General features: G+C 39.9%; 4 protein-coding genes across 5 annotated transcripts; 2 read left to right on the top strand and 2 right to left on the bottom strand.

Moving 5' to 3' along the window:
• Positions 1-15,138: 15,138 nt before the first annotated feature.
• On the bottom strand, positions 15,139-43,403 carry LOC124288287 (signal peptide peptidase-like 2B). The gene is made up of 15 exons (XM_046724803.1): positions 43,310-43,403; positions 41,623-41,736; positions 35,824-36,009; positions 33,966-34,058; positions 31,181-31,326; positions 29,017-29,189; positions 26,174-26,270; positions 25,209-25,322; positions 23,092-23,173; positions 22,508-22,582; positions 20,698-20,757; positions 19,197-19,299; positions 18,159-18,236; positions 16,796-16,950; positions 15,139-16,281 (listed from the first exon to the last, which is right to left on the bottom strand). The coding sequence occupies exons 1-15, from the start codon at positions 43,349-43,351 to the stop codon at positions 16,159-16,161; spliced, it is 1,641 nt and encodes a 546-aa protein (XP_046580759.1). The 5' UTR covers positions 43,352-43,403; the 3' UTR covers positions 15,139-16,158.
• A 2,150-nt stretch (positions 43,404-45,553) lies between these two features.
• Positions 45,554-55,122, top strand: LOC124288286 (transcription initiation factor IIA subunit 2-like). Its single transcript, XM_046724802.1, has 5 exons — positions 45,554-45,781; positions 47,216-47,320; positions 48,793-48,925; positions 51,484-51,540; positions 53,824-55,122. Exons 1-4 carry the CDS (start codon positions 45,710-45,712, stop codon positions 51,501-51,503), a joined length of 330 nt encoding a protein of 109 aa, XP_046580758.1. The 5' UTR covers positions 45,554-45,709; the 3' UTR covers positions 51,504-51,540; positions 53,824-55,122.
• Positions 55,123-57,353: 2,231 nt separating this feature from the next.
• LOC124288293 (proteasome subunit beta type-4-like) lies at positions 57,354-64,316 on the bottom strand. Its single transcript, XM_046724811.1, is given in 8 exon segments — positions 57,354-57,780; positions 59,578-59,666; positions 60,759-60,855; positions 60,857-60,873; positions 61,242-61,323; positions 62,499-62,645; positions 63,100-63,306; positions 64,160-64,316. Coding segments are annotated over 8 exon segments (771 nt in total). The 5' UTR covers positions 64,279-64,316; the 3' UTR covers positions 57,354-57,767.
• Positions 64,317-64,570: 254 nt separating this feature from the next.
• LOC124288296 (biogenesis of lysosome-related organelles complex 1 subunit 6-like) lies at positions 64,571-71,722 on the top strand. Of its 2 annotated transcripts, none has more exons than XM_046724815.1 (7): positions 64,571-64,607; positions 66,760-66,854; positions 67,298-67,417; positions 67,925-68,027; positions 69,979-70,066; positions 70,745-70,831; positions 71,276-71,722. In XM_046724815.1, the coding sequence occupies exons 2-7, from the start codon at positions 66,779-66,781 to the stop codon at positions 71,399-71,401; spliced, it is 600 nt and encodes a 199-aa protein (XP_046580771.1). In that variant the 5' UTR covers positions 64,571-64,607; positions 66,760-66,778; the 3' UTR covers positions 71,402-71,722. The 2 variants fall into 2 exon arrangements, with proteins under 2 accessions (XP_046580771.1, XP_046580770.1); XM_046724814.1 differs by lacking the exon at positions 64,571-64,607 and adding an exon at positions 65,202-65,278.
• Positions 71,723-72,089: the final 367 nt, after the last annotated feature.

The following is a 72,089-nucleotide window of genomic DNA, read 5'->3' as shown; positions in this document are numbered from 1 at the left end:
GTTGGCGTCACATACGGCTTGAACATTTATAGCGTGGAAGCCTTTCCAACATACGTAGGCCACTTCTTCGTCTACAGGAGGTCGTTTAATGGGAATAAGCGTACCATCAATTGCCCCAATAACGCGGGGGAATTCAGCTATTTTGTAGAAGTCTTGCATTCAAACTTTATTTGCGTCAGGATTGAACTTGATGTCCAAAACGCTGTTTATGGCACGGATTGTCCGATCGACGGCGCGAGACACAGAGGACTCGTGAACGCCATGTAGATCACCTATTTCCATTAAAAAACCTCCTTTACTCAGGTAACGAAGTGTAACCAGCAACTGAGTTTCAGGGGAAATGGCACGTGAACGCTTGGTTCCATGTTCGATGTGTGGCCGAACTTTCTTCAAAAGCGAGAATATGGCATGCCGAGCTCGAGGCAACCTATACCTTGAAATGAGTTACCCTACCGTCAGTAACTCCAAACGTGATGTTCTATCTCTAAAAATACATTTCACTTTTCTGAGACTTCCTCGGCAGCCATGCACAACGCCTTTTTCACATCGATTGTAGACACTTACAATAGGTAGTGGGCTATTGTAGGTAACTTACAGCTATTGTAGGCTTACGATCGCTTTGTGCAAGAAGCGGGTCACCTTACAATCAGAGTTACGACTATTGTAGAGATACACTCGTTTTGTGCAAGTGGGCCCAGGGTACATTTTACGTTCCTTTGAAAATTGTTTCACATCACTGAGGAGTCTGAGGTAGTGATGTGGGTCAAGTTGGGTTCTAATCTGATTGGTGCCCTTTGCAACTTAAATATACCACAAGCATGTTAACGGATGGGCACGACTAGAACAGCTTGGCAGTTTTATGTGATAAAGCTAAATTGCTACACGTTGATCATTTATACATTTCAAAGTAACACCTCGGTATAATTTACACTGACATATATCGTATGACCAGAAATTATTGAGAATTTTAGGAATATGTTTAATTGGATTTCTAGTATAAAAAAACCTTGTCCAGCTATCAAGTGCTTGGTTTCATTCAAGAGAGACAACTCCGTTAACCCTTTTTCATTAGTTTGTGAAGAGTTATCCCCCTTTGTTTACTTGCTAGCAGACGACATTTTCAGTCATCCTAAGTATGGATGATTTAGAGAAGAAGAAGTTGATTTTAGAGTATTATAACAAGGACATCAGATCAGCTAAAGTGATTTCAAGTAGGACAGGCATCCCTTTGGCCACTGTTTATCGTGTTTTGAAACATATTGCAAATGGATATGGCATTGAGCACCAGGGAGGCGCAGGTAGGCCCAGAAAATTGACTGTCGGTGACAGGAAGCGGCTTGGTATTCTTGTTTCTAAAAACAAACGAAGGAGTTTAGAAAACTTCAAGCTGGATATGATTGATAGAGGAACTGTGGCTGTCTGTAAGGAGACAATTAGAACTGAGCTGCATGCAATGGGTTGGCAGAAAAGTCGAGGAATTCCATCACCGATCATGAAACCTGAACAAAAGGAGCGAAGGTTAAACTGGTGCTTACAGCATGGAAATTTTAACTGGGACAATGTGATTTTCTCAGATGAAAGTTCTGTGTGTCTGTTTCCTAATACACTGAAATTCTGGAACAAACAAACTTAAAAACCTTTGTATCAGCGCCCAAAGTACAGTCCGAAAGTTAACGTGTGGGGTGGCATATCTGTGTTAGGGGCAACGCCCCTCTGTGTATTTGAAGGGAATATGAACAGTGAGCGGTACACAGATATTCTCGAGGGACATTTACTTCCATCTGCTCACGTGTTCTATGGAAATGTTTGGATTTTCCAGCAGGACAACGACCCAAAACATCGTTTAAAGCATTCACAGGCCTGGTTTCGGACCCAAAATATGACATTATTCGATTGGCCAAGCTATAACCCTGACCTAAATCCAATAGAAAATGTTTGGGGACTTATGAAGGAAAGTGTCAATAAGAAAGATCTGACAAATATTGCTGAAATGAAAGAAGAGGTGTTCCGATATTGGGACAGCATGGACCATACTTCTTTGATCAGTAGTATGCCCCGCCGCATTGATCCTGCATTGCTGCCCATGGTGACTTGACAAAATACTAACTGTTCACCTGTCTTTGAATCTGGAGCTATGTTCTGCTAATATTCACATTTAATACGTGAGTAATGAGTGAAAAAATATATATAAAATTACAATCTTTAAATTCTCAATAATTTCTGGTTGTACTGTATTTATATATATGCCGTTAAAGTGAACCAAACCTTCGCCAATGTCACGGTTCAGTCTGTTTGTTCCCACGGAAGCTGTAGAAGATAATACAACCACGTTCTTGTTCGCAGTCTTTATTTTGTTATTTCAAACTTGACCGTTATTTATACTTTCACTAAGTTGACAAGTTGGTGTCCAGTAATGACAGGTACAAGAAAACTTTGGGCAACATTATCTCTACACTGTATATTCGTTGGAAAACACCAACACAGACTTTTTTAACCTCATGTCGTTTCTCCCCAGTCACTAAATTCCGGTTCGGACTATTAACCGGACCATAAAAAACAAAACGTCTAAATTAGAATGTGAATGTTGAAGAAGCGCTCTTAATAGTTAAATGCAAATTATTTCTCTACAGAAGCCATGCTGGAAGCAGCTACCGAAACGCACTTAATGCTATATTGCCGTGCATGTCTTGAACACAAATTCTATTGTGCACCTGCACAGCTTTGTGGCCACAAAGAGATGTCACACAGAGAGTTGGTTTGTTGTTAAATACGGCAATCAGCAATATTCTAGCTATATGGAGGCGTTCTGTAAATAATTTAGTATGGACCGTGCAACCCAGTGCTTGACAATCCAATTGATCTACGCAATTGCGATGCGATGACACATGTCAAATAATCTTCCTAATATCACCCTCTCAAGCATAACTCGCTTGCTCTCAGTCTCACTCTGTGTAATATACCCGTGAAGGTCCGGGTTAGAATATTGATCTTCAGTTACCCATGCTTCTCGTAAGAGCCGACTAACGGGATCGGGTGGCCAGGCTCGCTGACTTGGTTGACACATGTCATCGGTTCCCAATTGCGCAGATCGATGCTCATGCAGTTGATCACTGGATTGTCTGGTGCAGACTCGATTATTTACAGACCGCCGCCATGTAGCTGGAGTGCGGCGTAAAACTAAACTCACTCTGTGTAATATACCGCATAAACGATATTGCTAAGACACATCGTGGTTCCAGGTAGTGATTCTCCTTCCTTGTGAGTTCACATGCCTACAGCGTTAGTCATGGTGCAACCAATGGTGTTAATTTGTATGGAAATACATATATGTCCAAAATTATACATAGAGATTACACTCGTTTTGATGCTGAAACCATAATCTGAACAAGAGAAGGGAGGTAACTACTTTCACGACTATTATAATCACCACATTTACCTCCCTTCGCACCAATCGTGATTAAACATATAAAACGATTAAGTGAAAATGAGACCTGCACCAATATTAAGCTAGGAAACATACACTTTTATGGATAACGATCTGTATATGGCACAGAGAGACGTTTTCACTGTCATTAATCTGTATGAATATAGATTGAAAAGAAGTGTCATCCCGTGCAAGAAAGATAACGTTGTCATGCATAAACTTGTACATATCAACTTTACTGCAGTGTTCTGTATTTATCGAATGGGGTGGTTTTCGTACCAATCTAAAACAACTCTAGGGTTGGTGGGATAGCCAAATGGTTAAACGTTCTCTCTTTACGATAAAGATCCTGGCCCCATTTCCAAACAAACTTAAGTTTTTACTCAAATCTCAAACTGAGTTCACACATTTTGGTAATTCTGAATTTTTAACTCAACTGCATTTTTTTTAAATATAAAGCCCAAACAACTAAAGTAATTTATTCACCTATCTTCTATAGTTTGAGTTTAATACCGATTTCAGTTCATTCTGTGAAATGCGTTTTCCTGCGTTTTCTCAAATTTGAGTGAAACTCCAACTTAAGTCAAAACTCAGACTTAAGTTTGTTTCGAAAATCGGGGCCTGGTTCCATTCCCACATGGGTACAAGGCATGAAACAATTGCAATTTCTGGTGTCCCCTGTTGTGACGTTGCTTGAATATTGCTAAAAGCAGTGTGAAACCATACGTACTCAATTCAAATACATGAAAGCAGATATTTTGAAATCATTTAACCCTTTTCTCGGACTGGTAAACGCAGTCCGGTATTTCGAGAGACGACCATACATATTGGGCGCATAGAACCGCTATCCATATAATACGTTTGTGTCAAAGGGACTCTGTCCGGACTACAGGAATATTTTAGTTTTGAACGATATATTGAGTTGACCGAAGTTCCAGTGTCTTTTCACTGACAATCTACACATTCTGAACTGTTCAATAAGCTTCCAGACGACCTCAGCTGACACTACAACTGCCTTTCTACGGTAACTGGGGTATCATTGGGTGTTTACACTTCACCATGCATGCGGACGGCTATACTTCTCCGCTACTCGGAACATTCTGACCAGCAAAATACACCCCCTATATCTACTGACCACGTTCTTCACAGGGAAAGTCCAGTATAGCATGGCTTTCTCGGAATGGAGCCCACATGACCACGGACAGTTGTAGTGTGTAACCCATGTCCAGGCACCTTGGTCGTCCAGGTTTAACCTATACTAGCTACTTTACAATGTTGAATACAGCTTCAATACGTAGTGCAGGTTTTACATCATAATGCCGAAAAGGATTGCGCCAGGGCAATATAGTTGCATCGACCTGTATAGTGATACATCATCGAGTGGATGCATGTGAAAGTGACGGGTTACCTGTTTAAATAAAGGGGCGGTGAGATAGTCAAGTTGGTTAAGGCATCGTTCGTTACGTTGAAGGCCCGGGTTCGATTCACCACATATGTACAATGTGTGAAGCCTATTTCAAGTTCATGGACGATTGCGAGAGTGATCACGAAAGTCTACCTTGGTCTACAAGAGTTATTTCAATATTTTGTAATGTTACTCTGACATTCGCTGTCTAACGAAAAAAAGTGTCATTGATTCGAGGATACTTTGTCAAAATATCAAAATTCAGAATTTAGTGAAATATTTATAAATGAAATCCAAGTTTGATATATTCACATGTACAGTTCTATTCTATTTGTACTATATCTGAAGCAAATAATCTACGGTTGACCCATAAAATTCTGGTAAGATGAAAAATAAAAGAGTTTGTAATCACGTTTCTGTATTAGCATTTTTCGGTTATAAACGTGTTATCATATACGTTTGTACCATATGGTTAAGGCTGACATTCTTGTTTTCATCTTTTTGTTTGAGACCCTGTTACATCAGGGTTATTTATCGACGAATACATTTCTGTACATTTCACTGCTGTAACAATTTTTAAAACCAACTAAGGGGCACTTTACGAATTGTAATAAGAACCTACTAGTTTCTACTACAGGCATAAGAATCTACTACAAGCATAAATTCCATATAGGAAGAAACAGTTCCGACTTTCTTTTTAATGAAATATTACATATTTACCAACCTACAGCAAACTATATACACAAACAAATTTGCTGTTTAATACACAATACGCACAGTGCTATTCCCTGTATCAAATGCTGGACAAACTAATAATTATCCTGAAATTAAAGAAATTATAAAATTTTCGAGGCCAACGCCACATTTGATTGCTTTACAGGAACCTCATATTTCCAGTGAATACCTTTGAAATTAGTAATTGTGGATTCTCTGGCCCCTAGTTTTGTAAAACCCCGTTGTCAGTTTCTAATCAGGATTACAAGCAATATTGCGGTTATAGATCCACGCTGTAATGCTCTTCTCAGAGCAAATATTCTAAAATTAATGGTGCTCCTCTCTCAATTTATGTATACACTTTCGCAATTCAAATGAATGTTATCGCTTTGTAGAAATGACACTTATTTCACTCACCAATTTGAGAAAAATAACACTTTTCCCAAATTAACAGCTAATGACGTGCACTTAGTTCAAAGTTCTGACTAAACCCACGTCATGACTCCGGGTTTTGCCTGACGCATCATTCTAATGAGTGATGACATCGACAGAATGTCTACTTAACTGCAAAATACGTTTAGGATCTCGCAGTTCTTTCATGTTACTGTAGACAGCGACTGAGCCATGATATCTCCGAGGAGATACCGTTTTGAGAGTATATTTTGTACGTCACAATGCTATGACGTCACTGCACTGCAAGTAATAGAATATAACCCTCGTGTCTTCTGATATCAAATGCATTGTATATCAAGACTCGTTGATAAAAGCAAAAATATTTATAATTTATCAACTTGTGTTGATATAATTGATATCAGTAGACACTTGGGTGAGATTCTCTATATATTTGCTGGACTCGTTTCTAAAGAAAAGCTTCATCAACAGAGGGATGCTGAAATGGTTTGAACACCCTTGTAAAGGCTGTCGCAGAACACGTTATAAAGATGCTCTACCCATATAACATGCGTCGCAAGGCACAACATTCTCAAAAGCAGTGGGTGATAGAAACGTTGGTTGCTTATATGTCAGAATTAAACGGGGAATGCAACCCTGCACTCGGGACAACCCCTCCTCTCTGCTACCCCTAGCTATACATATTTATAATATACCCTAGGGATGAAACGGTACGCTCTTACCACGGTATGGTATGTATTGCACTACAAGGCCTTCGGTTTGGTATATGAGACATGAACATAATGCAGAAAATTGTCAACAAAAGCCAAACCTTACATTGCTTAATAACATGGAATAAAAATAACCATAAATCTTGTTATTTTGAATTAACAAAACTGTCATTTCGTGACTAGATAGAAGGACGATATACGAAAACCGAAAATACCGAATGTTTGGATTGCATTACCGTATACCGAACCGAAGGCAAAATACCGCGGTTCTACTACTACCGCGGAATACCGTTTCACCTCTAATATACACCTACCTGTACTTTCTTCATGTTTATTTCCAGCCTTCCCCTGAAAGTCGAAGAAGGGCGAGACATCGCCTAGAGAAAAACGTTATTTTGTCCTCACAAATTTTAGCACACATAACAGAGATAACATTCCTAAACCGTTCATTTAAACGCGTATGTTTCGGGAACATCAGTAATAGATTTGTCTTAGCTTATGTTTATTGCCGGTTCAAAGGAATATTCTTACCTGCTTCGCTTCTATTACTTTGACATTCACCGGTACAAACTCCACTTCTGCTTGCTGGATGTCTGGAATAAACGCGCATGAAAAACTCGTGCAGCGGAAGTGAGCCCTGATTGGTTCAACTCGTAACCAAGGCATCACGTGCTGATGCCAGCGAACACCTGCGTGAAACGTACAAGGCTCCAAAAACTGATCTGACATGTGTTTATGTTAACAGACGAAGCCAATTGAGGATGAACTTTGCCATGGTTTTGTGCCTGTTTTCCCATGCCCAGCTGTGATCATTGAATCATTGTTGCAACAATGAGCAAGATATATATGATTTTCTTTTCCTTAACATGAACACAATCTTTTATTAAATCTATTATAATTCAATTATTCCTATTTTAAGTGCAACAATGTTATAATAAATCGATAATTTGTTGTCTGCTTTCGATCCAAAGTCTTTTGTGTTGCTTTTGGTTATTTCTTTTCAAAGTAGTAAACGATTGAGGCCTGCATCCAAGGTACTAGTACTTACATCCCGAGTAAAGCTATCACTGTGCCGGGGTATAACAGATTTGCAGTCAGTAATGATATGTAATAAGTTAAAGGTAGCATTAACTCAAACTCAAACTCTAACTCTTTAATTCTCAAAAGAACCACTCTTGGTGGTACAAGAGAAACATTATAAAACATAACGTCAACATGCGTGAACATGGTCGGTGTAAAATTCACAGCTTACAGTGAAACCTGTCAATGTGTACAATGACAGTGATAAAACCCCCAGAATGAAACTGATTAAATTGTTTTAAATCCAATTAAACGTTGGACGGTTTATTGGCGAGTTGGAAAATTGGAACAAGACAGAATATTGTGGCACGATCTCTTAACGTTTCACAGTCAGTAATTGAATACAATCACGATGCCGAGAGACAGATAACGTTGATGACAGACGTCGATCTGGTCGTCGACCAAAAAGGCGGCAGTTGGCAAACAAGCGCGTTTCAGAACCCCCTGAAGCCCCGATTGGCTCCGCCAACGCAAAAAAAAATCTTCAATGTGGTTTTAAGTCATTTTCAAAAAGGTGTGTGTGTGTGTGTGTGTGTGTGTGTGTTCGAAACCCCCTCCTGGATCCGCCAATGCAGTTCGACTCACAATTAAACAGCGATACGGCAACGTTCGCAATATTTATATTCCCACAATGCATATAAGTTTTAGAATGAATGAATTCACGTGTTTGTTATGAATGAAAAAGTAGTTCCGTCACAACGTAGGTCATCGGTTATCCAATCAAATCGTTAGAATCTCAGGTCAAGTCGTTACGACACAGCTCAGCGCGATACGACTCACGTATGACGTACGAGATTAGTATGCAACTACCCATACGTTGACCACGTGGGTAATAAAGTAAAATACTTTTAATGAACACGCTTATAACGAACTGTTAGTTCTCTTTGCCTTGGTCACAAGCTTCGTGTTTTAGTCAACATGCTTACAAAGAATGAGTGAGTGAGAGAGTTTAGTTTAGTTTTACGCCGCTTTTAGCAATATTTCAGCAATATCACGGCGGGGGACACCAGCAAGGGGCTTCACACATTGTACCCATGTGGGGAATCGAACCCGGGTCTTCGGCGTGACGAGCGAACGTTTAACCACAAAGCTACCCTATCACCCCTGCTTGCAAAGAGCTTCGGTTGTAATGAACTGAAAAGAGGCATCCCTTGAAGTTCGATTAAACAGTAGTTGATTTAAGCACATGGATATAAGATGATACTTACGAAGAACGAATACCCAAAGTTCAAGGAAATACTCAATACCAACGGAATTAGAGAAAGCTCCAAAAATAAAAGTAAAAATATTTTCAAACTGTATATTATGAGTCAAAACATGTTAAAAATTGAACTGACCTATCGTATAAATGAGTCCCTTGACGCCATGGAGTCAAAAGTGAAACACTGTATCTTGTAAAATGTTGGAAATGACCTTTCCTCTGATAATAAATATTGAAAATGTATACAATTCGAGGCCACCTTTTGGTTGATTACGTGTTGGCTCGTGCGACAGAAATTCTACTTGAATTACATTTCCAGATGAAACAAAGTAGTTTCTCTATTTAGGCCGAGACAATCCAATGATTTACACCTCGAGCATGATCTTATGCACGACGTCATGTTAGTCGCCTCTGTTGACGAGCATGGCTTGGTGAAGACCGAATCTAGACCCTTGAAGATCCGGGTTAGAAAATTGATCTTTAGTAACCCATGCTTGTCGTAAGAGGCGACTAACGGGATTGGGTGGTCAGGCTCGCTGACTTGGATGACACATGTCATCGGTTCCCAACTGCGTAGATCGATGCTCATGCTGTTGATCACGGGATTGTCTGGTCCAGACTGGATTATTTACAGACCGCCACCATATAGCTGGAATATTGCTGAGTGCGGTGTAAAACTAAACTCACTCACCGAATCTAACACGATCTTCATGGGTAGGATGCTTCTGACTGCATAGAAGGGTGCTACGTCTTCAAGGACATCCAAGGGAGATTACTCAATTTTCCAATTTGATTAAAGCCGTTTGAGTTAACGTTTGATCTTTCTGTTCTCCGTCCGCGGGCTAAACAAGTTGTTTCATTGTATTTGTGGGTTTTCTTTTAACTTGACCAGAATTGACAACAACCTGCGTTTCCTCTGAATATTATTTATTTCCAAACACATATATATACATAAAACTATGTACACGTTTTTACCATCGTAATTATGTACCAAACCATGACACTCACTGAATAAAATCTTTACAATACATCAACCAAAATTAAATAATCAAGGAATTATATGTAATGAGTAAACACTGTACACCTGGCAACATGATTGATGATAACAGTCAAGATGATTATTTTTAAAAATTGATTTCCATTCTCGTTTATTCAAGGTACCAGGTACCGTATTTCCTCTAATAAGCACCTGAGGGTAAAGAAGCGGTTTAAGAAATAAGCGCTGGGTTTCTAATAAACGCTGGGTACGTTCTTTATAAATGTATTCTCCCTTGATCCAAAAATAGATTTATTAAGGAATTGTCCCTAACTTTGACGTAACACTCACTAACAATTAATTACAGTATACCCAGGGCTCCAATGTGCGCTGGGCCTCTAATAAGCGCCTGGTCTGGAAGACCGTTGAAAAAGTATTTGCATTAGAGAAAATACGGCATATTAATTGTTTTATGCTAAATGTCCTAAATCCATTCACTAACAAAGCGTTGCTTTGATAAGTTGGCTCCACCTGTATCGCTTCTATCAGAGAGCACGGAATATTTCTCGCTCAGCAATGCGATTTGATTGGATGACTCAAAACAAAACACGTGTGGGAGTAAGTTAAGGGTATATAGCATACAATACAAGGGACACACTAGGCTGCATGAATTATTTCACTTTACAAATCATCTTTCCTCTCGTCTGGAAAACAGCAATTTGTTGACAATTTCCAAGTAGTTTTAACATGAGATTCCGACAGCTGTTATACACTTTGCCAAACATTATTTAAAGAAAAATAAATAGGCCATATATGAAAATATTCTTGTTTCTTATGGCCGCCTGACCTTAAGATTTCTTTCAAACAGTGATGAGAAACTAGAATATGTTTTTATGTGGCCTTATGTTGTTATCGACAATTGAAACAAACCCCATTAAAAGTGACTCTTTTCATACTACCAAAACAACAAAAACAGGTTATTCCCAGAATAACAGTATATCGTGATGGATAAAACAGAAACAGAAACCCTCGTATCTGCTACACAAACATTAGAGGACATCACGATACCGGGACCACCTTCACCCCCCATCAGAGCATCGCTTCCAACATCGACAAAAATGAAAATGTTAGTGTTCTCTGATCCCGCGACCTCCTATAGGTGAGCACAGGTGGGTTCTGTTACGGGCTGTACTATCGATTTAAAAAAAATGGTCGTCTATCTCTAGCTTAATGGTGTACATAAATAAAACTGAAAGAAGGAAATTCAAAATTCGTGGACTGCCAAGGTGCGGTCAAAACAATCTCTGCCATATGTTACAGGTTTCTGAATTTCTTTAGCTGAATTTTCAAATTCTGAACAGAAAACTCTTTAAAAATATTTTTTAAAGCCAGTATGGAACTGAAGTTTCCATTTTGCAATTAGTGTTCGAGAAATCTCCTTTCTGATTGGCTGATGTAGACTTCCTGTAAATCATCCATTGGTCGGTCAACGTTCGCGAAAGGCCATTCTAACAAAACCTGTAACGGCATTCGTCACCACTCGCCCCTTTCCGTAACATCCAAGATCGCTATTCGTCTTGTCCCCGAATAACACGAGTTGGTCACGAATGCTGAAACAGGATCTTCAGATCTCTGTGTAATGGCAGCAGGCACTAAGATCTCACTGAAACAACCACACACTACAACATCCCTCCAAAATATTTAATGCATGATGTGTTAATCTCAAATTTAATTTAAAAATTGCGAAAAATCTACATTTGTGAATTTTATGACAATTGTACATCTGTGAAGTTCATATGAGTGAGGAATAGCCAGATTTATAAATCAGTGTCTATGATCCACTTTGTATCGGATCATCTTCAGATTTTAGCAAATGATCCTTTTAACTAAATTTATGAACAGAAATATATTCTGATAATAAAATGACTTCTTTGAGTGAGGTGAGGTGAAATTGGGTTTAACATCGTGCCTGAGAATATTTCGCTCATATGACGACGTGCATGCATGTGTTTGTGTATGTGCGGCTGCTTGTACTAGCCCAGACTGAAGCTAGTTTTATAGTGCTAGCCCACTGAGATACTATGCCGCAGTGAAGGATGAATACCCCACTCAGACACATTATACTGACTCCGAGCCGACCAGACCTTGTTGTACCCATTAATGCCGAGCGCCAGGCAGGAACCAACAAGTACCATATTTTAACGCCTTTTGGTATGACGCGTTGGGGATCGAACCCTGCGAACCTTCCGCTATCGGGCGGACGCTAACCATTACACCATGGAGGCCGACTTCTTTGAGTGGCATTCTAGAAGTACAAAGAGATCTAAAACTTTATGGATAACAACTTCTTTATAACTACTACTGCTAATCTTGTAACTAAAAAGCCAACAGATAGCTTAGGCCCGTAGACAGACTTAATTATTCACAATATTTTACAAACTTAGGGTTAGAGGGAATGTGTGACTCTCCTTTTCACAGATAAATCTAATCTGTATATATGATAAATCCCTGAGATATCAACACAATTCTACTTCTAGCAAGGAAACTTAATCTGAGACTGAGCCAGTGGTTTTAGGCCAACAGACCTGGCTTATGTGGGGAATCAAACTCAGAATTTTGGCACGATGGTCTAGGCTTTCACTTGGCTGGGTCAGTGTCCAAATTTTCAATTTTTGAAACTGACACTGGCAAGGGAGAGAGTGAGTATGATTTTTCATTTCAGCAAAATTCCATTTACATCACTACCCATGATGCCTGCAGTAACCTTCAACGTGTACCGGTGAGGGGAGATAACTCCCTTCTTCAGATCAAATACTTGAGCCAGTAAGCTATCTCAACACCATCAAGACTCAAATACTATATATAAATAAGCAGTAAGGCAATCACTTGAAGATTAAAGGAGTCATGATTTACCCGTTATGTCCACAGGATTGAATGAGTATTATTTTAGGCCAAAAACAATTCAGTAATATCAGGAAGGGGATGCCAGGAATGGGTTTAACACATTGTTTCCATGTGGGGAATAAAACTGATGCTATAGCTTCACCCACTGGGCTACCAGGTATTTCCACATTTAAAAAAGTAAAAATTCCCAACAATTTCTAAGAAGATAAGATTTTTCTTTAAAATATCTGGGGGTAGTATGACTTTTTGTTTTTTAAAGGTCACATGCAACGTAGTAAAACACAACTTTGCAGATTCTGATACCTTTCGGTATGGACTTACCAAACAAAGTCAAAATGCAAATTCAACTTATAAAGTTGAAAAATAACGCCATGAAAAAACGCGAAATCGAGAGTTCAAACGTTTCACTAATTTTCCCCAGACTTTTCTGGGGAATACGGGTTTCAATAGCTGGGCTGGCTCCATAGCACGGCAAAGAAAGTGAAATAGGTTCGCTTTAACTTGGAAGCGGGCTGTCTGGTGAATACTCGCTGAAGGCTTTGGTGTGAGCTTATTTTTCATAATGTTTTGTTGATATCTCACAGGCGAGCTTTTATATGTTATGACAGTAAATAAACTGTTTATATAATTTCATTTGTCTATTTCACCACACGCTCTTCTTACCGAAGTCACTTTCTCTCAGTCTCGATACTTAAAAGCAATGTCATTATTTAGCGTTGACACCGCTTTGACTTTGATATAGATATGTCGCTGTCACAGACAAAACTCAATGTCTTGTTTTATTGACACCTGTGTGTCTGCCTGCCTGTCTGCTAATGACAATATTCAATACACAAACTGCGATCACTGACCACATGCAATTTGAACTTAACACCAATCAGGCTATACACCATAAACAAAGCGCATTGATTTATGGCCCGAGTTCAAGATCTCTGTCACATTATGTAATTACACAGACAGGCAGGTGTGATACTTGAACACATGACATGTTATGATGTCTGTTGATTGCAAAATGTTATACACAAAAAATGAGCATGTACTAGTATTTACAAAACCCAACATCTCTATATATACACACATAATGACCCGTGAAAGGCGCATCTGCTAATGAACCAGCCTTTACACTTGAGTGCACACCCACCCGGCTCTGACTGGGTTCGGTATCCCGGCTGCTTCGCTTCGAGGGAGGTAAACCCAAGTACAAAATATTGCACTTTTGATTTCCATGCGATTATAGGCTTATAATTTTGTTTATTTGTTTTTCATAATCAGCAAATGCATATTATATGTCATGAAGAAGTGATAATTGTGTTTTAATTATGTTTGATTTTTGGTTGCATGTGACCTTTAAGTATTCCAGCACTACAGACATTAAAGAAAATAGACTCGGTTTTGATATTAATCATAATGAGAGAGCACATGATGAGCCTCACCAGCCTGACTGTGCCAGGATCACCCGTATCCTACTTGCTGCATTCATATATAATCATCTACAAATAATAATATTATCATCAACTATACAATACAAGCAATTATAGATAATAAAAACATCATCCAATCTGTGTGCAGCATAGGTGATACTGGCCTCAGTCTCCATGGCAACAGGGCAATAAAAGACAATATCTGCATCACTGACCTGATACCTAGGACAGATAACACATACACAAGTACTGTTTAACAAACTCAAGACTAATAACTGTAGCTCACCTGGGTATGTAGTCAATCAAACCTTCAGGATGGGGTGGTTGGGGTAGCCTAGTGTTTTAAGTGTTCGCTCATCACGCCAAAGACCCGTGTTCGATTCCCCACATGGGTACAATGTGTGAAGCCCATTTCTGGAGTCCCCTGCCGTGATATTGCTCTGAATATTGCTAAAAGCAGCGTAAAACTAAACTCACTCACTCACATTTGAATTGATATCCAAATACGTTTACAGAACTGACGGAACTTTGAAGACTAGCATGTGTTTTTCTCCATTTGATGAACTAATATTTGTCCAATTCATAAGATTTGATTGTAGTCTTCAAATTCACACATTTTTTACCGATGTTACTGTAAACTAGCAGTCAATGGAAAACGAGGCGGTAATCAGTTCGTGATTGTTGAATGGGGTAAATTTGGAAACTGCCAGTTGTCTGTGGTCTGTGTTTGCGGCAATCAGGACCCCATCGTGGGGGATCGACTTATGCACGAAACATACCATTTTGACACTGATTTTAAGGGTCAAGTTTGGGGGTCGTCTTATTCATGGGGTCGTCTTATAGACTGTTATATACGGTAATATTTTGTTTATATCATAGGATTTTATTGTAATTTTGCTTCCGTAGCTTCCATTATAACCACTAAGCTACCCCGTCAACACTCTGTAGCATAAGGTGTGCTTAATACGAAATGTGGTGTTCCTTCTAATTTGTCTCAAGTTTGTATCCCTGTAAATGATGACATGAGTGAACACAAGTTTGAATAACATCACATTTATGACAGTAGCTGAACATCCTCATCTCATGGCAACAAAGATTGTTTTTCATGATTTGAACAAACACAAATTCCAAATAAAACATTAAAATTGTTTGCCAACTAAATTAGAAACAGTTCACTTCCCTTACCAGCAGGGTCATATTTATCACAGAAGGATTCTGCATTCCACGGAATTCTGACAGGTATTGGAATTCTGTTTGTTTGCAGAAAGATTAGAGAACTTAGCATTGTGAGATTGATACATTATTACAGTATTTTTTCTAAATATTATGGATTTAAAGTAATTTTAATTTTGAAAATACTTTGTTATATCAACATATTTGTCACTGAAGGAATCTGCAATTCCATGGAATTCAGTCTTGTACATGGAACTAAATTTGTTAATGCCATTTTTTATCAATATCTACACCTCTATTGAAAAACGTGTATCAGTATGATGCAAAATATCCGTGTATGAAATAAGCCAAAAACCCTGCCAGACATGAGGGCTGGTAACTTGAAAATGTTACCCAAAATGGATTTAACCAGACCAGACACCAAGCAAGATATGGTGAATTTACTCAGACCTATGGAACATCTAAAAATTTTACCAGACCATCGTGCTGGCTTGCTGTAAATCTAGACCGTCCGTCAGAAAAATTTAGCCCATCTCGGGCGGTCGGACGGGTCTTATTTCATACACTGAATATATATTTCAATGAATCTTTCATGATATATAAAATTGCCCTGATGGCACTATGTTGTATCGAGTACCTGTTCCAAACCTGCGTCGACTCAATTACACAACAAACATTCAGTTAATATCAGGACAGACAGGAGCCTGTGATTGTCAGAGTCTGTCTGACAGCATGGAGTCTAGGCATTGATGAGGCCCCGCCTCTCGCCGTCGCTTGATAGGCTGGACGTGTCAGACTCCCCCTCCGGGGATGACCGCACACACTGACCAGGTGGACGAACATCGTCATTCTTTTTTGGACACTGAAAGAGAGATGTTTTATAGAGAACATGAGAAGAGGTGTTTCTAAAAAACAATGTCAGGAAACAGGGCGATGCGGGTACCTCAACATTTACTTTTTAGTAAATATTATATACAAAATTATTTATTTTACATATTTACTTCCAACATTTGGTTTAGGTAAGCTCGTGAAGATCCGAGTTGGGTTGGACTTCAGTAACCCATGTTTGTTGTAAGAGGCGACTAACGGGATCGATGGTCAGATTCGGTGACTTGGTTGACACATCACTGTATCCAAATATAGATCTATGCTCATGATGTCGATCACTGGACTGACTGGTCCAGATTTGATTATTCACAGACTGCCACCATATAGCTGGAATATTGCTGACTGTGGCTTTAAACAACAAAGAAAGAAAGAAACTCTCTACTACAACATTTCTCTATTATTCTTGCTTCATATGAGCACGTGAGCAAAAATGTTATTTGAGAAAACTGATTGAATAAAACCACAACAGGATCACAATGCATTCTCACCTCCTTGCCTGTCCACAAGAAGCGCAGTTCTCCCCGCTTGCAGCCAATCACAGCCGTTGTTAGTAAGGTGCAAGGCACAAGGTACAGCAATGCTGGTTGGCCAGTCTTCATCAAGGCTAGCGCGACATATGTCAGTATCAAGCCTACCGCATAGGCTGGTGACAAAAACACAAAACATTACAGGAAAGACAGTAAAAACAATATAAACCTCTGACATATGTCTGTAAGTGCCATTTATTTTGAGCATGAGTGAGTTTTACGCAACTTTCGGGGGACCTCGGCGGGGGACACTAGAAATTGGTTTCAAACATTGTACCCATGTGGGGAATAGAACCTGGGTCTTCAGTGTGACGAGCGGACGCTTTAACCACTAGGCTACAGAGTGAGTAAGTGAATGAGTGAGTTTAGTTGTACGCCACTTCTAGCAATATTCCAGCAACATCATGGCAGGGGGACACCAGAAATGGGTTTCACACATCGTACCCATGTGGGGAATAGAACCCGGGGTCTTCAGTGAGACACTTTAACAATTAGGCTACCCCACCACCCAATTTCAGTTATGTAATAATGTGCATACTGAACATTTCATGGTATTTCTACATCAGAAAGATTTTATAACAGATCTTATTGCAGATCTATTTTTTTGTTGAAACACCTAAGAAAAAATCTATCTGCTCTATGTTTACTCAATGTGATGTTTAAATGACATACAGTTTGGAGATAAAAGTTCATTTTTACAAATTTTGTGGTGTTAATTAGTATTTCATGTGAGCAAACCATAGGTATGGGCCTAGTCTGTCTCACAGTCCCTTAACCACAATATTTCCCTTTCCACACAGCTCTTCCTGCAATCTTAAAGCCCAAAATGAAGCAAGTCTAGATTTCCTCAGGTTCTGAAAGTCCCTTCTCACTAGGTCTCCTTTTCAATTTAAATTTTATTATTTGTTTCAAAATTTGACATATGCAGAGACTAAGCGTTAGTCTAGGTATGGTCCTACAAATGCAGTCAATTCACTGTGCATCAAAACCATCATCACAGGTGTCTGTCTGTCGTGCCAAAGGGACATAACCCTTGGAGGCTGTACAAAACAATAGATTGTGAGTGAGTTGGGATTTATGCCGCTGTTACCAACATTCCAGCAATCAAACCAGTGGACACCAGAAATGGACATCACACATTGTACCCATGTGGGGAATCGAACCCACGGTTTCGGTGTTACACTGCACCTACAAAACAATAGCCTGACTATACTGTCTTCCAACAGTACGTGCTGGCTACTGGGGACCCAGTCTAACACAGAATCTCCAAGAGATGATGGTGATGATGATGATGATGATGATGATGTGTTAAAGGAAGACTCACCTATTGTGGAAGCAATGAAATATATTCTCCTACTCTTGACGATCAAGTCAAAGCCATGGTTGAACGATATCAACAGACCTGAAACATAGAACATTATGATGATGTCACGCTTGGAAGAACAGATCTCACTCACTCTTTCACTCTGAAACTCACCTGTCATAAACAGCTCACTCATTCAAGCTGAAGCTCACCTGAAGTATAATACAATGACATCTCCAAACCCCAGCAATAGTAGGGGCTTGAGTAACACGCAGCTCACTCACTCAAGCTGAAGCTCACCTGGTACAATGACATCTCCAAACCCCAGCAGTAGTAGGGCTTGAGTAACACACAGCTCACTCACTCAAGCTGAAGCTCACCTGGTACAATGACATCTCCAAACCCCAGCAGGGAGTAGTAGGGCTTGAGTAACACACAGCTCACTCCCTCAAGCTGAAGCTCACCTGGTACAATGACATCTCCAAACCCCAGCAGGGAGTAGGGGCTTGAGTAACACACAGCTCACTCCCTCAAGCTGAAGCTCACCTGGTATAATGACATCTCCAAACCCCAGTAGGGGTGAGTAACACACTCACTGAGCTGAACATCACAGCCAATGACACTCCAAACCCCAGTAGCTTGAAGCTCACTCCCTCAAGCTGAAGCTCACCTGGTACAATGACATTCTCAAACCCCAGCAGGGAGTAGGGGCTTGAGTAACACACAGCTCACTCACTCAAGCTGAAGCTCACCTGGTACAATGACATCTCCAAACCCCAGTAGGGGCTTGAGTAACACACAGCTCACTCCCTCAAGCTGAAGCTCACCTGGTACAATGACATCTCCAAACCCCAGTAGGGAGTAGGGGCTTGAGTAACACACAGCTCACTCCCTCAAGCTGAAGCTCACCTGGTTCAATGACATAACCAAACCCCAGTAGGGGCTTGAGTAACATGCAGCTCACTCACTCGAGCTGAAGCTCACCTGGTACAATGACATAACCAAACCCCAGTAGGGGCTTGAGTAACACGCAGCTCACTCACTCGAGCTGAAGCTCACCTGGTACAATGACATCTCCAAACCCCAGTAGGGAGTAGGGGCTTGAGTAGCAAACAGCATCAGGCGGGGTCAGGAATCTTGGCACTTTGAACACCATGGGAAGCTGAAATACGACAATAGATTCCTACTGTATAATAAGGGCACAGGCATTATTATTGGATATTAAAATGGCGCACATATTCATGCACTTGTGCATGCTCAAGGCGCTTGTATTTTTTTTCTCCTCGATCATTGGATGTCAATCTCAACGGCTCATCTTATTATCAATCTCCACTCCCTCGGGACCATACAACTCTTGCTGCCACAAGATGCACCGAGTTATTGCGGCTTTCCCATCCTTACGAGGTAAGGAATCTGTTTCATGGATCTCCATGTTTAGTGTCCATTGGACTCTCCGTTATATTGTCCTGGGGTCAAAGGACCTGGCCCATGCTTCATTTCACTTCGAGGAAGTTTACATAACAACTATCAATGCAGCATAACACATTTCACTGACAATATGACAGTAATGCAAGGGAGATAATTCTGGATATGTTAACATCATCAGTTTTCTTATTAAAATTCATGCAAAGGTTCACTAGTTGTACAAACCACATAAACACATACAAACATACAAACATACACAACGTCAATCGAGACATAGCAGAGTAGGACCCAGGACTTTGGAGAACATATATGTGTGTGTGTGCGTGCATGTGTGGCACATATATCATGAAGTCCAAAGGTTAGGGGGAAATGCTCTTTAGGCCAGACCAATCTTGTTTTACGGACAAGCCGGTCATATTTTTTCAAGAATAAGAAAAAAATACAAATTATTTTTCCCTGCTCAAAATATAAAATATTCATGTTTTTATTAGCCACAAATGTAAACTTACCTAAAAAAACCCTTTTTTTAAAAATTATTTTTTTCAGCACACAACACACCCATACAGAACACACCCGGTACAACGCAACAAGCACCAAACACTTAACCCCTAAAACAAACACCCCCACCACATGCCCATACACATACAACATTCGTAACAACTCGCCTCTTTCCGTGACCTACAAGAAGACTCGTACCCCTATCGTACGCCATTATTGCCAGGAATCGTGGCAAACCAATCAAATTGCGAGTAGTAAAACGCATTTCGAAGCATGAAACTGGCGGAACAGTTGAACTTTGAAACTTCGCTAAACTATGCAAAGCACAATTTAAACATAAACTTTTAGCTGAAGGACCAGAAACTTTGAACACTGAAATATATTTACAAAGGGAATGACTGTATTGCTGTTTTGCCCACAGGCTATAGGATATTCTAGGAGATTTTTTGAAAATTCAGAGTTATCTTTCCTTGGTAATAGTACTAGACTATTTTCATCTACATGCCCATTTGCGCTTAGACAGGTCCCAGTCGGAAACATGGCCACGAGAAGGGTACGAGACGCCATCCAGCTTACTGGCATGACACAAGTAGTTACGAATGACTCGCATAGCAGACACACACAAATGTAATGTTACCTGCTCCCCACTGTGACTCTTCCCACCGGTGGCGACGTCCACCATGATGCTACTTCCATTCTACAACAACAACACTATGTTGTACAATTATAAACAATAACAGATCAACAGCTAAGTGAGCTTCGACACCGTAATAACACATACCAGAAACAGTGTTAGTCACTCACGAACAGAATTATACATATCACTTTAGTACAATATATCATGTTTAGTACTCAGAAGGGGTCGGTGGGGTAGCCTAGTGGCTACATTGTTCGCTCGTCACGTCATAGACCCGGGTTCGATGCCCGACATGGGTACAATGTGTGAAGCCCATTTCTGGTGTCCTCCGCTGTGAAATTGTTGGAATATTGCTAAAAGCGGCGTAAAACTTAAGTCAAAATGAACCCTGTCTGACTGACTGACTGAGTTTGGTTTTACGCTTTTAGCAATATTCCAGCAATGTCACGGCGGGGGACACCAGAAATGGGCTTCACACATTGTACCCATGTGGGGATTCGAACCCGGGTCTTCGGCATGAAGAGCCAACGCTTTAACCACTAGGCTACCCCACTGCCCCCAACCCTGTCTGACAGACAGAAGAGAGAGTAAGTTGGTTGTACAACAGTATTCCAGTTATGTTGCAGCATGTCTGCTAGTGGTGTTCCGATGATCGAAAATAATCGAAAATCGATCGAAAGAAGGATTAAAAATGATTATCAATTCATCAGAATTTTGTTGTTTTTGTATAATACCCTTGAATGAAGTAAACTAGCCATCAAATTTGACGAATATTCACAAACAAACATAAAGCTATGCACATTGTAAAATTTTAACCACTTTTATTGTTTAATTACAATTCCAGTGTCTTTCTTGCATGCGTGCATTTGACTGCATTAGTTATAAAAAAAAAAAAAAATAATAAGAAAAAAATGGGGAAAAACCCTTAAACTTGGTGATTACATTAAGAATGTATATATTTCGATTATACCCTAATCGATAATCGTTCACCACAATCCCTTCGATAATCGATAGTGGATTTGGTTTCTGATTCCCAACACTAGTGTCTGCTTAATGTGGGAGGAAAGCCCAGTAGAGATTATTAACCGAGTATGTTTCTCTTTTTGCGAGCATAATTCATATTATTCATTCCTAAGGCCAGACCATTTTTATTTCTTGTATTACAGATTTTTGTCCTCTGAAAACCTAAAGGCAGGAGGGAAAAAAATAAAAAATAAAAATCACCAGTCAAAGTAATATTCCTTTTAAATACTAACAGTATTTTATTTTTGGCAATTTATGAAGTTTTTATGGGGCAAAAAACAATCCAATAATTTTTTTGTAAGTTTACACTCTTGGCCAATAAAACATGAGGTTTTTATTTTTTGAGCGAGGAAAATTAATTTTTATTTTTTTTCTTATTCTTGAAAAAATACAACCGCGGGATCCAGTAAAACAAGAAATAACATTGGTCTGGCCTAATATATGATATTAATGATACAGAAACACACGAGGTTAATAATCTCTTCACATATAATGTCATTCTTAAAATTACTCTAAAAATGAAGCAAATCATATGTGAATATATATGAAGAGAATCAAGCATTCGCGTAAGAATACTTAGCGGTATACCAACGTGAAGGTCGTTCATGAAAACCCCCTGTAAACTCGGAACGATATCATCAATGAAATGTTAACATTTTAGGATTCGCATGGCCTGTATGGAGTTTTATGAAAGTAGTTTGTGTATTGACCTAATTTGCATATTTATCAGATTTGGAATAACTCCCTTCATCATATGATAAAAGTACTTTCCAGACAACTATCTCACCTTGGTGAAGTATGGTGTGATGAAGACAAAGAAAATGTCGTAGAAGAACAGCAGGACAAGTAACACTGTGCATGCCTGGAAAATACATCAAGGGAATAGTAATCTCTTTATTCCACTTACAATCAGTGCCAACTCAACTAGCTATATAGATTTGGTTCGTTGGTTTGTTGTTTAATGTCGCACTCAGCAATATGACACTATATGGCGGCAGTCTGTAAATAATGAAGTCTGGACCAGACAATCCAGTCAGCAAAGATGAGTGCAACTGGGAAACGATGACATGTGTCAACCAAGTCAGCGAGCCTGACCATCCGATCCTGTTAGTCGTCACTTACGACAAGCATCGGTTTCTGAAGACCAATTCTAACCCGCATCTTCACGGGTTACCTGACTGAGATAGTATAATCCCAATTATATAATTTGTTCAACAGAGAAAAGTTTGAATAGCTAGATAGGTTTACGCAGGTTGTGATCAGTCATGTGACAGTCACGCAAGCTTGAAAGTTGTTCCAATATGGGTTCATGCTATACAGAAAATAATACAGAGCACATTATATTTTTCTGTACAGAATTACTTTTCTTACCATGAAGTTTGGTAGGCGTATAGTTTTCAACATGTTCACCGAGAAAGCCATTCCGAGAATGTCCTGTATAATCCATGCATAGCTGCAAAGAAACAATATGAGTTAGTGAATGAATGTTGTTTTACGCCCAGTAAGCAATATTCATTAAGCCAGTGGCTAAAACTGCAAGCAATCATTGATGCTGTTAGGGATTGAAGTTACACCTAGAGACGACCACTTGAAGTTAATCAGCTCTTAGGTAAGGTGAGGGGAAATTGGGTTTAACGTCGTGCTTGAGAATATTTCACTCATATGACGACGTGCATGCGTGTGTATGTGCGGCTGCTTGTACTAGCCCAGACTTAAGCTGGTTTTATAGTGCTAGCCCACTGAGATACCATGCCGCAGTGAAGCATGAATACCCCACACAGACACATTATACTGACTCCGAGCCGACCAGTCCTTGTTGTACCCATTAATGCCGAGCGCCAGGCAGGGACCAACAAGTACCATATTTTAACGTCTTTTGGTATGACGCGGTCAGGGATCAAACCCGCAACCTTCCGCTCTACGGGCAGACGCTCTAACCACTACACCACGGAGGCAGTCAATACCCTCTTAGGACCAATAATAGGCACTGTGGACTTGTTCCAGTGGGTGAGTGAGTGTGGTTTTACGCTGATTTAAGCAATATTCCAGCAAGAGTTGTATGTTCCCCAGGGAGTTGAGATTGATAATACAATGTGCAGTTGAGATTGACATCCAATGATCGACTGAAAAATACCAGTGCCTTGAGCATGCACTAGTTGCGTGGATATGTGCACTATATAAATATCCTATAATAATAATATTACAGGGGACAACAGAAAGGGGGACACCAGAAATGGGGCTTCGCACATTGAACCCATGTGGGGAATCGAACCCAGGTCTTCGAGCAGACGCTTTAACCACTAGGCTACCCCAACGCCCCAGAACACATTTGAGGCGTTTGCTTGTCCTTTTAACCACATTAATATTCCAGCAATATTATCAGAAATGGGCTTCACACATTGTGCTCAAGTGGGGAATCCAACCAAGGCCCAACTAGGCTCTTTACACCAACTGCTACACCCTGCTCAGCCTACTCAAGTGTCTTTGATATCAATGAAAATTTAGCATGGTGGGTGGGCTGGTTCAGGTGCCAGGCTAGTGATCCAGCGAGCTTGAGGTGACGGGGATCAAGTCCACCTGTGACCGGGTGTAAAACCTTTGAGTCAACTTTGTGTGCAAAACCCTAGTGTACAGTACACAACCCTGTGCACTTAAAAGAACCCACGAAACCGTTTGTAAATGACCAGATGGTGGCCACATGAATATGTGGAAACACCTAGTGCGGGTACAACAACGCAGTAAACTTGGACAAAGTACTGTGACTATGTGTCCCAGTCCAGCCAGTTGTGAATATGTACCTTGTAAGGATGGGAAAGCCACATTAACTCCTTGAGCATGTACTAAATAAATAAATAAATAAATAAATAAATAAATAAATAAATAAATAAATAAATAAATAAATAAATAAATAAATAAATAAATAAATAAATAAATAAATAAATAAATAAATAAATAAATAAATAAATAAATAAATAAATAAATAAATTACTCACCTGTTGAAGATATCACTGTTTAATAATTTTACAATGTTATTACACACTGTGTAATAACATCACGTGGTGCCGTATTTATATGACGTAAAACTGGTTTACAGTTATGACGTCACAATGCTAATACCTCTGTCACAATAGTATTAGACCTTGCTTGACTCACGGAAAGCTGAGAGTCATCACACTCGTTGAATTCTTAGGAAAGAAGCACTTTGCTCGATATTATTTTGCTAATGTTAGGTGAGTAATAAATAAAATACTAAATGATGTCCAATGTAATACCATATTTATGAAACTTGCTTCAGCTCGTGAGATACCAAACCATTCATTCGTTTCATAAATATGGTATTACAGGGAACATTGTTTAGTATTCTCTATATGTAAACCTGCATTTAATCTACTGACTGAGGGCAATGCTGATCTGTTAAATGTAGAAGATAGTATTTCCTCAGTTCTGTCTTACCCTGTGCTCAGTAGCTCCAGTTCAATGATACCCACCTTGCTTTTCTCTCCACAGCCCAGAAGATGCTGACGCCCAGACACAGCAGCCCGAGGACAATGTTCCTGATCTCTGGCTGTTCAGAACAGACTGGAACTCTGTTGGGCGGAATTCTGGAAACACAATAATGTCTAGCTCTGATACTGAAACTGGGACAGTTGATAACAATAGTATGGAGTATTGTTTGTTTGTTTGTTTGTTTTTACACTCAGCAATATTCCAGCTATATGGCGGTGGTCTGTAAATAATCAAGTCTGGACCAGACAATCCAGTGATCAACATCATGAGCATCGATCTACACATTTGGTATATGATGAACTGTATCAACCAAGTCAGCAAGCCAGAACACCCGATCCTGTTAGTCGCCTTTTTACAAGAAACATGGGTTACTGAAGACAGTGTATGAAATAAGGCCCGAGTTAGATTTCTGACGGACGGTCTAAATTTACAGCCGACAGCCAGCCCGATGGTCTGGTAAATTTTTAGATGTTCCATACATCTGAATAAATTCGGTACATATTTAGTCTGGTTAAATCCATTTGGGCTGGTAACATTTTGAAGCCCTTTATGTCTGGCCAGGTTTGGGGCTTATTTCATACACTGCTGAAGACCAGTTCTCACTCCAGAATGGAATATTTGTTTGTTTGTTGTTTAATGCTACACTTAGCAATCGTCCAGCTATATGGCAGTGGTCTGTAAATATTTTAGTCTGGACCAGAAAATCCGGTGATCAACATCATGAGCATCGATCTACGCAGTTGGGATACGATGACATGTATCAACAAACATAGAGGAGTGAGGAGGTAGGTTCTGGATATTCATGGCTGTTGTAAAGTCTCCAATGGTTATGGTACTGATGGACAATTATCTTGATGAAGAAGATTTCAGATTTCAGTCCACGACAAGCAAATCCTGGCACTCCAAAGGGAAGCAACTGCTGTCAGTGTGGAGACAAACACCATACCTGCAGTCCGACCTGATCACTCTCTCCCACAGGGGCTGGAGGCAACTGTACAAGCCCACAGCACCCGCCAGGCAGAACAACCCGATAACTCCATACACTGAAACAAACATCACAGAAATGTTGAGACAGAATTCAAGACAGTCAATGTTACAAATGTATGTTAAGGATTGTCAGGTATCGTTTCCTGTTTAACACCATACCCAGTGATGTTATAAGTTGTATGCTTCTCCCTCGGTTAATACGGTCTGATGTACACCTCTGTGTAGCAGTATCACCGATCCGAGGCGAGGGGCAACATTGCTACAAAAAGGCGTATCAGACAGTATTACCCGAGGGAGAAGTTTACAATGTATCTATCTTACCGCCATGTTAAATGTACAAAATATCATTTTATTTTATTTGGAAGATCGCTACCGACTATATGACATATAACAAAATGGCGTTTGCCTCTCGACTGGAGTTTTAAAATCAGTGAAACATATTCTAACAAGCTTAAAACTGCTATAAAACTGTCAATTATGTTTAAATTGGGTGTGCAAACGATGCAATGTATAAAATAGTTTAAATAAAGCAGTGAAAGTCGGTAAAATAAATGTGTACACAGTGAACTCAAAAACAGCTAATTGAATGGTTTCAACTCCAGTGCACTGCATGCGTCATATTATGATTGTTTGTGATACAACTTTTCGGCGGAGAGTTTGGCGGTTACCGTGGCAGGGGGTATTATTTTTTCAAGTTGCCACCAGCAGGGGTGACACAGAAACTTGTTAAAGCGTCATTGACCAATGAAACTAAAGTATTTTACATGAGGGTAAGATAATGAGGCTGTATGACTGCAGTCACTGGATTTTGTTTGTTTGTTTGTCATTTATTGCCACAATCAGCAATATTCGATCTATACGACGGCAGTCTGTAAATAATCTGGACCAATCAGGTAACTAACACCATGAGCATCAATCAGTGCAAATGAAATGCTGTAAATATTCAATCCTGGACCAGAAAAACCAGTGATTGATATCATGAGCACAGGTTGACACTATTGAGAATACAATGACAAATGACCTTCTTTGTAGCCCTGGATGTGCTGCTAGGGTTCTATATTCTACCCTGAATCCCATCGAGCATGGACTATTGCTGGTTTTATGGCCAGCTAAATGAGATTCCATTTCGCAATTTCGACAGTCAACATAAATACACTAAACTGACTCTGAAACGACAAGTCCTTGTTCTATCATTTTAATGCTGAGAGCCAGGGTAATATAAAGTAACAGCATCTTCTGGAAGGGTCACTAACAATGGAAGGATCACTAATGATGGAAGGATCACTAACAATGGAAGGGTCACTAACAATGGAAGGATCACTAACAATGGAAGGGTCACTAACAATGGAATGGTCACTAACAATGGAAGGATCACTAACAATGGAATGGTCACTAACAATGGAAGGATCACTAACAATGGAAGGGTCACTAACAATGGAATGGTCACTAACAATGGAATGGTCACTTAACAATGGAAGGATCACTAACAATGGATTGGTCACTAACAATGGAAGGATCATCACTAACGATGGAAGGATCACTAACAATGGAAGGATCACTAACAATGGAAGGGTCACTAACAATGGAAGGATCACTAACAATGGAAGGATCACTAACAATGGAAGGGTCACTAACAATGGAATGGTCACTAACGATGGAAGGATCACTAACAATGGAAGGGTCACTAACAATGGAATGATCACTAACAATGGAAGGGTCACTAACAATGGAAGGGTCACTAACAATGGAGACCCGTGAAGATCCGTGTAGAATAGGTCTTCAGCAACCCATGTGCTTGCCATAAAAGGCTTAATTATCTTGTCGTGAAGAGGCTTAATTAACGGATCGGGTGGTCAGTTTCATTGACTTGGTTGACACATGTCATCGGTTCCCAATTAAGCAGATCGATGCTCATGCTGTTGATCACTGGATTGTCTGGTCCAGACTCGATTATTTACAGACCGCCGCCATATAGTTGGAATATTGCTGAGTGCGCAGTAAAACTAAACTCACTCACTCACTCACTAACAATGGAAGGGTCACTAACAATGGAAGGATCATCACTAACGATGGAAGGATCACTAACAAAGGAAGGGTCACTAATGATGGAAGGGTCACTAACAATGGAAGGGTCACTAACAATGGAAGGATCATCACTAACGATGGAAGGATCACTAACAATGGAAGGGTCACTAACAATGGAATGGTCACTAACGATGGAAGGATCACTAACAATGGAAGGGTCACTAACAATGGAATGATCACTAACAATGGAAGGGTCACTAACAATGGAAGGGTCACTAACGATGGAAGGATCACTAACGATGGAAGGATCACTAACAATGGAAGGGTCACTAACAATGGAATGGTCACTAACGATGGAAGGATCACTAACAATGGAAGGGTCACTAACAATGGAATGATCACTAACAATGGAAGGGTCACTAACAATGGAAGGGTCACTAACAATGGAAGGATCACTAACGATGGAAGGATCACTAACAATGGAAGGATCACTAACGATGGAAGGATCACTAACAATGGAAGGATCACTAACGATGGAAGGATCACTAACAATGGAAGGGTCACTAATGATGGAAGGATCACTAGCGAAAGAGGTGGTCTTAATGACAGTGACTTGAATTATTCCCTAAATACCAAGTGCCAGCCAGGGTAACAACAAATACCATCTTTTAATATCTCCTGATCAGATTCAGAAGGTGATTGACTCTCTGACCACTAGTCAAGGACGCGTGGTCTTCCATACAAGACAGTGACCTGGCTTACGTGTAGTTTACATACCCAGGTAGTCATAGAAGAAGTACAGAAGCACGATCATGGTGCAGATGACGACGAAGAGGACGACGACAACACAGACACTGATGCTGAGAGTTTCTGGCTGTTCCTCATCCTGTTTGTCCTCCGGTCGTGACGAGTCCACTGACCCCTTCCGTCGGTGCGACTTCCGCTCCGCACTGTATCAAGGGAGACAACTTGTTTGTTTCACTATGCACTCCGCAACATCACCATGGTCAGTGACAGCTGCAGTCAACTACAGTTATGCGTGAGTGAGTGAGTTTGGTTTTACGTAGCTTTTAGCAATATTCCAGCAATATCACGGTGGGGAACACCAGAAATGGGCTCACACATTGTACCAATGTGGGGAATCGAACCCAGGTCTACGGCGTTATGAACAAACGCTTTAACCACTAGGCTACCCCACTGCCCCACTACAGTTATGACAAAGTCAAAGGATAAAAAACAGTAGTTATATATCTGAGAGTTCATTACAATATCAATATAATGTATGAAAATAACCTCCCTCCCTCCCCTAAAAAATATATAGTTAATTTACATTTTGAGTTGGCACGGCTTATTTTCGAAATATAGAAATCATATTTACTATTGTTAATGCCTCAATCAGTTGTCTGATAATACAGTTCCCTTGTTCAATTGTACTGAGAATTCAAAAGCCTTGACACCGATTGGCTGATTATAAAGTTCCTCTCATGAACGGGTGGTGGGGTAGCCTAGTGGGTAAAGTGTTCGCTCGTCATGTCGAAGACCCAAGTTCAATTCCCCACATGGGTACAATGTGAGAAGCCCATTTCTGGTGTGCCCGCCGTGATATTGCTGGAATATTGCTAAAAGGGGCGAAAACCATACTCACTCACTCACTCGCCTGATGAATTGTACCAAGTAATTAAAAGCCTCAACACTGATTGCCTGACCAATAGTACGAATAATTTAAAAGTGTTGACACTGATTGATTGATTACATAGTTCCCCTGATCAGTTGTACCAAAAGTTAAACAGTCAACACTGATTGGTCGATTACAAAGTTCGACATGACCAGAGATGCCAACCCCAAAGTGTTGCAAATAGTAGTTTCAAGGATCAAAATTAGTAGTTTGACCATAAAATTAGTAGTCAACTAAATACTTAAATTCATTATGGACTCTGAGAAAGATAATATGACACTAATTAAGAGTGATGGTTTAATTTCACATACATCGAACAGCAGATTTCCAAATTATCAGCATTACGTTTCTTCTTCTCGTCTCTTTTTGGCAAAAATGTATATTAATTGCCGAAAATATATGTTTTTGTCTAAATATCTGAACTTTAATGAATTTTCTTCAAATTTCGTAGAATTTCTAGTGCAATTGTAATGGTTTAGTTTGTGGCTAACATTCGTAGCAACAACGAATCATAGAGGTTGGCATTTCAGTCTAAGTAAACTTAGGCTCAGTATTATTCGTTACGCTGCTATACTGAGTCTAACAAAACCTTGTAGAAGGCAGTGTCAGCTAACCTATGAGCGACCTATGACCGTCCAATCAAACGTGAGACGGCCGAATGGACTTAACCAATCAGACAATGACTACTTGTTAAGGTTCGCCGGGAATTACAAAACGTTTTTTTTATTTTCTCTTCGCTGGTCGCTGACAATGATCTATCAACAAACGAAAATCTGCATAAAACACAGATATTTGACCTGCAGTATATACGCTTATGGGTTTCTAATGACATGGTTACTATTACCTTATATTTCCGCAAGATGACATCCTTGAATATTGACAAAAACGCTATTTTCAGTGACTGTTTACTCATTGCGCCCTCCATGTGTATCACTCGGAAGTGATCGTGTGGAAAATAGCATTCGGAATTGTTCGAGGTTTTGAGGAAGAGGTTCAAACAGTATGTGTGAATATGAACGTTTGTGATTTGGTAAGCTGTGTTCTGATTGGTCAGTCCAAAAGGTTAGATGACGAGACCTTCTACTAGGGTTTGTTAGACTCAGTATAGCAGTGTAACGAATAATACTGAGCCCAAGCTTACTTAGACTGGTTGGCATCTGCATCACCTGCTATACACATATCCTCAGATCTACACACAGGGAGGTACTGTATAAGGTCAAGTAATGTGAATTTACTGTAACCATGGTAACAAAACCATCAACTTACAGCGCATATCTGGTGGTCCCGGACCAGTAGGCCCCTATAATGATGCAGGTCAAGGCAATGGCGTAGATAAGCACCATATTCGGGTCAATCTTCGGGTCAGCAGGAGTGTACATCCACACAGACAGGGAGCCTCCGTCTGCAAGGTGCTGAAGAAGCAAAACCAAGATTCCGATTCCAAAAATACAGTCTCAAAGTCCCTGAACTGCCTTATCTTCATTTCTGCCCAGCCTTTTCTGTAGTGCTACTTGCTGTAATCTACTTCAGGGTGCGATTCCGGGCTTTTTTCAGTACCTGCACCGAGTACAATCTGGCTTATAGGTTTGGCTGCAGCATCAAATTTTGGTTGCACCACAAAATAATGTCTAATGGTTCTAAACAACGATACAAGAATCTGAATCAAAATGTTGCACTACCTGAATAAAGAAGTTGTTCATCCATAAAGCTTGTTTTTATCTGACTTTCCAATTGCTAAAAATGCCACTCAGAGAAGTGGTTCTTAAATGTAACATAATTATTGACCGCCACCGTGGTGTAGTGGTTAGAGCGTCTGCCCGGAGAGCGGAAGGTCGCGGGTTCGATCCCCGACGGCGTCATACCAAACGACGTTAAAATATGGTACTTGTTGGTCCCTGCTTGGCGCTCGGCATTGATGGGTACAACAAGGACTGGTCAGCTCGGAGTCAGTATAATGTGTCGGAGTTGGATATTCATGCTTCACTGCGGCATGGTATCTCAGTGGGCTAGCACTATAAAACCAGCTTAAGTCTGGGCTAGTACAAGCAGCCGCACATACACATACACACGCATGCACGTCGTCATATGAGCGAAATATTCTCAGGCATGACGTTAAACCCAATTTCACTTCACCTCACTTGTTTCATTTTCATAACAAGTACTCAGTGTCAGAACCTGACCCCATGATGATAAATGATTAATGATTCTGCTTCAGTTTTGCCGTGCCTTTATTTATGAATCTCAAATACAAAATGTATATGATTACCGCTACTTAACTGATTAATGAGTACACAATTTTAGGCTTGTAACAAGTGTTGTTACTTCCAGCCACTTACGTCTCAATTAAAACACACAATAACACCTTTAAGACGTTGCATCATGTATTGTACTTACATGAAGCAAGTCAAAATGTCCTCAGGTTTAGGTCTGAATCTCCCTTCTCAATGACCCATGAAGATCCGGGTTATAATTATCTTCAGTAACTTATACTTGTCGTAGATGCGACTAATGGGATTGGGCGGTCAGGCTCGCTGGCTTGGTTGACACATGTCATTGATCCCATTGCGCAGATCGATGCTCATGCTGTTGGTCACTGGATTGTCTGGACCAGACTCCATTATTTACAGACCACCGCCATATAGCTGGGATATTGCTGAGTGCGGCATAAAACTTAACTCACTCACTCACTCACCCCTTCTCACTGGGACATCTTTTCAATTGAAAGGAATTTTTCGTTTCTGTCACAAATCTATACATACAGAGACAAAGTGACGAGATATAAAACTAAGCATCCCTGGCAGCAAATTTGGGAAAAATTGTTATAATGCTTCTTAACATTGCATTCTGAGGTGAGGTGAAATTGGGTTTAACGTCGTGCTTGAAAATATTTCGCTCATATGACGACGTTCATGCGTGTATATGCGTATGTGTGTCTGCTTGTACTAGCCCAGACTTAAGCTGGTTTTATAGTGCTAGCCCACTGAGATACCATGCCGCAGTGAAGCATGAATACCCCACTCAGACACATTATACTGACTCCGAGCTGACCAGTCCTTGTTGTACCCATTAATGACGAGCGCCAGGCAGGGACCAACAAGTACCATATTTTAATGTCTTTTGGTATGACGCGGTTGGGGATCGAACCCGCGACCTTCCGCTCTCCGAGCGGATGCTCTAACCACTACTCCACAGAGGCGGTCCATTGCATTCTGAGGTTATCAACATGATAACATAAAACAAAGCATCAACCCTCATAATTGGTCATATTACTATACAACCCATCACCCACTAATGTTATGTATATACATGTGGTTACATCGAAGACTGATTTCTCCACTAACTTAGGGGAACCATCTGCAAACCGTATGCAGATAAACTGCATGAAGATCATGCATCAAAATGCTGAAAAGCATGTGCACATCATGTGCATGTAAACAGCTGTGTGTTGGTGTAAAGTTTTGTTAAGAAATTGCCAATTTTCACTGTAATAATTAATTGGTGAGTGTCATTTATCAAATTTTCCTGGTTATGTTTGTTAATGCGCAAAAAATATAGAAAAAAATGTAGTTTTTTCTGTTTGTTTTTGAAAATTGCACAAAATGCATGTACAAATTTCACATCTTAAGGTGGACTAGTATGTTAGGAATATAAATTTCTTGGAATCTTTAAGATAAATTCAATCATGACAAGGAACGAGCTTGTAGTGCTTATGAAATGTAACAGACAAAACCAAACTTGTGAAAAATGTTGCTGATGCAAACTAGTGTTCCAAAAGTGTTTGGGTTCGATATTGAGAAAACATGATCGATTGCTTGGTCATTTAGTCATTGCGACCAATCTTCGATTATTTCAATTAATCGGACCACCACTAGTGCCTATTATACTGAGATGAGTCGAGTGTTTATTACAATGAGACGAGTTGAGTGCCAATTAGATTGAGACGAGTCGAACGCTACTGGACTGGCTACTAGACAGACATGACTTGACAGCCATTTGGATGATGAGCCAAGTTGCTATTCGACAGAAAGTGAGTATTCTGAGCAACACTCACGTCAAGACTGTGGTTGTCCTTCCACATGATGAAGCCTACAACGATGTTGATGTTCTGGTAATCACCTGCAGATTCATTTCCACCTGGCGTAACCTGTAAATCAAAACAACAACAAAGCTGTAACATGTATGGCTGGCCATCTTGTATCTTGGAAACCATCTTGTATCACGGTAACTATCTTGAATCATGGCAACCATCTTGTATCATGGCAACCATCTTGTATCATGGCAGCCATCTTGTATCACTGCCACCATCTTGTATATGGCAGACATCTTGTATCATGGCAGACATCTTGTAACATGTCAACCTTCTTATATCACTGTACCTGTCTGGTATCACTGCCACCATCTTGTATCATGCAGACATCTTGTATTATGTCAACCATCCTGTATCACTGCCACCATCTTGTATCATGGCAGACATCTTGTATCATGTCAACCATCTTGTATCACTGTACCTGTCTGGTATCACTGCCACCACTTTGTATTATGGCAGACATCTTGAATTACTGTACCTGTCTGGTATCACTGCCACCACTTTGTATTATGGCAGACATCTTGTATCAATGAACCTGTCTGGTATCACTGCCACCGTCTTGTATCATGTCAACCATCTTATATCACTGTACCTGTCTGGTATCACTGCCACCATCTTGTATCATGTCAACCATCTTATATCACTGTACCTGTCTGGTATCACTGCCACCATCTTGTATCATGTCAACCATCTTAGATCACTGTACCTGTCTGGTATCACTGCCACCATCTTGTATCACTGCCACCATCTTGTATCATGTCAACCATCTTATATCACTGTACCTGTCTGGTATCACTGCCACCATCTTGTATCATGGCAGACATCTTGTATCAATGTACTTATCTGGTATCACTGCCACCATCTTGTATCACTGTAACTATCTTGTATCATGGCAACCATATTGTATCATGGCAACCATCTTGTATCGTGTCAGCTATCTTGTATCATGGCAACCATATTGTATCATGGCAACCATCTTGTATCATGGCAAGCATCTCGTATCGTGTCAACTATCTGGTATCACTGCCACCATCTTGTATCATGGCAGACATCTTGTATCATGTCAACGATCACTGCCACCATATTATATCACTGTACCTGTCTGGTATCACTGCCACCATCTTGTATCATGTCAACCATCTTATATCACTGTACCTATCTGGTGTCACTGCCACCATCTTGTATCATGGCAAACATCTTATATCACTGTACCTATCTGGTATCACTGCCACCATCTTGTATCATGCCAACCATCTTATATCACTGTACCTGTCTAGTATTACTGCCACCATCTTGTATCATGGCAGGCATCTTGTATCATGTCAACTATCTGGTATCACTGTAACTATCTTGTATCATGGCAAGCATCTTGTATCATGGCAGACATCTGGTATCGTGGCAAATATCGTGTATCGTGGCAACCATTTGCATCTTGTATCATGGGACTCGTGAAGATATGGGTTAGAATTGATCTTCAGTAACCCATGCTTGTTGTCAGAGGCGACTAACGGGATTGGGTGGTCAGGCTCGCTGACTTGGTTGACACATGTCATCGTATCCCAGTTGTGTAGATTGATGCTCAGGTTGTTGATCACTGGATTGTCTGGTCACTTATTTACAGACCGCCACCATATAGCTGGAATATAGCTGAATGTAGCGTAAAACTAAACTCACTCACTTGTATCATGGCAAACATCTTGTATCACAGCAAACATCTTGCAAAAGAAGTTACAAGCCTTTGCTATTTTTATTTTATGCACCTAGTAAAGTCTTCAAGCAATATCAAAATGAACCAAGTCTATTTTAAAAAACACCTGCTCACCAGCTGTGTATCACTTCTGTTTGACACGCTCAATATACCAGCGGCCTGGTGGTTCTGAGCTAAGGTTGCCTTCTCCACAAACTTGCAAGGTCCTCGAGCCATTGTCACGACCTTGCCCTTCACATCAATTGTCCAATCAGAATCGTTGCACCCATATGATCTAAGATGTACAAGTTGATATTTTTCCTGAAACAGAGTAAGAATTCAAGACTTATTCCACAGTAATAACAGTTGTGTGCAGATAAACTTACTGTGACGGTTGATATCTCTAGATTTCATCCAAGCATAAGTGGGAGAAATACAGCTGGATTATCCTCCAACTATGTGCTATGTATGTGTTATTGCAGCTACCAAATGCAATATTATACCTACATGAGTGAGTGAGTTGGCTTTTACATCACTTTTATCAATATTCCAGCAATATCATGGCAGGGAACACCAGAAATGAGCTTCACACATTGTACCCATGAGGGGAATCAAACCCAGGCTTCTGGCACGACGAGAAAATGCTTTAACCACTAGGCTACCCAACTGCCCAAATGCAATTGGGATGCAATGACTTGCATCCACCCAGTGTTTGCAACACTTTAATTTGCCAGTTGGCCATCAGGGCCTGCTGCTGTCTGCAGGCTTTAAAATCACACAGTTTCTACAAAATCACACAGTTTCTACAAAATCACAAAGTTTCTACAAAATCAATTAGCGAAGCCTATGGCGCAGAGAGATGTTTTTATTTGTTAAAGCTGTGAAGTACAAGGAAGTGAAATTGTAAGTTATCGTAACATGATGGATCATGGATGATTCATGAACGTTAATAACTAACAAAATTATGGGAAAAATTGAAGTTGAAAAAATAACCACAGATAATTTACTGAAGGCCACAAGGGTCTGCAAATATTTAAAACTATCGTCCCAATACAATAACAACCGGCGCTGGACCTCTGGGCCAGCGATTATTTCGAATGCTGCATCCACCTAGTCAGTGTGTGTGACCATGTGATGACAAGGGAAGATACACCCGTGAAGATCTGGGTTAGAATTGGTCTTCACTAACCCATGCTTGTTGAAATAAGTGACTAACAGGATTGGGTGGTCTGGCTCACTGACTTGGTTGACACATGTCATCATACCCCAGCTGCTTAGATTGATGCTCATATATGTCGATCACTGGATTGTATGGTCAAGACTCGATTATTTACTTACCTGCGCCATATAGCAGGAATATTGCTGAGTGCGGCTTTAAACAACAAACCCACCAACCAAATCAGTGCATATCAGGGTGCCGTTGAGCAAAACAACCTTAGCTATCAGATATGGAACGTCACCTTAGCCTTTGTACAACGGTACCAAGATATGGAAGTGCCATAACAGCTAAACAAACAAACAAACAAATCATGTGACCTGATTGGCAGCAATCATGAAGAGATTACTACTTTTGAACACTGATACCATGAAACAAATATATACTTGTGGTCACAGCAGATATATTTTAGATGATTCATCAGTTCATCACTAAAAACTCATTCATATTAAGTAAAATTTTTCTGAAAACATTGTAAAATACACCAAATTTCTGTGATTTACACCAATACAGTTGAACCCTGTTTATCCGGACATTTTGGTTACACTCGGAAATCGTCCGGATGGTGAGGCATCCGGTTAACTGGATCAAACAAGCAAAACTTATTGGCGATGTATATTGAAAATTTATTCAGGTACAGTACAATTACAATGTAGTTAATCCTAATCCTTATTAGCATGTGTTTTCGTTACTGATGAGATGTTCTTACACCTGCCAAAGCTCAAGTGACAGAGCTCCAGATAACATTTAGCTCATGTGGGTACTGTACCCACTGTATTTTTTGGAGTGGGTATTATGAATGTTGAGTGGGTATTATATTTTCCGTTACCCACTGCTTTCAAATATGTGCGTATTTCAGTCATTTTACTCACCTAAGTATTATGTCATTGAGTAAGTTTACTAAGCAGGTATGTCCTGCCTTATGTCATACCTAATCAAAACCAACTTAAATATAATGGAAATGATTTCATAAAAAAATCACTCATCCTATACTGACAGTACAACTTGATAGCAATCGATGTCTTTTTCATTACGCAAGCGATTTTTATAAATATATTTCATACGCATTTAGTTTTAAACTTTTTGCGTATCTAACATTGTAAATGCATAATTGGTACGCAACAATTATTTTCAATGTGTAATTGGAAATTTTCTAAGCGTATTTTTCCCGGATATGCAGCTTACCTGGGTATCTGAACTGAAGTGACACGTGTCCCCAGTGTTTTGATGGGCAATTAATAAATTCACATCAAATGCCTGCCGAGAAATTAACAATGAATACACTTACTCGTGTGGTAAGCATACACATACACATGCATATGTGCACAGATCTTTGCATCCGGATAACAGGGTCATTTTTCAATGGAATCTATGGAAATGGTTTGAAAATTCTCCGTCCGGGTCTGGAAGCTCGGGGTCCGGCTAAGCAAGTACAATTACTGAAGGTAAGTTTCGGTCCACCTAAAAAATTTCCAGAAGGTGGGGTTTCCGGATATACGGGGTCCGAGTAAACGGGGTTCGACTGTACCATTGCATCATGCTTTCCTTCCATTTGTACAATTTTCGTCAGATTCATACTATGGGATTAGACTCAATAAATTCTTCTTTAAACCATTAGTCTTTTACTTCAAAAACATCAAAGATGCTGCCGAGGTTGAAATTGCCGAGGTCCGACATGTTTGTTTACAAACAAAAGGGTCAACGAGTTCATTGTATTCATACATGGTCAATCAGTCACTTTAATTAGCGGGGTTTTGATGAGCTGTCAGCCAGTGAGAATCAAGCATCACACAATATCGTGTTAGTAAAAAAGTTGCTGATGTGGCATTATCCTTTAGCATGCTGAATTAATTTCAGCATAAGGCACTGTAAACGGGGTGATTGATTTCAAACAATTGGGGCATCGTTAAATAAGGAACAAGTGACTCAGTTCGTGCATGCCATTTATAATTCAAAGGACACGTAAATTTGACTTGGTGAATAGTTATTAATACTGGTTCTATCTGAGGATGTCATAATGCTGCTTTCCTGTTGAATGGGTTCGACAGCAGCATTGAGATAATCAATTGACTGAGTTTAGTTTTACGCTGCACTCAGCAATATTCCTGCGATATGGCAGCGGTCTGTAAATAATCGAGTCTGAACCAGACAATCCAGTGATCAACAGCATGAGCATAGGTCGGCGCAACTGGGAACCGATGACATGTGTTAACCACCCGATCCCGAGAGTGGCCTCTTACGACAAGCATGGGCTACTGAAGATCAATATTCTAACCCGGACCTTCAGAGGTTGAGAGGATCAAACAATACCCACTCACTCACTCAAACAGTATCTTACAGAGGACACCTGCAGGACCTTGGTCCACTCACTTATCACATCAAGACTGGACTATGGCAACTGCTCTACTGTGTGGACTACCACAGTCTCTCACAGACCGCCTACAGAGAGTACAAAACAGTGCAGCGACTCATTTCTCACACACGGAAATGCCACCATATCATGCCGATCATGAAGATCTTGCATTGGCTGCCATTTCACCTCCGGTGTCAGTGCAAGATCTTGATGTGCGTGTAAAAGGCATTGCATAACACTGCTCCAACACATATCATGGAGCTTGTCATTCCTTATGAGCCAGTGTAATCTCTCTGTTAGGGGTGAAACGGTATACCGTGGTATTAGTAGAACCTTGATATTTTGGTCTCCGCAATGCAATAAAAACCCAGTATTTTCGGTTTTCATACCGTCATTTTATTAACTTTCTTAAACCTTTTCTAAAATGTCTAGAAATCGAATCATTTTACAAAATCTATGTATTTCTTTTCTTATCTGTATTATGATCACATCTCATATACCGAACTGAAACGGACCAAAATGAAGGCCTTGTACTGCAATACGTACTGCACCGTGGTAAGAACGTACCGTTTCACCTCCATAATCTGGATCTCTGATCACTGTGCCCAAAACACGAACTGCAATGTATGGAGACAGATGCCTCAACAAGACCGCAGCAACACTGTCGAACGATCACCATCTACCCTGAGTAACTCAACATCTTATGACATTTTTAAGAAGGGCATAAAAGACCTATCTCTTTAAATCAGCCTACACTCAGTAGCATTTGTGACTCTTTCTGGTAAAGGGGGCGATGGGGTAGCCCAGTGGTTAAGGCCTTCGCTCGTCATGCGAGGACCCGGTGTAACAGGCCAGAGTATACCCCTGACCCAGACTATACCCGGGGTTAAACTGGGTTAGCCAAGACTATACCCCAGGTATAATCTGGGCTATCCTAGTTTATACCCCGAGGTATATTCTGAACTAGGCCATAGTATACCCCCCTAGCCCAGATTATACCTCTACAGAAAACAAGTGATCATTTTGCTGAAGGTTTTATCTCTGCCAAAGTGTCCACCTGTAGCTGGGTTGTCATGGCATGCTTTCAGGATGCTGGGTAGGCGGCTTTTGGTGAGCACTTCCCTTTCACCACGAAAGACAATTCCGTTTGCTACCCGAAATGGCTTGCAGTTTGCCGAAAATGTGACTTCGCATTCAAACGCGTGTCAGGATCCAGGTCATAGATGTGCTGAGGATACTTCTTATCAGAGTTGGTGTAGAAGTTCAAGATCTGGGTATAGAAGTTGTCATCCATGTTGAAGGTTGAATGCGATATAAGATGCAAAATGAAATGCACTTTTAGTAGATACCTTTACATGACACCGAGATCAGTCTCCAGAGTCACTTGTTCATATTAATAAATAAATACCAGCCCCTACTCACACCATCACCAGCCCCTACTCACACCATCACCAGCCCCTACTCACACCAGCCCCTTCTCACACCGGTTATCTCCCATTAGTTAGACAGCCAGTTGTTAGACAGTGGAGTAGGGTATTAATTAAGATAACACTCACCTCCATAATGGTACAGCTCTAATTAGATTGATGAGTAGAGTGTGCCTGTAGTTAATCTGTTCATGTTGTACTACCCTGTTGCCGAAATACCTTAGTTGTGTGTGCGACGCTAAATAAAGCAAATAACTAACTACTAACCTTGATATATCAGCATGGCTGGGTTACGCAAAGTCGAAAATATCATATTGCAGAGAGGCACTCAACAAATACTTAATAAATTTTGTATTATGCAGTAATGTAAATGAAATGCACCTACAAATTCCTTTAAATGACACCAAGACCATTGCCCTGAGTCACACACTCATATTGAGTGAATTGTCAACATAATGTTTTAGGGGTATAGTCTGGGCTGGAGGGGTATACTTTGGCCTGGTCCAGAATATACCCCCGGGGTATAAACTGGGCTAGCCTATAGTTTATCCCGGGGTATAATCTGGTGGGGGGTTATCCTGGGCTGCTACACCTGTAAATGTTTTAGGGGTATAGTCTGGGCTGGAGGGGTATACTTTGGCCTGGTCCAGAATATACCCCCAGGGTATAAACTGGGCTAGCCTATAGTTTACCCCGGGGTATAATCTGGTGGGGGGTTATCCTGGGCTGCTACACCGGGTTTGATTTCCCACATGGGCACAATATGTGAAGCCCATTTCTGGTGTCCTCTGGTGATATTGCTGGAAAATTGCTAAAAGCGGCGTAAAACTAAACTCACTCAATCACTTTCTGTAAAGGGTCTTAGAGTGTTTTGGTTCCTAAATCATAAAGGGTGCTATACAAATTTTGTATATTATTATTACTCTCACTATACTCACAGTGTCATTGATTGCTGAAGGTATTGTCTTGAAGTCTTTATTGTAGGCAAAGCAAAAATTTGATGATGCTCCACTTGTTGCCTGAACTTTTAAAACACCATACTCCCCAAGCACCTGCAACACGAAAACAAGGAAATGGTATTCTGGGTATGCTCTTTTGTTTGGTGTGTTTGGTGTTGAACGCGACACTCAGCTATTCCAGCCATATGGCTACAGTCTCTAAGTAGTCAAGACTGGATTTGTTTGAAATACACAATGCCATTTTAGAAAGTGGTCCAATGTAACACATGTTATATTTGGGATTACACTTTCTTAGTAAAGTACAGATTCTAGTACTTTTTGGGATTGAGTCCCATCCGGGATTCGAACCCACACCCTCAGAGTCAGGCACCTAATCGCCAGCACACAAAGTCAGACGCCTAGACCGCTCAGCCACCGCGGCTTCCACAAAAATGGAAGTTGGACAACTGGTAGTCTAGACTGCAGACCTTGTGTACCCCCGGATGGGACTCAACCCATAAAAGTACTAGAATCTGTACCTTACTAAGAAAGTGTAATCCCAAATATAACATATGTTACTGGATTTGTTTGTTTGTTGTTTACACTTGTGTGGTCCTGTGGGTAGAGCTCAGGTCACAAATCAGTTGAAGTTAAGCAACGTCGAGCTCGGAGAGTCCTTGGATGGGTGACCATGTTTGGCAGCTTGACTCCTGAGAGTTTCTAGGACTTCAGTCATGCCCCACAACAAAGCACATGTGATACATATGGTCTCACCTTAAGCAAGTGAGTTTGTTCAAAATTGCCTCTGTTCACCCAGCAGAAAATGGGTACCCGGTTGGATAAAGTCGTGTGAGTATAACTTTCTAGCTGCCTGACGGGAAGCTTGGGTTATCCGGGGTAATAATAATCAGATTCTGATTACGTCATCCAGTGAGCAACTAGTCAGATGGATACAAGCACTATATAAATGAATTATCAAATCATTCCAACAATACAGTGGCTGTCTGTAAATAACCGAGACTGGACCAGACAATCCAGTGATTAACATAATAAGCATTGATCTACACAACTGGGATTACCAATGAAGACAGTGAGCCTGACCATCTGATCCCGTGAGTCACCTCTTATGACAAGCAGACCAATTCTGCTGAAGACAAATTTTAACCCGAATCTTCTCAGGTAATGTTTTTCAGGGTATGCAATTCCTTACATCTGACTTCCATGTCAGAATGTTGAGATTGAGATACCAACAGCACGGAAAAAGAGCCCAAATTATATGGGATACCGCAGTAATTGCATGGATTGCTGGGTCGGGTGTGTGTGTGTGTGTGTGTGTGTGTGTGTGTGTGTTACAAGGGCTAAGGGTTGATTTGGGTACGTACACCTGCCTCACTAACCGTAAAAACCAAGACGCACGTGTAATAAGTGAATTACTGTGCCCTATAAAGTCTAATCCTCCTCTGTGACATTTATCATCAGTCAGGCCTCTTCTAGGTTGTAATCAACCACTTAGTATAAGGCAATACGTAATCCAAGACAAACAAAAAGTCAGTGAACGAAAACCGAACATTCCTGAGAAACAATATCAGTATGCCGTGTCATGGACATTAACAATGAGCGGTACTTATAAACGTTGTATTAAAGAAGCCCAGCTGTACGTCACAACGTGAACATCATTGCCTCTTACCTGGGACACGCCAACTATGATGACAAATAATTTAATCAACATTGTTGTGACAAATACTCTTCCTCATCAAAATATTGTAACCTCCATCTTTGAGTTCCAAAGGGGAGACAACTGAGAAAGGGGAGTGTCCGCAGAAGAAACGTAATGATAACTTTTAGAACCCCTTTCTAGCATGTTGTTATGGATCAGTTCAATCGTGTCATAATTTTGGATAGCCTTGGTACTACATCAGCACCAAAGTTATTAATGTTGAAAAATTCATTCACGTGATAACATTGATTAATCACGTGAATATTGAAGAAATGGATAAGAGTATGTATTGACACCAATATTATAAGATATTATAACTGACTCAAAAGTGATTCTAAGAGTGAGTATGGTTTAACGCCGCTTTTAGCAATATTCCGGCCATATAAAGGTGGGGGACACCAGAAATGAGCTTCACACATTGTACCCATGTGTGGAATCGAACCCGGATTTTGGCATGACGAGCGAACGCTTTAACCACTAGGCTACCTGACTGCCCCACGCATGGGTCAGTGCTAGACAATTTATAAACATAATCAGTGCGAAATGAATATAGAACCCACAAATCGGAAGATCCGGGCACACCCAAGGGACGCGACTCTGTTCAGCGAATTGCACCAGAATTAAGAAAGACGATCTCGTATTGCAAAACGTGAATTCTGTCTCTAGATATTATTCATATTATCGTGTATTCTGGTACGGATGTTTACTTTTTGATTGTTTGTTTGTGGTAAAAAGGAACCCTTATTTGTGTGTGTTGTATCAGAGAGTCCGATTGTCCGCAAACGTTTTTCTAAGATGCTCCGCCAAAATATCAAGGCGTCCGAGTGTTTTAACGTTAGATAATAGTTCAGGGCAAAAATTTCCTCTATTTATTACACTATGCATAGGGGTAGAGAACTGTATTTATTACCTACGAGGGCGAACATATCGGGGTTCATATTTTCATACGATGCCCTAGGGCAAAATATCACTTTGTCATGGTGATGTGACGTCATGAACAATGCTATGACGTCACGTTTATTTCTGTGACGTTTCGTTCTACATGCGGCGATGGCGGGTAGCCAGCCTATGTTTGAAAGTAGATTTCGGTTTATTCTCCTCAATTTGACGACTTCGGTAATAAACAGAATATTATATTCGTGCCCATGCCATACTATGTTTACGACACTCGTGCCTAAATATCGGTATATCCCTCGCTCTCGCTCGGGAAATACCAAAATTTAGGCACTCGTGTCGTAAACATAGTATGACATGGGCACGAATATAATATCCTCTATGTATTAGTTATTGGTTTATCCCTTTGAGATGCTGTAAAGAAATATGATCATCCCCGTTTAGGAACACCACAATAATGCGGAATGACAATATTCAGCTATGACGTCATTTCTAGTGTGACGTCATTTCGACATTACGTACTTTGAATCGTCAACAATGTTGTCCATATTGATGACGCGGGCAGTACTCTTGTGCAAATTAACTTTGCACTAGTGATCATGCGATTTTGTTATGATCTACGTTATTCTGAACCTACGATTAAATATCCTTTAGGTGTTAAGTATATTGTTATTCAGCCATGTTTAGCGTAAAACAACCAAATAATCCTCACGTGAACTTAAGTTCAGTCTATTGTTTATCGTTTAAGATGAACGCCGAGGTAATTAAAAAAAGTAAAAAATAATGTAAATTAAAACTATGCTGTACTGTTATCGCCCTAATAAGTGTATATTATATGATCTGACCACATAGCTGAGGTGAATAGTTGCAATGAACAAATTGCAGCAAAGAATCGAAAGCAGAAGCAGATGTCCCAACGTTTCCCATTAGAAAACTGACGATTTGCGTATAGATTTTTCACATTTTAGGTTCAACTTGAGAGCTTGCATTGTATTCAAGTGATGTTTTGTATTGATTATGTTAAAAATACTGTGATTACTGACTAAACACTCCTCGCAACATTCAACGTAATCGATTCTTTGTACATAATGTCTTCATATGTCGATATGTATATGTACACAAAACGTCTTTCATTTTATTTTCATTACAAGAATCAAATACCTAGGTTATCAAGCGAAATAAACGTAGTTTTACAACAGATGCCCATGTCATTCAGAAACTGCTGAGATATTTGTACGGGGAATACTTTTATGGAAGCTCCAAACATTGATTTCGTTCCTTCGCTGTATCAAAAGGCGTGCAGCGTAAGTAGCACGCGCTGGCAACGAGCTTTCGCACACCTGCATTTCCGGTTACAAGAACCAAGGTTTGGTGGTTTCTCCGACGCCGTTTTCAGAGCAAGCACTTGTCCATTGTTGCTTTGCCGGGGTTTTAGACACTTGATTCACACAATAATTGATTGTGCATGGTATAAATATGAGTTACCAGCTGTACAGAAATACAACACTTGGGCACACGCTCCAGGAGAGTCTTGACGAGTTGATTCAGGTAAAATTGTTCAAGATGGTCTGATTCGTTTACACGACTGAACCATTTTTAAAATTGTGACCAGTAATTTACGATTGATTTAAACATGGATATTAATCGTGTTTCATCTATATTAGGCCTCACCACTTTAGCTAGTGGAAATAGTGTTAAATAACAGTTAGGCAAGCAAGCAGTGATTGATCTAGGGGATAGAGTTCCTTTTCCCCAAACCCTAAACCTAACGCTAACCCTAACTTATATTTTGGACTTTTAGTCATTTTTGTGAGTTCTCTAGTAATTGTTGTGTTAAGTTTTGTTAATAATTTTAGTATATATTAATTTATAGATATTATTTGGGATGGGGGAATGGGAGGAACTCTTACCCAATGAATGGTCCCGATGATGCCACCACTTTACTAACATAATGCATTATGAAACAGAAATGTATCCGAAACAAGTTCAAAATACAGAAGCGTACGGTAATTGACGGACGAGTCCATATTCTGCATCTCAAAACTGAAGCTGTATGTGTAGTTGTTCCCGTGAACTGATTGTGAGTGTAACTGTGTATGCTCATTTCTTATATGAAGCAATCAAGTGCATCTAACACAACAGTGTGACAGTTCTGATCAAGAAAATGGCACAATGCAAAGGGTACGTTTGTGTGTTCTGAGTTTGGTTAGGGTACGTTTCTGTTAGGGATGCCACGATACATCGCTGCATCGGTACTTTTTCTAAGACGATACAATTATCGATACATTCAAAACTGTATTGATATTTAGTTTTGAAAGTATGGGTTTAAATATGTTTATGTATCATTTACATTTTGCAATTGTATCATATTTTTTGATGTTTTGAGAGTTATAAATGATTATTTTTCATGCACAAAGATGGGAAATTGGAACTTTTAATCTCTGAGAATAAAGAATGTTGTTCTTTTCACGGACAATTATAAAATATGAAATATTAATGTTCAAAATGTAACTAAATTTACGCCAAAATGCTGCAAAAATAGGTATCGTGATATGTATCGAACACATGGGTATCGTGATACATATTGAATCATGAAACTTGTGTATCATGACATCCCCAGTTTCTGTATCCTGAAACGTAACTGCGGATACACATCTGTTTTACCTGTGCTGACAATGACCCCTTCAGCCCAAGATTTTCACCCTTTGAGTCTCCCTTAAAAACCTGTCTTTCACTGTGATAGGCTTGGTGTATGTAGTGTGTAATAGAAATCTTTGAATGATGATCTTTGAATGTACCAAATTTGCTCATGATTTTAACATATAAGTGTCATGTCTGCAAGTATGTAAGCAAGTTCCTATTTTTGTGACATTCTGATGATTATCATTTTGAGATTTCTTCCAACATTTGGCTGATACAACTGGAATACTGCTCAAAGCAACATTGATGATGATGATGATGATGATGATGATATTCTTGCAGTGTGGTCAGATATCGCCAGGCCTAGCTCTCAAGGTCTTGCTACAGTTTGACAAAGCCATCAACAATGCTCTTGCTAACAGAGTCAAGTCAAAGATATCTTTCTCAGTAAGTAGTCCCTATGATACTAGGCTATGGTGGGGTAGCCGAGTGGTTACAGTGTTATCTCGTCACGCCAAAGACCCGGGTTCGCCTCCCCACATGGGTACAATGAGTGAAGCCCATTTCTGGTGTACCAGCCGTGATATTGCTGGAATATTGCTAATACTGGCGTAAAATCATACTCTCTCACTCACTGGAATGATACCCACAATATTGATCACTGGATTGTGTGGTCTTTACTTGATTCATTTTAAAGACTGGCGTAGTGCTGACTGCAGCATTAACAATGATGTTTATTGTGTATTTATGTGTTTCATATTGTGTCATTGCTTTTGAGATATGTACTGAATGAGCAACAAAGCTCATAGTTACTACAGGGTTTTCATCACCCACAAGACCCGTGAAGATCCAGGGTAGAATAGGTCTTCAGCAACCCATGTGCTTGCCATAAAAGGCGACTATGTTTGTCGTAAGAGGCGACTAACAGGATCGGATGGTCAGTTTCGCTGACTTGGTTGACACATGTCATCGGTTCCCAATTGTGCAGATCCATGCTCATGCTGTTGATCACTGGATTGTCTGGTCCAGACTTGATTGACCGCAGCCATATAGCTGGGATATTGCTGAGTGCGGCGTAAAACTAAACTCACTCACTCACTCACTCATCACCCACAATGTTATCTCCTTCATATTATCCTTTATGGATACAGACTGAAAATGGAAAAAAATGCATTGCGAGTCCAGTGGGATGCAAATGAAATTTATCCAAATTGTATGTTGTAAGTTACCATGGTTACATAACAGTTATGTTCTGGTATGAGTGAGTTTACTTTTATGCCACTTTTAGCAATATTCCAGCCATATTGTGGTAGGGGAACACCAGATATGGGTTTCACACATTGTATCCATGTGGGGAATTGAACCTTGGTGTTTGGCAACATAGTAGTTGAGTGTTTGTACTTTGTGCCGAAACCCAGGTTTGATTCCCTACATGGGTACAATGTGTCAAGCCCATTTCTGGTGTCCATTGCTGGATGTGATATTGCTGGAATATTGCTAAAGTGAGTAAAACCATACTCACTCACTCATTCACTCGCATGTGAAAAAGTACCATAATGGCTTTATTTTCTTTTTCATTTTGCAAATCAAGTTTGAGTGAAAAAAAAGTGGCATGAAATCTCTCACTCGCTCTCCATAATTATGTTTATTATTACAGCCCTTGTGTCGATGATGATGATGATGAGTTTGGAGATTTAATGTGCGCTTTCCGACATATTACGTATTTCGAACACAGTGTCCTTGTGTCAGCCTGTTAACTATTTTCTTTTTCATTCGCCAAAATCAAGTGAAAAAAGTGGTAAGAAATCACTCCCTCACTCATCATAATTATGTTTATTATTACAGCACTAGTGTTGATGATGATGATGATGATGATGATGATGATGATGATGATGATGATGTTTTTGTGCTGCTTCCAGGGTTCCCTGAACACTTACCGCTTCTGTGACAATGTGTGGACGTTTGTACTGAACAACGTCAAGTTCCGCGAAGGTCCAGTGCAGGATATTGCCAAAGTGGATAAAGTGAAGATTGTAGCCTGTGACGGGAAAGGTAGCCATTAGACTTGTTTAACATCATATTAGACCCATATACAGGTCTGTTGCTGATTTGAATACACCATGCCATTTTGAAAGTGGTCAAATGTAATATATGTTAAAGTCATTCCTTGTAATGCGGCCCTTTGCAATACCATGGTTTCCATTAAACCACTTGTTAATCTTGTTTGAGTGGCATTTTTAGAAGTTTAGACGTACAATATTTTATTATATGAATGATAAAGAAGTTCATAGAGTTTACAAATACTGACACATGGTTTCAGGCTGCCTGCACAACTGTTGAAATTAGCATGACCTTAAGCAGCATACAAAATTAAAGTCTGTCCTTAGGCCTGAAGCCGACTGAAACCCACCCGGACCCACAGCTTTTGTGTTCTGCAATAGCACATCAACAAATCCGCTGTTGTGCTGAGGTTTAAACTATAGTCTGTTGCAGTGAAATGTACCGATGAATGTCACTTTAAACCCAAAAGTAAAACAAATAAAGTGAAATTAAGACCGCGAATCCGAATAATTTCACCTTGCCAATTGAACATTTAAATCTCAGAATTTTATTCGACTTAAGATAAAAGTTGTTTAACAAACGATCATAGTTTCACATGGCTATTATTGGTTTGTATTACAAGGGGGTATGCACATCAAATGAAACACCGAAAACCACAAGGGTTGTTATAAGTTAACGCTCTTCACGTACCGCACGTTTCATTTGTTTCACTGTTCCAACGATTGCGCTTACCCCCTTGTAATACAAACCAGTAATAGCGATTTGAATCTATGAACAACTTTTAACCTAATTTGAATTTAATTTTGAGATTTAAATGTTCGACTGGCAAGGTAAAATCATGAGTATTCGCAATCTTAATTTCACTTTATTTAATTTACATTTTTGTTTAAAGTGAAATTCATCGGTACGTTTTCACTGCAAACAGACTATAGCAAAATTCAGTGTGGATTGTAAGGAAACATGTTATTTGTTCATATCCTCGCACCATGGGATTTAAGAAACAGTCAATGTTTTCTTGATGAATCACACAAACGGTGGAACATGGTACTAACTTTAAAAATACAACTTTGTCGAAAGACATGTCATCAGCTGAGTATTTACAATGTTTGCATCAGGCAACACACCTTGTGATAGAGCGAGTAAACATTGCCCTCCGAAAACATGATGTTGGAAATAAAATGATGTTCCTAGATTTAATTTCATTGGATTAAATTTAGTCCCAATTTCATTCATTAATTGCTGTTTACGGTAACAAAAACGTGTAGAATGGAAACTTCCGTTTACCCTGTTCATGCTTACACCGTGATAGTTCATGCTTACACCGTGATAGTTCATGCTTACACCGTGATAGTTCATGCTTACACCGTGATAGTTCATGCTTACACCGTGATAGTTCATGCTTGCTTACACCGTGATAGTTCATGCTTACACCGTGATAGTTCATGCTTACACCGTGATAGTTCATGCTTACACCGTGATAGTTCATGCTTACACCGTGATAGTTCATGCTTACACCGTGATAGTTCATGCTTACACCGTGATAGTTCATGCTTACACCGTGATAGTTCATGCTTACACCGTGATAGTTCATGCTTACGTGATAGTTATGCTTACATAGTTCATTACACCGTGATAGTTCATGCTTACACCGTGATAGTTCATGCTTACACCGTGATAGTTCATGCTTACACGGGATAGTTCATGCTTACACGTGATAGTTCATGCTTACACCGTGATAGTTCATGCTTACACCGTGATAGTTCATGCTTACACCGTGATAGTTCATGCTTACACCGTGATAGTTCATGCTTACACCGTGATAGTTCATGCTTACACCGTGATAGTTCATGCTTACACCGTGATAGTTCATGCTTACACCGTGATAGTTCATGCTTACACCGTGATAGTTCATGCTTACACCGTGATAGTTCATGCTTACACCGTGATAGTTCATGCTTACACGGGATAGTTCATGCTTACTAGTTCGTGATAGTTCATGCTTACACCGTGATAGTTCATGCTTACACCGTGATAGTTCATGCTTACACCGTGATAGTTCATGCTTACACCGTGATAGTTCATGCTTACACCGTGATAGTTCATGCTTACACCGTGATAGTTCATGCTTACACCGTGATAGTTCATGCTTACACTGGGATAGCACCAATTTCACACTATTCTCAGCAATCATGATCTGATTACCGCCTTGTTATCCATTGACCCAAAGAGCAGACATAAACTTGGTCATACATTGTTAATAAGTGCGGGGCGGTGGGGTAGCCTAGTGGTTAAAGCGTTGGCTCGTCACGCCGAAGACCCAGGTTCGAATCCCCACATGGGTACAATGTGTGAAGCTCATTTCTGGTGTCCCCCGCCGTGATGTTGCTGGAATATTGCTAAAAGCGGGGTAAAACAAAACTCAGTCAGTCAGTCAGTTAATAAGTGCAGTAATCTCAAACATGTGAAGTCCCCTTTCAGCTCAACATGGTTCAGTCAGCGCTAAATGAACTGAAGATGTAGAATTTGATTGAATGTTTTCTGTGTTTCAGGACAGGATCAGCCACATTAATACTGAAGAAATCACGATGTGGAAAAAATTCTCATGGGTGAGTAGTTCTCTCTCCTGGAAGATTTCATTGTCTTTTACTGATAAGATGAACTGCGAAGATCTGGGTTAGAAGTGTTCCTCAGCAACCCATGCTTGTCAAGAGACGACTAACAGGATCTTGTTGTCAAACTTGCTGGCTTGGTTGATACATGTCCTTGTATGCTAATTATGCTGATCGACACTAGTGGTGGTCCGATTAATGGAAATGATCGAAGATTGGTCGCAGTGACTAAACGACCAAGCAATCGATCATGTTTTCTCATAATCGAACACAAACAATTCTGGAACACATATTGCATTAACAATATTATCACAAGGTTGGTTTTATCAGTTACATTTCATGAGCACTACAAGCTCGTTCCAAGTCATGATTGAATTTATCTTAAAGGCCTCAAGAAAGTTATGTTCCTAACATATTAGTCATCCTTTCAAGATGTAAAATTTGCCCCCCAAAAACCCCTAAGAACTACATGTTTTTTCTTTATGTTTTTGTGCATTAACAAAAATAACCAGGAAAAAAATCATAAATGATGCTAACCAATTATTTTCGATGATTGATCGGTTGTAATGAAGCAATCATCAATTATAAGATTTTAACCAATTCCCAACACTAATCGACACTGGATAACACTACAGTTGGTCTCTGGTGAACATCTGTGTTTGAGGTGTTCTTCAGTAACCCATGCTTGTCGTAAGAGATGACTAACGGGATCGGGTGGTCAGGCTGCTTACTTGGTTGACACATGTCATCGTATCCCAGTTGTGTGGATCGATGCGCCTGATGATGATCACTGGATTATCTGGTCCAGACTTCATTATTTACAGACCACCAGCATATAGCTGGAATATTGATGAGTGAGGTGTTGGACAACAATGTAATGTGGGTGCCCACATTAAACTGTAGCATTGTATCTCTCGGGCTCAGCTTAACAAAACCAGCACTTCTACAAACGCTCTGGTCATATAGCTAAAATATTGCTGAATATTGTTACACAATCTTTGGCGTCTTGGAAGTACTAAATATGTAGTATGAATATATTAATATGTTTTGTGATTAGTATGACAGGTATTACTCTCGACCTCAGAAGACTTGTCTATGAAGAACATATTTTAGATTTTGCACATTAAAAAAAGGTATGATTACAACTCTTGGCTCACCAAGTGGTTGGGACAAGTCCTTTGAAAAATATCTGTAAGTTAAATTCAGGGTTCGATTTAAGAGATGTTAACCCACTTGCACCAGGTGCAACCTAAGATAAAAACCTAGTTGCACCAGTCAAATTCCAGTTGCACTGTTTTTATTGCAATATGTAATATCAGAAATATGCTATTGAATTATTTAGATGTTTTATTCAGAAGTTTACCCACTCAAAATTTGACTTGCACCCTAGTGCAAGTTAGACTAATAACTAGGTTGCACTTTGTAATATCAGGTTGCACAAGTGCAAGCAACAAAGCACTAAACCGAGCCCTTAAATTTGTTGTGCGATCAAGCAGAAATCAGACTTTGTTGAAATATCCATAAAGCTATTTAGATAAACTGCGAGATCTTTCTATTGTGTAATAGGTACTAATATGCAGAATAAAATTGTGTAAACTTTGGGCTTTAGTACTAAACTGGGCACCTATAAAACTTATGTACAAATTGGTCTGGGTGCTTACTAGATTTTGGTCCCATAGAGTTGTGGTGAACTCCCCACATCCAAAAAAAATGAAGAAGAAAAATTGTACCAGACCACAGGGCTGATAACTCTTAAGATCTTCCAGCCCTGCTGAAATACTGGTCAAATCAACGTTCTTTTAAAGTATTCTTTAAATATTTTTAAATGAAACAGAAGAAAAGGTATGTTTCATGAGCTTTATTTAAATCCACGAACTGATGACCTTTGACCTATTGGACCTACTTAAAGTTCACAAATAAACACAGCATAGTGCCACTAAGAGTAAAGTCCAGAGTTTTGTGCCGTTTAATGTTTTCATGCTGGACACAAAGTTAACTGGTCCCGGTGTTCGGATGGAAGGCTTTTTCGAACACGGGTATCTTGTAAGTTTCATGTTATTAGTTCAAAATTATCTGTACCATTTAATTGATACTTCTAGTGTAACCAAAAAGGCCCTTGTCCAACCTTAACCTCTGTATGTTCATGTTTTCATTTTTCGTGATTACTATTGTCCAAGAAAAATATATTGTGGTAATTCTAGAAGTGGAGGTTTTCTTCACTTTAAGACCAAAATAAATCAGTGTCAAGAAAATAATATGACCATTTTCTGTGATTTTCAGTGTTTGTGGGGAAAAGCAGCTACAATCCATCCATACTGAGAAAACATGGACGTCTTGTCGGCCATCTTGTTTGTGACAGGAGGAATTTTTTCATTTGGTGCCTGGGCTACATGTTGTCCGTATGCATCTTGCCTGACAACCGTGTATCATTTGTACATTGTCATGCCGAAGGGATATGTTTAGAGATTGCTGTTTTGTTTCAACTGTCTCCGTGTCATGTTTGGGTAAATGTCTTTTTTTTTATCTTATGACATCATTTTTTCTTATGAATATTCTAATTATGTTGGTAGGTTCCTAAAAATGGAGACATCGGATTGGCATAGGTTTGCTCGAATTCACATCCAATTCCCATTCTATTTTTAGTAACTCGGGTCAATAATCGAACTTATGAGACACGACTGGGAGTCAATATGCCTTTCTGTTAAAAGACACATGACCGCTTTTAGGCCTATGAATGTGAAGGAAAGTTTTGCATTATGTGAAAATTGTCAAAGTATGCATTATTTACAGACTCGTAGGTCTCGGGGCTGTTTGCACACATGCATCAGGAATATGAGATGTCATGATGTCATGCATGATTGTCATAACATGACATTTTTGAGAAAGGTGAAGGAAGGTCCATCCTGTAAATTTGGAGATGTCTGTTAGACTGAAGGGAATTCATTGAAGCTTCTTGTGAGAACATCCTGTAGTGCAGCATTGCAGCAATTTTGATTATTTATAAAAATAAAATATCTATGATATTTATCACCAAATGCACGGTTTTCAAAAAAAGGAATTTGATATTATGACATGGATTTAAAAGTAAACATTTGACAAGACGCTCGTTTCCAATTCTGAACAGAGCTGAACATGGTGAAAGGTGATCTGGCAGTTGTTCATTCGTTATCTAGCATTGTCTTCTATAAACATTTTATTCCAGGAAACGCTATTGGCTTTGCATTTTATATTTTGTGGAAGTTACTTCCCTTTTATGAAAAAAGAATGTGCAATGATGTCACTGGCATGCTCAAAGGGTCCAATATATTCTGCTGCTGGTATAAAGCTGGTTATCGGTAACCATGGTGATGAAGATGAAGCAATCTAATCCTGTGAATGTTTGAGATGACACCTTATGCCTGGACAGTATAGTCAATGTGTGTACAGGTAGAACCGTTGACAAGTGCTAAATAATAAGCTTGTCTGACGTATTTATATAAATACAGTATGTAAGATAATTGTGTGTGTACATTTCATTATTAAATGATAATGTTTCTACGATCATTTTTCATTCAGAGAATAAATGTGTTTTGGTGTAAACAGTGTTTTATATGTAAAAATGATGGTGGCCCATTGATCTGAGGTGTCACAGTTGCTTCCCTTTGTTGTGCCAGGATTGTACCCACGGGTATGTTTTATGTGAACATGTCAACCGTGAATGACATATGGCCCTCCTTCAACTAAGGACTGACCAACTTGAGTATGGTTTTGCGCCGCTTTTAGCAATATTCCAGCAATATCACGGCAGGGGACACTAGAAATGGGCTTCACACATTGTACCCATGTAGGGAATCAAACCCGAGCTTTCAGTGTGATGATTGAACGAACACTTTAGCCAGTAGGCTACCCCACCGCACCCCTTCAACTAAAGACCTACTGAGTGAGTGAGTGAGTTTACTTTTATGCGTCACTCAGCAATATTCCAGCTCTATTGCAGTGGTCTGTAAATAATTGAGTCTGGACCAGACAATCCAGTGATCAACAGCATGAGCATCGATCTGCGCAACCAGGAACCGATGACATGTGTCAACCAAGTCAGCGAACCTGACCACCCAATCACATTAGTCGCCTCTTACGACAAGCATGGGTTACTGAAGATCAATATTCTAACCTGGACATTCACGGGTCAAGGTGACCTACTGAGAGTGAAACTCACCTGACCAGTGTGAAATGTGTTTTCACTGCAAGTGCGAGGTTCAGTTCTGAAGAATGGATAAAAGTTTCTCTTTTTGATGTTTCACGCAATATTCCAGCACTAAGATAGCGGCCAGGACCTGACAATCCAGTGATTAACATTACCAACACTGGAATACAGTGACATGCATCAACCAAGTCAGCATCCTGATCACCTGATCCTGGTTGTACCCTCCTATGGAAAGCATGTTGGGGAGGACCAGTTCTAACCTGGATCTCCAAAGTTGATGGATCACCCCAGTGGTTGTAAGGCTAGAATTGTTCCGGTTCCATCTCCTGCTTGGGTTGAGTGGGTGAGATGGTCATCACGATCAGCATCTTATGGGACTGCGTTTTGACCAATATTCCAGCAAACGCAATATGAGACATTTTGGATTCACTTGATGTACGCAGCTTGGGAATACAGTCCAGAGCCCAGTTTCACAAAGCGATCGTAGTGTTAAGGTGATCGTAACTCACATACTTTAACATAGACTTACGACAGTAGTCGGGATCCATAAAGCGATCTTAACTCTTAGAGTGAGTGAGTTTAGTTTTACACCACTTTTAGCAATATTCCAGCAATATCATGGCGGGGAACACCAGAAATGGCCTTCACACATTATACCCATGTGGGGAATCAACTCGGGTCTTCAGCGTGAACAGGAAATGCTTTAAGCACTAGCTTTACCCAACCGCCCCCGTAACTCTTAGAACATATTAAGGACTGGACAATTTGCTAACAGGAATATGGCCCAAATTTTCCGTATATATTTCAGCCTAATTATTTTATTATTATTAGTGGCTCTTAAGAGGCGAATATACTTGTTGCAAGGGTGACTTACAAGATTGGGAGGTCAGATGCAGAGGTTGGTTGCATGCAATCATATCCAAGCTGCGTATGATCCACATGATATCAATCACAAGACAGTTCGATTATTTACAGACTCCTGTCATATGGATCAGTAAAAAAACAAACATTGGGATTGGTTGGTTGTTGTTTAGAACGCACTCAGGAGTATTCCAGCTATATGGCGGGGGTCTGTAAACAATCGAGTCTTGACCACACAATCTAGTGGCAGGGTTCGAAATACCCCATATATTAGTGTGCCATGGCACGGTAAATACAGAAATGGCACGGCTAAAAAATGTTCTTGGTGCCCTTTTGACATGCCTAATTTTCTAAGAGACATAACTCACATTTAGTCATTTAATCCCCAAAACAATTATTTTTTTCCTAATTGAATAATACCATACATATTAAAATGCCCATAAACCCATTTCTTTATTTAACAATAAATTTCAAATGATCATCATCATTGTCATTTATTCTAAAAACATGTGGGCATACTTGATTTCTGAAAGGCACACCTAAAATATTTGTCTGGTGCCCTAAGGCACACTTAGAACAAAAAGTATTTCTATCCCTGAGTGGTCAGCAACATGAGCATTGGGATGTGTCAACCAAATCAGCGAGTCTGACCACTCGATCCTGTTAGTTGCCTTTTACGACAAGCATGGGTTGCAGAAGACCAATTCTAACCCGGATCTTCCTGGGTAAGATTGGAGGCTGGAAGAATAACACAAAAAACCATAACTAAACAAATGATAATTTATTAGCATGACAAAAGAGAGACGTACAGTACACCTTAGCAACTGGGATCCGATCTACAGGCCGTGACAGGCTACATCCACTTCGACCTCCCATTTTCACCACCCTGATACTCCCCAAATATTGTTACTAAACTTTAATGAATTTATTTTTACAGCTTTTATTTATTTTAACACAGATGTCAACAACATAGACAAGGAAATTGTGAGATACAAATATTTATGTTTACAATGACAATGTTATAACATATGTCGGGATGAACAGTGTCCAGTCATCAGTATCAGCCTTGATCGTGGAGAACCTGTCATTGCTTGCACAGGTTCTGGATGAAATGTGAAATGGTGACGTTAAACAAGTCTCTCTTTCTTCAATGAGATATTAACCCTGGGACTTGTGAAGCTCATTCATAGCCCCTGAAACAAACATGGACAAAAATTATTTCATATTACACAATATTGCAATTGTATTTCTCTGTTTAGTTTTAAGACTTAATATGTTAAACAACTACTGGTTTTTCAAGCCAAGTTATCCCCAAACTGATTCCTGCATTCATCAAACATGAGGTGGCTTAATGGTTAAAGCGTTATTATTATTAGTGGTTAAAGTGTTAGCTCATCACACCGAAAACACGGGTTCGATTCCCCACATGGATACAATGTGTGAAGCCCATTTCTGGTGTCCCCGCCGTGATATTGCTGGAATATTGCTAAAAGTGGCGTAAAACCATACTCACTCACTGGAATGATACCCACAATATTGATCACAGGATTGTGTAGTCTAAACTCATGCACTCACTCATCAAACTGATTGTCTCCATGCAGGGGTGGAAATAACTTTAAAATTGCTAGTGTACTCCGGTACAATGGCACATGTAAAATCACTTGCCCTGATCATTTTTCCACTATACTGGCCGTTTTCTTGTTGATTTTTAAAATAAACAACATTATTAACATCGGAAAGTCAACTGGACACCAACAGAAAAATACACTGGACTCAGGCAATGAGTTATTTCCACCCCTGCCATGGCTCTGTTCAAGAGGCAAATTTGTTTCCCCTCCAAAAATTTGGAAACTATGCTGTTTGAGCCTGTCATGCACACAAATGTAACAGTATCACATAGTCATTTTAATGTGTTTCCAAATTAAAACACAAAAATGGAATATTTTTTAAACCAGTTGAAAGGAAGCTAAAATGTGTCCATTTAATTTTAATTAATAAATTATTCAACAACCACAGAATTGAGCAATCAGTTCGAACCACCCAGATGCTGATGCTAGTCAAATAAGTCACTGATATTAGGTTTGTGCTTCGGCAAATTGATAACCACATGTTTTAAAGAAAGATATTGCGTAAGTTTTCAATTTAACACCGACGTTCTAACTTATAAGTGCTGCATTCTTGTGTGAAATTCCACAGAAAACTACTTAAAACAACGGGACACATCCTCGATAATCTCCAAGGTATACGTTACGATAACTCTCCACTATACCCTGGATGCATCCACGGCTTGGGGCGATGATTTTATTACCTCCCTTGGCTGGCTTTTTATCCAATCAGGTGCCTACGCTGGGAAGTTGAGCGAACCAATCACAACTCACTTTCGCTACTCAAATTATCTAACCGTTTAAACTTGGCAACACAATTGATGCAGAGGTACTCTGAAAGAAGTAGAAGGAGTTCTTTCATATAGTTTTTAAAGTTTCACATCTGTGAATTTGTCTTTATTATTTCCCGAAAAATCTGAGTCACACTGCGAACAAACTTTCGCGACTGCAACTGCTATCTTTGTTGACACTGGCAAGCTCGGCTGTAACGGCGGCTTAGCTGATTGGTTACTGTGAGAATGCGGAGCCAGCCAAGGGAGGTAATAAAATCATCGCCCCAAGCCGTGGATGCATCCAGGGTATAGTGGAGAGTTATCGTAACGTATACCCTGGCGATTATCGAGGATGACAGGCACATAGCTCTCACTAAAATTTATAATATAATTTTCAGGTACTAGAGTCTGGGTCGGGTTTTATTTCCCGGGTACTCCAGTCTGATTTTTGCTACCCTTCAGAGCCCTATAAGAAACAACCATGAAAAAACAGTGTCCTTGTCATAACCCCAATGTTAAAAGTTGAAGATTAAGGGGTCCCAGGAATAACGCACTCTACAGCGACAGCTTTAATATAGAACACTGCTGGGGTTGGATGTGTTTCAATACTTACTTGATCATGTGAGCCACCTCCCAGTTGGTCTGTGATACTATAGGCCCCTTAATAGATGCTCCATCCTTTGTCACTATGGCCACTTGGTACTGAAAGAAAATACATGATTATTATTAGCCATTTCTGTAGGTCCTTTTACGATTCACTGGTGTAGCTGGTGAAACGAGCTATATCCTGTTATGAATTCTTGGCTTGGGACACAAGAACTAGGCTTCACACATTCCACCCATGTGGGGAATGGACCATTGATTTCGCATGACAACTGAATGCTGGACGAAGTTACAAATGATCCTTGTGTTATGTATTTATGATAATAGACCAGATATATTTCAATTCATTGCTGATCCGTGAAGGTTAGGGTTAAAATATTGATCTTCAGTAACCCATGCTTGTCGTAAATGGTGACTAACAGGATCGGGTGGTCAGGCTCGCTGACTTGGTTGACACATCATTGGTTCCCAATCGCGCAGATCGATGCTCATGCTGTTGATCACTGGATTGTCTGGTCCAGACTCGATTATTCACAGACCGCCGCCATATGGCTGGAATATTGCTGAGCGCTGCGTAAAACTTAACTCCCTCACTCACTCAATTCGATGCAATTCTAGGGTGTGTAAATATAAAGATTCTGCTCACATGGGTGTCAATTGCATTTATCATCCAACTTGTAAGATAAATGGTATCTGACAGATGCTTGTTCAGTGAGTGAATGAGTGAGTATGGTTTTATGCTGCTAACAATATTCCAGAAATACTGTGGCATATCAGAAATTTTTCCTCACACATTGTACCCATGTGGGGAATCGAACCTACGTCTTTGGAATCACGAGTGAATGCTTCAACCACTAGGCTAGCCCACCACCCTTGTTTAGTTGTGAGTGAGTGAGTTTAATTTTACACCGCACTCAGCAATATTCCAGCTACATGGTGGCGGTCTGTAAATAACCGAGTCTGGACCAGACAATCCAGTGATCAACAGCATGAACATTGATCTGCGCAATTGAGAACTGATGACATGTGTCAACCAAGTCAGTGAGCCTGACCACCTGATCCTGTTAGTCGCCTCTACGACAAGCATGGGTTACTGAAGATCAATTCTAACCTGGATCTTCATGGGTCCCTTGTTTAGGAACTTTTACATAACCCAGACATGCATCCTACTACACTGTATGTACTATGTACCTTGTTGAGAGACCTGGCATCCCTGTAGTACAACAGACGCAAACATTTGTCCAGCAGCTGCTCTGCCTCCTCCTGGCTCATCTCAGGCTTCTTCTCTAGCATCTCTCATGATTGGCTGGAAGTATCAACACTATGATTGATATTTTCTGATTAAAATGAGTGAGTGAAATTTTTTTTAGATGAACAATTACAAAGTGTGTGTGTTATCCTATTTTCTGTGATTCTGATTGGTTGATGTGGAATCAAAACTGCAGGAAATCGGACAAGGGGCTGCTTTTCAAAGGGGTGTTTCCAAATTCCAGTGACCTCTATTTTGGCAACTGAACTTTTAGAAATGATACTGAAAAACCATTGTATAGGAACTCCTTACTTTTACCTTTGAGATTTGGCTATTTTCTGGCCATTTCTAGGCCATTTTTACAATCTGTTACTGTTACCGTTTGCTAAATGCACAAGAAACAAAAACATTCTCAAATGTATTACCTGTGCAATGTAGGCTCCATAACCAGTAGCTATTGAAGTTGACTGGTAGGCAACACCAATCTTGTCCACGTAACCCAGGAATCTGAAACCAAACACATCACAAGCTTTAATTCAAGGGAACTTAGGTTCCGGGCAACTCAATTCAGGAAGACATGGAGTGTTCTGAGGTCAAAATGAACAAAAGCGTGGTTGGTCTGAGACAAGTAAACTTCAGGAGCGAGTGAGTTTTGTTATGTGATGATTTTAGCAATATTACAGCAACACCTTGACAGAGGAAATCGGAACCAAACTTTACACATTCTACCATGTGGGAATCAAACCCAGGTCTTCAGAATTGATAACCTTGAATGTGAATGTGGGTGATTGGACAGTCTAGAGAGTGGTGAGTGAGTTTAGTGTTATGCCGCTATGAGCAATATTCCACAATATTATGGCAAGGGACACCAGAATGGGCTTCACATATTGTACCCGTGTTGGGAATCGAAATCCGGTCTTCGGCATGACGAGCGAATACTTTAACCACTAGTCTACCCATCTCCCCTCAGTCTAGTAGTTAAAGTGTTCACTTGTTTGATTCCCCACACGGGTGCAATGTGTGAAGCCCATTTCTGGTGTACCCTGCCGTAATACTGCTGGAAAATGGCTAAAAGTGGAGTAAAACAATACTCACCCACTCACTTACTCAATGACCTGAAATGTTCTTGCACAAGAGCTTAAAATCAACAACCAATACAAATACATCTCCTGGATACAAGTTCAGTACAGATCTACATTCAATAGCTGCCTTGTCTAAGCAAATCCTTGAAAATGAAACATTTTACCAAGACTGGGTGTAAAATAAATGGTTAGCTGGGAAAGATGTTTTCCTTTGTATTCAGACAGAAAATCCTTGCGCTTTAAGAAATTACAGTTTGAGAAAGCACAGTCAAAGTTCATGGTCAGTACTGGTCAGAACACCAATGGTATTTTTGAATATGTCTGGGCATTTAGTTTTCAAGCAACATCATTCAAACTGAACTGAAAAGAAATGTGCAGTCATTTATGGTGATTGATTGTTTAATGCTGCTCTGGTGGCAGTCTGTAAATCATTGAGTCTGGACCAGACAGTGATGGTGAATAAATCCTGACTGTTATTATATATTTACCAAAATTCAGGATTTAATACAGCTGATAGTCAAGAATGTGCTCAGGAGCAAGACAAAAGGTGTTCCATGTGTCCAAAGATAGCTAGTCCAGCACAAGGGGAAATACACCTACGGTTCATCCTTGTCCATGCCCCCAACAACGAAGACGTTCCAGAGAGGGTTGAAGTTGCTTCTCCTGTTGTAGAGGACCCGAGTAAGCCAGGAGAAAAGACTCCTGGGTGTGTAGCTGAAGCCATCATTTAGACACTCCTCGTCAATACTGAAACAAACACAATTCAAATATCCAATTTACTTAAATCCATATCACAAGTATTGATGACACATAATTACAAACTGGAATCTTACGCATTTTACACAGATTGCCATGCATATCCTCAGTTGTTTGAAATCTTAAAGTGATATGCAGCATGCTCAATCTTTTCTTATTTAAGTCTTTCAACTTAGAGGCTTGGTTTATGGACCTTAAAAATCACAAATTCATCAAACTATATCATCAGAATCACACAGTTTTCTTGATACTGACAACGGTAATGATGTCTTTGACAACAGAAGTAACCCAATGTCTTCTATGACTAAAATGTTTTCTAAATATAATCATTGTCATTAAAAACTCTGAGAAAACTAAATATATCCATTACAATACATCTTGCCCTCTCTCATATTGTCCAAATTATTCATCAAAAACTGCTTAAAGAAAATAATGTCCTCCTTACACTCTCTGGTTGATGATGGATCGTATAAACTGGAAGTCAGCATAGTCTCCACCAGCACCCAACACTGTTGTCTCGTTCACCTTCAATACACGAGAGATGTCGCGGAAACGTGCCATTGAGCCATATGACCCAAGCATATCAGCTGCAATGGCTATGCCACCATTGAACTTGATGCCTAGAACTGATGTACCAGTTACAATTGGATACCTGAAAATAAAATACAGAGAGATTGGAAAGATTTCCGCCTGTAACTGCCATATTTTCTTCTAATCATTCTATGCCTAAGAATATAGGCCTATGTTCTTTTTATAAAAAAACCCCTAAACCTAACCCTGAACCTAAACCCTAACCCCTCGAAATTATCCTAATAAATAGAATGCATTTCATCTTAATTCAAGTGGGGGAACTCTTCACCATCTGGACAATATAAATATACAGGAAATACCAGTACTGTTAATCACCGGGCATTTTCTCCATGTCCAAATTGTGTCTTATTCACTGAAGGCAACAGTATATGGAACTGATGGTAATAATATAAAAAGCAATACAAAACTGAGTTGTTTATATTTTGTGACAACACAAAGTATCATCATTACTCATGATTATAGACAAACAACTCTCTCAAATTACAAACATTGTAGTGATAGTGTCACACATCTGTCTGCATTGTCTGTGCCAGAACCTTTTGAGCATTACCAACTATGTGTGAATGCATTGTAGTCCCTTTTCCCAAATTAAACATAAATAAATTTTGATTTATCTCGGAATTTTAATTAAATGTGACATCGAAATGATCGAATTATGGACAGTGAATAATTCCACACAAAATAACGTAGTGATCACCGAAAAAGTATTACAAACAGTAAACTTCATACCTCGGGTATCAAAATGATTGTAGTGTTACTGTGACCAAACTGATGTCGGTTCGTTGCGGTTATGAAAAATACATTTTGCAGTACGGCATGACAAATCAAAATAGAGCTTTGCGTTCGTGTGCCACTTGGTCATATCTGAGAAAAACGTATAATTTCTATTTCAAAGGGTACTGTTAGAATCTTACATGGTTCTCTGTGTTCCCAAACTGCTGCATGACGAATTGCTCTGATTGAATTGATACAAACCACCGGGCTGGGGACCATTTCCCCACAAAGGAGACGGTGTTCCGAAATGAGTCGCCATGTTTCAACTTCGGGATATATATTACATACCCCTACCACTGGTATTAGTTATAGAGATTAGTAGAGATTACTTTCAATGTTACACCTGTTAAATTAACTCATACAATACAGACAATGATTCATTAAATAAATACAATTGTAATGTACCCTTATTTTATCAAATGCTTGAAATAAAAGTACGTTTTTCTTTTTGGCGCACAAATAGTTTGTACATTTGTGATGAGTTGATCGACAATGGCATTGTGACTAAACAGGGGCACGTAACTCTAAGTCACGAGAAATGAAAACTTCAGGCACAGTTTCTGTCAATTTATTAACTTATCGGCATCGGTAAGAGAGTTTTGGTCACCTGTGCGTGATTAAATGTCAGTAAGGATTGTGCCATTTTTTTCAAGAACACAAGATGTCTTTGGACGTATTAAATTGGCAACTGTTATGTTAAAATAAGCAAGAGATAAGGCACACGGCAGTAATACGATGATAGATTGATAATTGCCATTTCCGAAATAAAGATACTGTGTCAAAATGTCACAGGCTTGGACGCTTGACGTGGGCTCAGAACTAACTCTGTGTTCAAAGAACATTTTGCAAGATTACTCTAAGTATTAGAAATACATGTATATATGAGGCAGTTTTATACAACCAAAGAGATTATGATATCATTTAGTGGCATTTAGAATCTTTAGTATAAATGAAGACACCCCTACCACTGGTATTAGTAATAGAGATTAGTAGAGATTACTTTCAATGTTACACCTGTTAAATTAACTCATACAATACAGACAATGATTCATTAAATAAATACAATTGTAATGTACCCTTATTTTATCAAATGCTTGAAATAAAAGTACGTTTTTCTTTTTGGCGCACAAATAGTTTGTACATTTGTGATGAGTTGATCGACAATGGCATTGTGACTAAACAGGGGCACGTAACTCTAAGTCACGAGAAATGAAAACTTCAGGCACAGTTTCTGTCAATTTATTAACTTATCGGCATCGGTAAGAGAGTTTTGGTCACCTGTGCGTGATTAAATGTCAGTAAGGATTGTGCCATTTTTTTCAAGAACACAAGATCTCTTTGGACGTATTAAATTGGCAACTGTTATGTTAAAATAAGCAAGAGATAAGGCACACGGCAGTAATACGATGATAGATTGATAATTGCCATTTCCGAAATAAAGATACTGTGTCAAAATGTCACAGGCTTGGACGCTTGACGTGGGCTCAGAACTAACTCTGTGTTCAAAGAACATTTTGCAAGATTACTCTAAGTATTAGAAATACATGTATATATGAGGCAGTTTTATACAACCAAAGAGATTATGATATCATTTAGTGGCATTTAGAATCTTTAGTATAAATGAAGACACTGTTGACATATTGTTTAATAGAGATCACTGAACAGGCTAGAATGCACTTTACTGGGCGCGCAGCCCTCGCTGCTTCCTTTACGATCCTTAGGGTTAGGGTATGGCACCCTTTACGATCATTAAGGTTTAGGGTTAGGCACCCTTTACGATCCTTGGGGTTAGGCACCCTTTACGATCCTTAGAGTTAGGCACCCTTTACGATCCTTAGGGTTAGGGGTAAGGGTTAGGGTTAGGGAACCCCAGCAGCGCTAATTAATCTGAAAAAGTGCGCCCGGTAAAGTGCAGTACTCCCTCAATCTCAAAATGTTTTATGTAGTATGTGTCAAAAAAGTGTGACTCTACTATAGTCTGTTTGCAGTGAAAACGTACTGATGAATTTCACTTTAAGCAAAAAAGTAATTCAAATAAAGTGAAATTAAGATTGCGAATCCTCATAATTTTACCATGCCAATTGCACATTTAAATCTTAGAATTTTATTCAACTTAGGAAAAGAGTTGTTTAACATACGATCATAGTTTCAAAATGCTATTATTGGTTTGTATTACTAGGAGGTAAGCGCAGTAGTTGGAACAGTAAAACAAATGCATGTGCGATGCGTGATGAGCATTAACTTAGACCAGCCCCGCTTGTTCTCGGTGTTTCATGTAATGTGAATACCCCCGATTATGATTCAGTCATATGAATAGATAATAAGAGACATGTATTGTTATGCTCTTCCTGACTCTAAATGACTGCCTCCGTGGTGTAGTGGTTAGAGTGTCCGCCCGGAGAGCTGAAGGTCACGGGTTCGATCCTCGACCGTGTCATACCAAAAGACGTTAAAATATGGTACTTGTTGGTCCCTGCCTGGCTCTCGGCATTAATGGGTACAACAAGGACTGGTTGGCTCGGAGTCAGTATAATGTGTCTGAGTGGGGTATTCATGCTTCACTGCGGCATGGTATCTCAGTGGGCTAGCACTATAAAACCAGCTTCAGTCTGGGCTAGTACAAGCAGCCGCACATACACATACGCATGCATGCACATCGTCATATGAGCGAAATATTCTCAAGCACGACGTAAAACCCAATTTCACCTCACATCACCTCTGGCTAAATATTATGTTCCAGTTGAGCTACTCTCCTCAGAATGAGTGAGGATCAGACCCCTGAAGTAAAGCAGGAGAATGAAGCGGAGAATGAAGGGGAAACAGTGTTAACTGCGGGTAATGGTGGAAATCTTTTCATCTGCATACATATTGAAATGCTTGTTAATATCACATATATCTGCCAATGACTGTTATTTTTACTTATTCACTCGCTCTCTCATTAAACCCCCTCCCACTAACAGCCCCACCCCCACCTCCCTCCCTTACTCATCAAACCAGCATCCACTCACTCACTCACTCCTGTTCGGAAGTTTGATCCGTGAAGACCAAGGTTAGATTAGATCTTCAGTTACCCATGCTTGTCGTAAAAGGCGACTAACGGGATCGGGTGGTCAGGCTTGCTGACTTAGTTGACACATGTCATCGGTCCCCAATTGTGTAGATCTATGCTAATGCTGCTGGTCCAGACACAATTATTTACAGACCACTGCCATATAGCTGGAATATTGCTGAGTGCGGCGTAAAACTGAACTCACTCACGCACTCTGTTTTGATTTCAGAAGAGACAGAAAGGGAGATAACTCCTAAGCAGTCAGATGACCAACTGCTAGAAAAAGAACCAGCAGAAGTTGTAGAGACTGCTGAAGAAGAACAAGAGAAGAGATTGGAGGAAGACTTGGGTGAGACTCAAAATAGTTTGTGAAGTTAATTGATGCTGTTCCAACATCATGATATTGCTTCAATAGTTCCAAAAGGATCTATGTAGGATTGCTTTGGGGATGATATATACTAAGCCCTATGTCTACAACAAATGTTTTAGATTAATAACAAAATAAGTACTTGAAAAGGCTTGCAGAAGTTGGACAAACAGGAAGACATGACATGTTTTATGGATAACAACTTCTTTTTTTTTTCTTTATATGACGTTTCAGAGCCTGATGAAGGAGCAAGAATTAGCTCTGAAAAGTTGTATAAATAATAAAAAAGAAGTTGTTATCCATAAACCGTGCCCTTTACTCATACTAACAAAATAGCTTACTGAACATAATTTCGTACAGGGGTGTGCAAGCCCCTTTTGTCCTAAAAGTTTATTAAATGACCATTGAAAGGCTCGTGAAAATGAAGTGTGCTCTCCCCCTTTCTGAAAAAGCTGTATCCGCCACTGCAATGATATTTTTTGTTTCCAGAAGTAACAGTTGACCCTGAAATTGTTGAGAAACTAAGCTCAGGATTTCTTCAGACTTTTCTCCCTACTTTGGAGAAATCGAAGTCATCGCTTGAGGAAGTGCTGTAAGTATAACAGTAAATAAAACATACCCAGTGTTTTGGTGGGAGGGTTGCTTGTGTTGATACCCAGTTTCTGTTGTTTTTAGTCAAGATATGACACATTGAAATTTAATTGGTGACCAATTTTTAATAGCCTATGGACTTAAAGGCCAGGGTTCAAACCTATACACAGATGGGATGTGGCCACCTTGCCTTGTCAAAGCTGTCTTTCGATGCAAAGCATCGTATTCAAGTACATTCCATGAAATATCACAAAATTGACTTACTGGTTCATGATAAAATTAAGCCATAGTGTAAAGAAGTATGTTATGAAGGCTCACGGTAAAATGTATGGATGCAGACAGCCTACAAAACATGTTTATACCAATATGACAGTCGTAAGTCTACGTTAATGTATGGGAGTTGCGACACGCATTGCACTAAGATCGCTCTTCGGATGATGGGTCCTGATACACAAGTTGTCCCTTGGGTAACGACAGTCGTAAGTCTATGTTAATGTTAATGTATGGGAGTTACGACATATGTAGCACTAAGATCGCTCTTCGGATGGTGGGTCCTGATACACAAGGTGTCCCTTGGGTAACGACAGTCGTAAGTCTACATTAATGTATGGGAGTTACGACATATGTAGCACTAAGATAGCTTTCTGGATGGTGGGTCCTGATACACAAGGTGTCCCTTGGGTAATGACAGTCGTAAGTCTATGTTAATGTATGGGAGTTACGACATATGTAGCACTAAGATCGCTCTTCGGATGGTGGGTCCTGATACACAAGGTGTCCCTTGGGTAATGACAGTCGTAAGTCTATGTTAATGTATGGGAGTTACGACATACATAGCACTAAAATTGCTTTGCGGATGGACCGGCGAGTCCCGATCCACAACACATCCCTTGGGTAACGACAGCCGTAACTCTATGTTAATGTACAGGATTATGTACTTAAGATGGGTCTTAAAGGGTGGTATGTGCATATGACATGAAGGTTCTGTGTGAATGTGATGTTTGAAGGTGGTATGTGAATGTACTCTGTGAAGGTGTACTGTTATCTGAGGGTGTCGGGGTGTTCTACCCTTCTCCCTAGGCAATCTGTCTATCCACTCTTGTTCTGGGGATGATGTAGCTAAGATGGATAGTCAAAGATAAGTCCGGTATGTTGTTCAAGTCCATTTATTTTGGAATGAATTCTCACACAAAGGTCCTCAGATATTGCCTAGCTTTCCTGGTCTACACACAACACTGATTCACAAACTTCATGGAAGAACTTGTTGGATTCTTGTACAACTCCTAATGTTACAAGTTCATCTGAGCCATTCTCTCAATATACAGAGAGAACCTCTCAAGTCAACGGTGGGTTCCAGAATCGCGCTCTCTTCCTCGACTTCTGACAAAACTGTATCTCTGACAATTTTGGCTCCTCCCCCCGAAATAATGTCCTACGTCATACAAAAATGACTCATATCCAATCTTAATAATTAGTTACTTTCATTAGTCCCTTTCCGAGACTTCATTTGTTACCATCAAATTCTTCCAGTTATAAAATGACATTGCTAGTTATCCTTAAGCCATCCATCAACCAAACATTGACATATCTAACTAATATTTCAGACTGGTAGGCGCCAGAAGATACTTAATCAAATCATTTCAGATCCAATGCGTGCCCCTTTATTGACAAACTGATCAAACTGACCATCTGTATCCCAAATGTCCATCCACACAATTGTGTAGAAACACCTGTTTGAACCTTTCACCCTCATTTGTGTCAATTCAGAGAAATTGTTATTCCCCAAGAAAAGTAAATCAATAAGAGTTCGGTTAGCTTGGTCAGTGCACTTTCCCAGTACATTCACCCTTCTTAACTTGACTTCAAATTTTCCTTAAATATTTATAAAATGTATATAATGTTTTCAACTCTAAATATCCTGGTTATAGTACAGTACTGACGTTGGGTTCCAGGTCTAACCAGAAGATCCTGATAGACACTGTGGAACAGGAGAACTCCAAGTTCCAGGAATGCCAGTCTATGGAAGAACTCACCCAGACAGTAAGATCCAACCCAGTTGTTCCACACCAGTGTGTGTGTTGTTTAGGAGACATGCTTCCTTGGGTGTGTTTGTGACAAGATGCACTCAAGTTTTCCCGAACACGTGGTATCATCCCTATTCTTCTATTGTCTTTGGTCCATGTACATTTTTCAGTGTACATTTACCTCTGTATAAAGTCCTAATAAACTTGGGCCGGTGCGGTAGCTTGGTGGTTAAAGCATTCACTTGTCACGCCGAAGGTCCAGGTTCGATTCCCCACATGGGTACAATGTGTGAAGCCCATTTCTGGTGTCCCTGCTGTGATGTTGCTGGAATATTGCTAAAAGCGGCTAAAACCATACTCACTCACTCACTCACGCCGAAGGTCCAGGTTCGATTCCACACATGGGTACAATGTGTGAAGCCCATTTCTGGTGTCCCCGCTGTGATGTTGCTGGGGTATTGCTAATGCAGCATAAAAATATACTCACTCACTTCTAATAAATGTAAGTAACATTGTTGTGGAGGGTACCACTGTTAGTGGTAATAGTGATAACATTTGGCTGACACAACATTGATGATGATGATCGTGATGATGATGATGGTGAGGAGGAGGAGGATGGTGATAATGATGATGGGTAGTGATGGTAATGATCTAAATGATAATAATGATCTTAATGATGATGATGATGTTTCAGATGTTGAAGGCAAGGAAGTATTACAATAAACTGATCACCATCAAGAAAGAGATGTCCAATCTCCATGACAAGTCAGGGAAGCTCAAGGTATGAGTTGTTTTGGTAAAATCCTTTGTGGATTTTAGCATGTGCTTCATTGCAAAGAACTATCAGGAGGAGCAACATTGTGCTATTGTGTTAAAGCTACTTTGTGTTATTGTTATACATAAGTAGGTGGTAAAGCTAAACTGTGTTATTGTGTTACAGAAGAAGGTGGTGAAGGTACATTGTGTCATAAAAGCAGACAGTAAAGCTACATTGTGTTATTGTGTTACACAAGCAGGCTGTGAAGCTACATTGTGTTACAGAGCAGGGGAGTGAAGCAACATTGTGTTATTGTGTTACAGGAGACAGTGATGCTACATCGTGTTACAAAAGCGGGCAGTTATGCTACATTGTATTATTATGTTACAGAAGTAGGCAGTGGAGTTCCATTGTGTTATTGTGTTACAGAAACAGGCAGTGAATCTACATTGTGTTATTGTGTTACAGAAGCGGGCCGTCAAGCTGCAGCAGCAGCGTCAGAAGGAGGAGCTACAGAAGGCTCAGCAGCGGGAGAAGGAGCACGAGAAGGAGAGGATGTTGGCAGCGCGGGTTGCTGGACGCACAGACAGCTGATGCAGGCGTCCATGACACCTCTTGCCGGCTTCCAACACCTGTCAAATACTAATACTGCTTCATGAGAATCTATCACGTACCCATTCCACAAGTCAATGTCAGGACTCAGATGGTGGCAATCCTATACTGATGCATAGGAGTTACCATAGATGTAGCAATATGATTGGGTTATGGAATAGGATTGTGATAACCTTCGATCAGTCTAAGTAAACTTAGGCTCAGTATTATTCGTTACACTGCTATACTGAGTCTAACAAACCCCAGTAGAAGGTCGCATCAGCTAACCTTTTGAATTGACCAATCAGAACACAGGTTACCAAATCGCGAAAGATAACATGCGCACATTCTGTTTGAACTTTTACCTCGAAATCGTTTGTACTTGAACAATTCCAAATGCTATTTTCCGCACGATGGCTTCCGAGTAATACACATGGAGGACGCCATTACCCACAACAGTGAGTAAACAGTCGCTGTCATCTTGCGTAAATATAAGATATTATAGTAACCATGTCATCAGAAACCCCAAGGGGTAGATACTGCAGGTCAAATATCTGTGTTTTATGAGGATTTTCGTTTGTTGCCAACGAACCCTAAATAGTAGCCGTTGTCTGATTGGTTATAAATCCGTTTGGCCGTCTCGTGTTTGATTGGATGGTCATAGGTCGCTCAAAGGTTAGCTGACTCGACC

This window comes from Haliotis rubra, unplaced genomic scaffold, assembly GCF_003918875.1.
Source record: "Haliotis rubra isolate DU_JTF1 unplaced genomic scaffold, ASM391887v1 Scf414, whole genome shotgun sequence".
NCBI lineage: Eukaryota > Metazoa > Mollusca > Gastropoda > Lepetellida > Haliotidae > Haliotis > Haliotis rubra.
The sequence above is the reverse complement of the archived record's forward strand: the minus strand, read 5'-3'. Positions and strand labels throughout refer to the sequence as shown.

Excerpts from the sequence above, each read along its gene's own strand:
- LOC124288287 (XM_046724803.1), bottom strand. The coding sequence starts at position 43,351 with ATGTTGATTAAATTATTTGTCATCATAGTTGGCGTGTCCCAG. Across the intron at positions 34,059-35,823 it reads ACAGAAGTGATACACAGCTG|GTTACGCCAGGTGGAAATGA; the intron begins GTGAGCAGGTGT and ends TTTGATTTACAG. Across the intron at positions 19,300-20,697 it reads AGAGTCACAGTGGGGAGCAG|CTTCCCATGGTGTTCAAAGT; the intron begins GTAACATTACAT and ends GTCGTATTTCAG.
- LOC124288286 (XM_046724802.1), top strand. The coding sequence starts at position 45,710 with ATGAGTTACCAGCTGTACAGAAATACAACACTTGGGCACACGCTCCAG. Across the intron at positions 45,782-47,215 it reads GTCTTGACGAGTTGATTCAG|TGTGGTCAGATATCGCCAGG; the intron begins GTAAAATTGTTC and ends ATATTCTTGCAG. Across the intron at positions 47,321-48,792 it reads AGTCAAAGATATCTTTCTCA|GGTTCCCTGAACACTTACCG; the intron begins GTAAGTAGTCCC and ends TGCTGCTTCCAG.
- LOC124288296 (XM_046724815.1), top strand. The coding sequence starts at position 66,779 with ATGAGTGAGGATCAGACCCCTGAAGTAAAGCAGGAGAATGAAGCGGAG. Across the intron at positions 67,418-67,924 it reads GAGATTGGAGGAAGACTTGG|AAGTAACAGTTGACCCTGAA; the intron begins GTGAGACTCAAA and ends TTTTGTTTCCAG. Across the intron at positions 68,028-69,978 it reads TCATCGCTTGAGGAAGTGCT|GTCTAACCAGAAGATCCTGA; the intron begins GTAAGTATAACA and ends GTTGGGTTCCAG.